Source organism: Dromiciops gliroides, chromosome 3 (genome assembly GCF_019393635.1).
Source record: "Dromiciops gliroides isolate mDroGli1 chromosome 3, mDroGli1.pri, whole genome shotgun sequence".
Classification (NCBI taxonomy): domain Eukaryota; kingdom Metazoa; phylum Chordata; class Mammalia; order Microbiotheria; family Microbiotheriidae; genus Dromiciops; species Dromiciops gliroides.
In genome coordinates, this window is record NC_057863.1 from 152574724 (window position 1) to 152646812 (window position 72089).

The window sequence follows — 72089 nt, forward strand, 5'->3', positions numbered from 1 at the left end:
TCTCTCTCTTTGGTTCGGGGCATCACATCGTCTTGGTGGCAGGACTTCACTTGGGCAGTTAGGAAGGCTAGGATTTCCATGCTATAAGGAATCTGTCCTCAATCTTTCTCTCTCTTTACTATCTTATATCTTTCAATAAACCCTTAAATGCCTAAGCTCTTGGTGAATTTATCAGTGATTTTATAGCCAGTTTCCTCCAAAACTGGGGAAACAGATTAGAACCCACACTTAGATTTTTTTTTTTTTTGCAGGGCAATGGGGGTTAAGTAACTTGCCCAGGGTCACACAGCTAGTAAGTGTCAAGTGTCTGAGGTAGGATTTGAACTCCGGTACTCCTGACTCCAGGGCCAGTACTTTATCCACTGCACTACCCAGCTGCCCCCCCCCCCCCGCCCCCACACCCCCCCCCACACACACTTAGATTTTTAAACAACTCACTCTTACAGCTCTCACCCTCAATATCCAGTCTATTGATTTCACCTGCAACATCTGGCCTCATGTCCCCTAACACTGCCTTCCCTCTAGTGGATGTTCTTATGCTGGTGGGCCTGCCTTCCTCAACTCTCCACCCATGCCAATCCATCCTCTATTCAGCCACCAAAGTGATTTTCCTAGAGCACAGGTCTAACTGTGTCATTCAGCTACTCAATAAACTCCAGTGCCTCCCTATCACGCCCAAGAGCAAATCCAAAATCTTCTGTTGGGCATTCTAAGTCCTTCATAATCTATTCCTCTCCTACTTTTCCAGGCTTACTACATCTTTCTCCCCACAATGTACTCTTCAATCCATTGACATTGGCCTCCTGTCTTTTCCACAAACAAGAAACTCCATCTCTCAGGTCCATGGCATTTTCTTTGGAATGCTCTCCTGCTTCAACTCCAACTACTGACTTTGATAGCCTCCTTTAAGTCCTAATTAAAACCTCTTCTTCAAGGAAGGCTTTCCTAAATCCTCTTAATTCTAGTGCCTTCCTTCTGTTAATTATTTCTTATTTATCTTGTATAGGGGGCAGCTAGATGGTGCAGTGGATAGAGCACTGGCCCTGGACTCAGGAGTACCTGAGTTCAAATCCGACCTCAGACACTTAACACTTACTAGCTGTGTGACCCTAGGCAAGTCACTTAACCCCAATTGCCTTACAAAAACAGACAAACAAACAAACAAATATCTTGTATATAACTTACTTTGTATAAATTTGATGACATATTGACTCCCTCCAATTAGATCATAAACTCCTTAAGGGCACGGACTGTCTTTTGCCTCTTTTTTGTATCACCAGACCTTCGTATATAGTGAATACTTTATAAATGTTTATTGATTGATTATTAATTGATTGACTTTTTATAATGAATCCTCTACCCCTAAGTCATGATGAACTTAAGGGCCTAGAAGAAGGGGAATGGATAAGTCAATACTTAAGTGAATCTGTGATCTTATGATCTCAAAGTGCTTGGCACTGTCAAACATTTCAAGCATCAAAAACTAATATAACTTTATCAGTGGAAATGACATAAAAGAAGTGATATGGGATGGAAATTTGGGGTCAAATTGATCGTGAGTTGTCCCAAAAGAATTACAAGACTCAGTTTCCCAAGTTTTATTGCAATACCGTGGGTGACCACAGGGAGAGAACCAGAATATTGGAAAGGTATCTCTCAAATAAGGAAAGGAAAGACAGTTATATTTATAGTATGAATAAATTGATTATCAGTTTCATTATAATAATCTCCACCTTGGGGAGGTACAGAGGAGGGCCTGTCCTTCTCATTATAATATTCTCCACCTTGGGGTGTTACAGGGGAGGGCTTATCCTAATTTGGAGTTCCTGGGGTCCTAAGCCAACCTCTAGGTGGGTACCTTTTTCAGTGGAGGTGTGTTGTGGGGGTTTACGTGGTAAGGTGAATTTAGGGACAAATTTGGCCTTTTCTACGCATGTCTCTTTCTGATTCCCATGGCTAGTTTCAAAATATAATCATTTTTCTTTAGAATTTCTATAGTCTTGTCAGGTCTCCACAACCTAGCTCCTTCTGTTCCCGTTATGGGTACTGATCACTGTGGGTACAATAACCTGGTAAGTTATCCATTAACTGGGGTCTGACTCCCTTTTAGAGCTAATATCTGAATTAGAGCTTGGGTCTTGGGTTTTTCTATTAACCCTTTTTTGCCTCCTACATCAGAAGAAACATTAACATCTGCCTTGTTGCTGAACCTTTCCATTTAATTTGTAGATGCAACTTTCTATATATGTTCTCTCCTTCAGAATATGAGCTCCTTGAGACCCGGGTATGCCTTATTTTTCTATGTAACTCCAGCACTTATCATAGTGCCTGGTGCATAGCAAGTTCATAATAAATGTTTTATTCATTTATTCATAATAAAAATCACAATAATGAGTAGTTAGCATTTAGATAGTGCCTTAATGTATTGGTAGATACTTCCTCATCGGGAGTTTCTATATCATTGAAATCACAGGTCTGATCTCCAAACCAAAATGTACTAGGCACATTGCTAGATGCTAGATATAGAAAAACAAAAATATATTAAAATGCTATTTAGGGGCAGCTAGATGGCGCAGTGGATAGAGCACCGGCCCTGGAGTCAGGAGTACCTGAGTTCAAATCTGGCCTCAGACACTTAATACTTAGTAGCTGTGTGACCCTGGGCAAGTCACTTAACCCCAATTGCCTCACTCAAAAAAACAAAACCAAAAAAAAAAATGCTATTTGAATTTAAGATAATATTTGAGAGAAAAGACTATATTTGGACTCTTCTCAGAGCCCTAAAGACAGAGTGAGTCTGGTTTCAGGGCCTATAGCTTTGTTGCCCAAACCTCCCAGTAGGGGGCTGTCCTGCACATGAGGCTCTAAGGAACCAAGGCTCCTGGGCCTTGGGCCTGAGCAGGGCCTGGAGCAGGGCCTAGGTTTTATAGGAGTCAGACTAGGCTGGGAGTTCACCTCGAGGCACCCAAGGTGATCCCCACGTGACCCTGATATTCAAACCCTGACTTAAGTTTTGTTTCTTGACAAGTTATGTATGGTTATGTGTGTTCACACAGCACTGTTCTAGTGAGGAATGGGAACATTCTTGCCCAGAATAAGGTTAAGGCCTAGTGCTGCAATCTGATTGGTCAACTGATATCACCTGATGGGTTCTTAAGCTGTTACTGTTATTCTGTATAAATAGCAACTGTAATAACTGAAATAACTGAAATATAAATATGGAGATAGTAAAATTCCTTAATGTGATTGACCTTTCAACAGTTGACCAGGAGATACAATGAGCTCAAAGGAAAGGCATTTTCTAGAATACCATAATAAAGAGATTTATAATAGAATACTTTCCTAAGTATTTCCCAAGTCAATTTGGAGAGTGATCAAGTATAGAGACTGAGTATAAGGACTTCCTATACCATGAACAAACATAGGACTACTTATATCTCTTGTACTTCAGCAGAGATGTCAAACACACGGTGGAAGTGTGGCCTGAATCAGTTTAAATCATAATTAGGTAATATTTAACAAAATAAATAAAAATACAGTAAAACATAGATAATGTTAACATGTGGTTTTCTAAGTCAAGATACTCCCCAAAGGAATCCTTATGTATAGGGATCATTATGGCCCCAGTTCTATTTGAGTTTATCACTACAGTTAAAATTTAACACTACAAAATACATATTAACTTTCTAAAATGTGAAAAAATGTCTTATTGGAATTAGAAGGACTAGTGACCCTTTTTCCAAAACAATGGTTGGGGAAAAGATTGGCTATGGCCTTCCTCACATGGTCCTTAAACAGTTGAACAGTTCAAGAGTTCCCCCATTGGAATCAGTCAGAGTAGATAGCCTGTGCCTATACCAAAGGAAATCGGCTGGGCTGGGGTTGGGAGGAGGAAGTGGAGAGGAGGAAGAAAGATAGGAGATGAGAGTTTCTTTTTTCCTCTTAGATCAGCTATGTTGTCTTGAAGTGAAACTGTACTAGAGCTCATGTGAATTACCACTAGTGTTTCTCATCACCCGTCAGTCAAAAGACACAAGTGGCTCAAAGAAATGACATTTACTAAGGTGGCATGATAAAAACTACAGCTATAAATCATTTTGCCCAGAAACACGGGGAGCATGATCCCATACATATTTACAGCATTCATGGGAAGAATATTCACAAACCTTAAGTACAGTGGGAATGAGTCACACAGGCAAAGAACAGATGTGGCTAAGGCAATTCACATATCCAGAACTACAGGACCTCAGAGTCCTCCCTCTTCTTTGGAATTCTCACAAAGCTTCTTCCAGGGTGCAATGCTTCTGTTGGCTTAGGTTGCTAAACTGAATTCATAGGGTCTTTTCCTCTCTGAAGCTTGCTTGGGAACCATAGCCAGTTCTCTTCTCTGCTGCCAGGGATTATACTCGAAGTAACTTCCTGGTTTGAGCCTTTCCACATCACTATCTACCTGAAGAATGTGTCTGTACTCCCTCAAGTGTGTCTCAAAGTCTTCTGAAATAATATTTCACCTGCTTGTTAGGGCTGTCTACTTTTGAGTGACTAGTTTTGCTTCTAGATACCATAGCTGATGAGAGGAGGAGGAAGAGGGGAAAAAAATCTTATGCTCTCCCCTCCCCCAAAGAGGTGAAGAGCTTGGTTCTTCCCCAACTTCTGGCTCTTTCCTCAACAAACTCCCAGACGCTCCAAATACTAGCTATCTCCAAGGCTTAGATATTTAAAGTCCCCCAAAGCACAGCCAATTTTCAGCCCAGTCTATCATATTGCCCATTCTGTCTCAGAGATAATTGTTCATACTTTGTAAAGGGATCACTCTTGGCCAGAAATTGTGAGGGTCTTTTCCTCCCAGACTGATTTTTTTTTTTTGACTAGGTAAAAGAGGCTGTTTTTTGCCTCATTTCTTTCCTAGCCTTAATCACTGAGTGGGTGTTGCCTCAGAAAAATTGAGAACTGGGAAAGGCCAAGGTCTCCTGCTGTTTCCAGGACCATTTCCAGTCCTCCTGATCTATGTCTTGTCACTGGACCCAGATGGCTCTGGAGGAGAGAGTAAGGCTGATGACTCTGCATGGTCCTGCCTCATTTAAATACAATTCACTTGCAAGTCATGACAGCACTTTCTTGATGTCATGGGTCCTCTTCTAGAGCAAAGGACAAACAACAACAACCTGCTAGGGGCAGCTCAGTATACTGGAAAGGGCAAGAGAGTTATCAGAGATTCAAATTTATAGTCCACCTCTGACATTCACCAGTTGTGAGACTGAATAAATTGCTTCATCTCTACAAAACTTGGTCTGCTCACTTGTAAAAGGAGACTACTAGTCATATTGACTTGACAAAGCTGTAGTGAGGATCAAATAAGTTAATGTACTGATAGCTCTTTGCAAACTAAAGCACTATCAATGAGGGATTCTTAACATTTTTTGTCATGCCCCCTAGGTGAAGCCTATGGACCCTTTCTCAGAATAATGTTTTAAATGCAGAACATGCAAAGGATTACAAAAGAAACAAAACAGTGTTAAAATAACAATTATCTAAATAGAGTTAACAACAGTTTAGAATCACCTGACTGAAAAAGTGCAGAAAGTTGTATACATGATAATGTCACGGGGAAATAGGTGGTGGGGGTCCTTAGGTATTCCTCTGTAAAGAATTACAACTCTTGCACACATTCCAGTTAGAATAAAATGGTCTTTTATTTGGGTGCTTTGCCTCAAGGGATGGACATGGCTTAGAAATATTCTCCTCTGAGAACAGAAAAAAGGCCAAAACTTTTATAGAGGATAGATGGGGTGACCACCTGACAATGGAAAGTTCCTTTTGGGGCTGGGGTGGGAAAAGCTTGAATGAGAGGTTGTGGTCCAGACTTCTGGAGTTATCTCTGTTCCCTGGGGCTTCCCCAGGTAGTAGTCACACCTAACTGACTTTCCTGCTATAGAATTTTATCTCAGGTGTGTCCATTCTGATATCTAGTTGGCCAGTTTAAACTTAAATAGACCCTTAATTCTTAGATATGTCCTAAACCCCATGTCAACAAGATGAGCCAAGCCTAGTGTGAAAATAAGCATATATGTAAATAAATACTTGTAATGATTCTAGGAGATGAGTACTATTACTATCTTGTTTTTATTCGTGAAAAAACCAAAACTGACAGGTTAAATGACTTGGCCAAATTCACACAGCTACTAAAAGATTTAAGCAGGATTTTAACTCAGGTCTTACTGATTGATAGTTCAATCCTCTATCTACTGCACCATTTACCTGCTTTATGTCAATATCAATAATTAATCAATAATAAATATAAATAGGGGCAGCTAGGTGGCACAGTGGATAGAGCACTGGTCCTGGATTCAGAAGGACCTGAGTTCAAATTTGGCCTCAGATACATGACACTTACTAGCTGTGTGACCCTGGGCAAGTCACTTAACCTTCATTGCCCTGCCAACATATATATATATATATATATATATAATACTTGTTGAAAGAATAATCTTTCTACCTTATCTCAGAAATTTTCAGGACAGAACCTTACTGTGCTGGGAAGGGGTACTTAACAGACTGGACTGTCCAGAAAAGGTTAATCTCATCGAAGTCTTTGCTTTTAAGGTTGTTCATTACAGTACTTTCCATGTATATATTTATTTGTATGTTGTCTCTCCCATTAGATTGTAAACTCCTTGAGGGCAAGCACTTTCTTTTGCTTCTCTGTCCACAGATCTTAGCTCAATGAAGGACAAAACAACAGCAAACCATGATCTCCAGCACTTAGCCCAGTGCCTGACACATTTTTGGTATTGTTCAGGACCCCATCTAGAATCTTCTTGTCAGTGATGTGCCATTTCCTCCTCCAGCTCATTTTACAGACGAGGAAACTTTAGTAAACAGAGTTAAGTGATTAGCCCAAGGTCACACAGCCAGTGTTTGAGGTCACATTTGAACTCACAAAGAAGAGCTTTTCTGAACTACATAGTCAGCGCTTAATAAAAGTTTACTGAACAGAGCAGCATCTCCCGGAGTTATAAAGCTTTCTGCATCTGGAAGAGACTTTTCACGCTCCCATTCCTTTCCCATCCTTCTTGCCCAGAGGCAACGTGAATGCTGGCTCAAGGCACTTTTTAAAAACTGTACAGAGTGCGTCAAAGTTTTCGCGCATGCTCAGTAGCTGGGAGGTGGGGGAGGGCGGGACAAATTTCTCCAGCCTGAAGTTCAGTCCTTCCAGTTTTCAGGAAAAAGGCGGGAACCAGCCAGCGGGGCACGGGAAGGAGGAGTGGCTAGGCGATGTATGTCCCGCCTACGTCGCGTCGTGATTGGCGAGCGCCCTCGCTCTGGGCAGAGGAATATGCGTCTCATTGGCTGTTCGGCGGAGCCGCGGTGTTAAGCCGGCATCTTGCCCCGCCCCTTCCCTCAGCTGTCTACGTGGGGGGACCCGAAGCAGTTTGGGGGTCCGGGGCGGAGTGCGGGGGCCCAGCGTGAGGCCCGGCGGGTGTCGGGAGGCTGGGATGCGGGGGCTTCGGCTGCTGCTGGCGATGGCTTTCAGCTGCTTGTGGCTGCCGAGCAGCCGGGGCAAGACCCTGAGGGGCAGCTTCAGCAGCGCCTCGGCCTGGGAGCTGCAGGGCCAGAGCATCAGCCACTTCCAGTTCCATGGTAGGTACCCGGCGCTGAGGAGGGGGCGCCGGGACCCCTCTCCCAGGCTTTCGCCCTGGGGCCCAAGCCACGTACGCATCCTAGGCCTCTGGGCCCACCGTGCTTCCCGCGTGAGTGACAGCCGGGGGGGGGGGGGAGGAAGGGTCGGAGCGGGTGGGTGGGGAAGGGGTTAATCGAGAAAGGACGAGGCTTCCCCCCGGCCCTCGAGGCCTGCTAGAGCCGGGGACGGTTCCCTCCGACGTCCTTCCCTAGTCGGTGCGTCCTTAGCTGTAGAGCTGGAAAGGGACTGAGATGTCCTGACAGCATTTTACATGTACGCAGACAGACCCAGAAAGATGTCATTCGTCCAGAGCCAAACAAATGGTGGGGAGCAGAGCCGAGAGTCCCGCCCGGGCCTCTGCCGCCGAATCCAGCGCTCTTTACGGCTGAATCCTATAAAAACACATTCATCTAACTCCTCCTCTTCATCTGTCGGGGTATCCCCCCACTCGCTACGTGGCTTTTACAAAGCGCATCGTTCGGGAAACGTTGATTTAAGCGCCTCCACGTGGTGCAGAGCATAAGAGTGTATTCAAGAGTTCAAATGGGACCTCAGACACGCTCTAGCTGTGTGACCCTGGGCAAGTCACCTAACCTCTGTCCATCATACTTAAATCTTTAGTTTCCCAGACACGTAACACAGTGCATTATATTTAATTTACTGCAGTTAATAAATATTTAAGTGGAACTGTGAACAAAAAGATTCCTAAGCAAAACCCTATAAGTGATAATAGAGATAGCCAGGTGGCTCAGCCTCAAAAACTTACAGGTTGTGTGACCTACACAAGTCACTTAACCCTTTTTGCCTCGGTTTACTCATTTGAAAAATGAGCTGGAGAAGGAAATATCAAACCACTCCTGTATCTTTGCTAAGAAAACCCCAAATGATGTTCCAAAGAGTGGGACATGACTGAACAACAAATAAGAGATAATAGAGAAAATGCTGACCAGGGAATCAGGATACCTGGAATGAAGTCCTGGTTCTGTTATTAACTTAGTTTATGATAATAAGCAAACCACTTTACTTCTCTTGGCCTCAGTTTCCTCATCAGTAAAACGAGGAGGTGGCTTTGATAAATTAGTTTGATATAGTGGAGAGAGCACCAGATTTGAAATCCCCCAAACAGGGTTTGAATCCTGTCTCTTCTACTTAATACTTCAAATAAATACCCTTTGGGGCCTCAATTTCCACAACTGTAAAAGGAAGGACTTTGTAGCTTTTTAAAGGTCCCCACTGAGCACTTAATCCTGTGATTGATGACTAAGATACCTTCTGTCAATTATTTTCAGTCATCATTCTATTTCTTCTAGAATCAAAACCACCCATGACCTGCAGGTCTTTATCCACATTCATTATTGATTATATGATTTATTCTGGATGACCTATATATCTTCTTACATTGACAGATACTATCTTAGAAGGACCAGGATTTATCAAAGTGGGGTGTGTTCCATAGTTAAGTAGTGGTTCTTGGGCCACATGATGGTACTGTGAATCATCAAAATGTGACCTTTCATTTTACAGAAAATAAAATGGACTTAGGGAGGTAAAATGACTTAACAGGAGTCACGTAACAAATTAATAAAAAGCTCAGACCACAACTCAGGTCTCCAGGTTTTCAGTCCAGTGTTATAAAGTACTACAAAGTATGCTGCTTTCTGCTATTTATATATAGGAAGGGTCTATTGGGAAGTTAAGGAAACACTGGCTAAATAAAGAGAGGGAAACTTTTATAGAAATCCATACAAATACAATTGTATAACAGTTTAACTTAATCAAATGCTACTTTTATCCAAGGAGAAGTTAAAATTCTAGAAAGGCAATCTTTATTTACATATATAACACATAGCTACAGTTTGTGCTTTGTTATACTGTATTTTATAAGAGAATTTCACATTTTCAATTTAATAATAAATTTACTTTAACTATACTTGAGAAATATTGTTTTTCAGTATAATATATCACTAAATTATATATTATATTTCTATAAATATTAAGATTATATATAAGATAACTATAATACGATTGCTAGAAAATGCAGCCCAGTATTACTAATTTAAAAATTTGATCCTAACTGCTCTGTGGGGGTTCCAGACTAAATAAAGCGTATAAAGAATTACTAAAATATTCCTATTGCTGATTATTAAATATCATATCACCTTTTATTGTATTTATGTACCTCTTACACCCAGGCAATGCTGAGACAATGTGATACAGTGGAAAGAACACTGAATTTGGATATGGAACTTTTTGGGGGGGGCACGGCAATGAGGATTAAGTGACTTGCCCAGGGTCACACAGCTAGTAAGTGTCAAGTGTCTGAGGCTGGATTTGAACTCAGGTCCTCCTGAATCCAGGACTGGTGCTTTATCCACTGGGCCATCTAGCTGCGCCCCCCCCCCAACTTCTTTTGAATGCTGGCTCTACTTTTTACTCCCTTTGTTACTTTGAACATTGAACTCTTACCCTTTCAGGTCCTCAGTTTCCTCATTTTACAAATGAGGAACTAGATGATCTTTAAGGTACCTTCCCTCTCTGACATGTTAGAATTTTTTCATCAAAAAGATGCAGGTCGGGGCAGCTAGGTGGCGCAGTGGATAGAGCACCAGCCCTGGAGCCAGGAGTACCTGAGTTCAAATCCGGCCTTAGACACTTAACACTTACTAGCTGTGTGACCCTGGGCAAGTCACTTAACCCCAATTGCCTCACTAAAAAAAAAAAAAAAGGATGTAGGTCATATAAGACCAGAAAAATGACTTCTATTGCTTTAATACTGCATCATGCTAACCTGATATTCAAAAGTCATATAAGAAATTACATGTATGATAAGCTCACATCTACTACATATATTTGAAGAACAAGTTATTCTGATTAAGGGGATATTTCTCTTACTGAGTTTTTATGAATGCTACTCACATGAGCAAATATCAGATAGCAACACCAAAACTGTATAGACACCTCATAATCTTACATTGCCTCACAAATTATTATATTATGGTAATTATGGAAGGTTTAGAAGATCTGGTTCAATATGTACTGGTGCCATGACTATATACAATATTGTAAAAATGTCTTTTTTGAAAAACCTCTGATTTCAACTTGGAGAAGAATGTATGTTGTAATGGAAAGAGCATGGGACTCAAAGCCAAAATACTTCGCTTTGAATTTGATTCTGCCATTGATTTGTCTTTGTAACCGTGGGCAGGTCTGAGCCTCAGTTTCCTTATCTGTAACATAGAGCTAATACTTACCCATTGTGAACATCAAATGAAATTCATGGATAGAATTTTTTAACCACAAAATGTTATGTAAATATGAATCCCTAACAGTCAGACATTTTATTTATAATTTATCTCTCATAAGTCAGTTGGAAAATGTGTCTTCCCCACTAAAAAATAAAGATTATTTCAGCTCTCTAAGTGTTTGGACTGATAGTCACTTTTTATATCAGGATTTTGAAACATTTTAAATGTGGATTTTTCAATTCTGGATTCTAAAAAACAGGAAATTAAAATTTGGAAGGAAACTTTTAGATTAGATCAGATTGCTAATCATCCAGTGTAAATCAATCAGTTTACAAACATTTATTAAACTCCTGTTACATGACAGGCACTGTACTAAGAGCAGGCCCAATAGACCTATAGATGACCTATAGATCATTTTGGGGAAAGACAGGTCAAATTATGTTAAAATAAATATAATAAATACATAATGCTTACAAATATAACAAAGAAGAAAAAGTCTCAAGCTTAGTAATGATCTTTTCAACAGAATTCCAGCCAAAAAACTAATAAAGACGTTCCCTTGAATTTCATACTAACTTGATTTATTGTGTCATGTACTCAAATATTTATTGGATTATCTACATATAGATAGTAAGACAGTACTAAATGTTATAAGAGATAAATTAGACATGTCCTTTTGGGCATATTTAGGCTAATGGAAGAAATAATATGAAATACAATAGATACACAAATAGAATACAAGATAGAATGTGAAAAATGAAACGTGAGGTACAAGTAAAGTCAAGTGAGATTGAGAGAAGATGAAGAGGTGTGTCATGATGTGATACAAGTAGAAGGAATGATAGATTTGTAGTCAAAGCATCTGAACTCAGTTCCCACGTCTACCACTCTTTCCATATGATCTTGGTCAAGTCATCATACTTTTTTGAGCCTTTTTTATAAAATAAGGGGGTTGGTCAAGATGATCTTGGAATTCCCCTCTAGCTTTACATTTATGAACCTCTCACTATTTCCAGCTAAGATGGCAATTGACTTGGAACTTTAGGTATCGTTAAGAAGTAGCTCAGAGGAACTCTGGGAGAAGGGCCTTCCAGGTGTAGGTCAGAGTGTGAGGTAAAGTCACAGTTCATGTCCTGGGAGAGGCTAGTCCAGTTTGGTTGTAACATAGGATATGTAAAGGGGAATAGTTGTAGATAAGGTTGGAAAACTAGTTTGGGGCTTTAAAAGATTTGGCCAGTTTTGACAAATAATTATTCCACTATCTCTTTCATGAGTTTATATGTGACTAAACTAGTTAATAACATTTTTTTTCATGCCAAGGTGACCATGCTCTTCTATGTGTCAGAATCAACAACATAGCAGCAGCTGTTGGAAAAGAAGCTAAACTTTACCTCTTTCAAGCACAGGAATGGCTAAGGCTGCAGGAAAGCACCCAAGAGGATTATAGCTGCACAGAAAAATTATCCAAAGCTCCTTTGACAAGTGAGTTTAACCCCTCTCCATACATATTTTCCTTAAAATAATGTTTCCACACCAATTGTTTGATAAAATATTATTTGCATTTTTATGTTTTGTTTTATCTTTGTGTTCTATAAATGAGAAGTTTATGGAAATACCATTATTTCCCATTTGATAGAATATAATTTTTTGAATATCCATATTTTTGGAAAAATTTTCCAAAACATAATTGAATGGAACTAGAATTGGCAAGCTATATACTGATTCAAGTTTTTTTTTTTACAAGTTTTGTAATTCCTACTAATGAAGATAGTAGTGAAAAACATGATTTTCATATTTGTTGATGAACTGTACTTCAAATCTCATTTTTGTAGATTCAGCAGACATGGTATTATATGTGTCTGTTTACATAAATGTATACATACATCTATGCATATATGGGTTTTGTTTGTTTGTTTGTTTGATTAGTTTTGTGGGGCAATGAGAATTAAGTGACTTGACCAGGGTTACACACCTAGTAAGTGTCAAGTGTCTGAGGCCAGATTTGAACTCAGGTCCTCCTGAATCCAGGGCTGGTGTTTTATCTACTGCATCCCCTTAGTTGCCCCCATATGCGTATGTGTTAAAAAGCAATCATCTTAAAAACTGCTATTGGATGAAAACAATTTAAGATCGAGAAGTGAAATCTAGAAGTAGAATCTATGAGATATTGACAAATTTAAGATTAAAATATTGAGGAAATCAATCATTATTGAATAAAAACAATTAGGAACGTTGAATAACAATGCTATAAAAATGAGTTTAGATCCATAAACTCAGATTTGTGATCTTGTTGATTGAGTATATGCTCCTGCAGTGGTGATCACAACCCAATTTTGTGCTCCCGTCGTCCATGTTATATCATAAATATACCACAGGAAGTACATATAGCATGCTGGGTGTTCCTTCAGATCATTTGACATGGTGTAGTATCAATGACTGAATGAATCCAAAAACAATTAAGTGCTCACTTTGTGCTAGATGTTGTGCTAAATACTGGGGATACATATATAAAAAGCAAGATAGTCTTTACCCTCAAGAAGCTCACATTCTAATAAGGAAAGACAATATATATTGGGTAGTGATTAACAAAAAGGAATATTTTGGTTGGGCAAGTAACAGTGATGATGAGTGGAGCCATAGGTTAAATGGTTGTCATATTCTTTCCAGAAATGCTAGTGCTTATTTGTTTAATGTTTCTACAACTAGAGTTGGAAAGGAGGTGAGGAGAATGATATGGAGTGTAAGGGTAGAAGTACAGGCATGGTATGAAGATGTTTAGAGAGCAATGTGGTGGGTTAGTGTCAGGCTTTGATATGGGGAACTCTCACCAATTAGGATCCTAGTGTAGGAACTGTAGTGTCAGGGTAGAGGTAGAGATTGGAGCCAGGAAGGATGATATGAAGATGTCCAAAGAGCTTCGTGGTAGACCTTGGTCTGGGAAACACTCATCAGTCAGGAGCACAGGGTCCCATAGGCTCTCCAACTGTTTATTCCTTTTTGTTTGTTCCTTGATTGGCTTACCTTTTTTTTTCAGTCCTACCTCTGTGATTAGATCATAGTTTTAGTACTAGAGGGAATCTTAGAGGCTATCTAATTTAATCTTCTTTTACAGATGAAGAAACTGAGTCCCAGAGAGATTAAGTGACTTGTTCAGGATCACAGAAGTAGTAATGGTGAAGGTGGTAGTTGAACTTGCGTCCTCTGATTCCCAATCCAGTGCTTTTTCTACTTCAGCATTTCACTTCTCCAGTAATTTTTTACACTGTTTCTGGCCTGTAGTTCATTATAGGTAATATGCCATAGCTTACTTATATCTGCCATGAGACTTCATCATTATCCTTTGGATGATCTAGAACTCTAAATCTTTGAAGAACATCAAATTCCATGATTCTTAGATACATAGAATCACTGGTAGAGCATTGGTATGAAAAAGATGGGTCTTTATTTCATGGAGAAGCATGAGCTCATTAAAGGTATTTCTCAAATCACCCAATGCAAACAGTCTGTTCTCTTGATATTCAGTTATGGACTTAGTTCATTGTCCATCTTTGGTGGTTGTTTAAGATAGGTGTACACTTGTACTAGTTATATGCTCTATAGATGACCATCCAACTGTATATCATAGTTTAGATAATAAGCATTCTTTGTGCACTTATTTGTTTTTTTTTCTGTGTGATTGTTTTAGCAGAACTATTTTAAATGTTCATGGATCTTATTTAGAAGGTTCTGCAGTTAAGCCTGTCCTATACATTCATGCCAGTATGTACCATGAAAATTTAAATACATTTCTAAAAAAGTGTATAAAACTAGAGTGATTTTAGTTGATTATAACACTATTGAGTGATAGAGCTAGAGAGAAACTTTAGAAATTTAGTCCGACTCTTACATTTTATAGATCAGAGAATTGTAGTACTTTGGAATTGGAGGTGACATTTTCTTGCTTAGGTTATTTCAACAAATTAATGGTTAAAGTTACTTTTCAATTATCCAGTGCTATTCCTCTTCACAAAAAAATGGCTGAGCAGTTTTTCTTTTAGGTTTTAAAAGGGTAAGCCCAATGCTAATAAGTTCTATTAATTAAATGTACTGAGAATAATTTATAGGTTCCTCTATAGGTAATCAAGATGGAAATCAACATTTATTGTGAGGTCATAAAATAATAATATGTAAATTTATATGTTAAAGTTACTTGTGATATTCCTATTCATAGCTTAATTACACATTTTAGCTTCCTTTTGTATAGTTCTTGTATTTGATAAATCATTTAAAGATGATTGTGTTGTCATTCCATGTAGTTTTAGTTAACACTATTCTTTTCCTTTTATAATTTGATTCAGCAATTAGCTGTAGTACACCAATCTCTGTAATTCAAATGTTGTTAATATTTGAGGTACTAATTATACTAGCATAGAATATGCATGCTGTGCTGTAGTCTTTTGTTTCAAAAACAATGACATACAGTTTTGTCAAGAGGCTTGTTTCTTGGGCTTGCTGGAAACAGCATTGTTCAAAGGTGGCAAGATAAAACAAAAGGCCAATATTACATTTATGGAAACCAAATTTGTTTACCTTTGATATATAAATCCACACACAAAAATCTGTAGTTTTAAAAATTGATTTTCAAAGTGTTGCTCAATATAATGGATAATTTATGTATATGTCTATCTAAGTGAAAAATGATAAAACAGCAAAACTTTAGTTGTTGATGGCCAAATGATATAATTAAAAATTAGTGTCTAAAAATAGGTTCTGAATCATTATTCATATTATATTAAAAATCTGATTAAAGGTCTTCTATTACTTAGAAGACAGACACTAAAGATGGCATCATGGTATAGTGGAAAGAACTCTGGATTTGAGGCCAGTAGTCCTGGATTCAAATCCCAATCCTGTTTCCTGTGTGACCTTAGGCAATTCACTTTAAAATTAATTCAGTACACATTTATTAAATGCTTTCTTTCCATGTGCATCACTCTACATTAAAGTCTTATTATGATGTCTATTTATGTCTTGAAGGTGACACTGTATTCTTGGGGATTAGGCCAGTACAGTACAAGTGCTGGAAGGTCTCACCAAGTGGGAAGGGTTTCAAGCAGTGGTTGGATGGTACTTCTGTGATTATCTGAGGGTGGGCTTGTTTAGAAGGACGTTATCATGAAGTTGCCTGCAGGGTGATGAATTTTTTTTGTGTGATAGTCCTTTTTAAGGACTACCAAATTATATGTGGGTTGTTTTTTACATCAGTGGAACCAGCAGCCTGGCCTACAGTAAGCACTTAATAAATGCTTATTGATTTTTTTTTAAATCATAGTTCATCGATGTCAGTTGTATATGCTTAACATAAGAACATATTTGTATTAAGTATTAGAGAGGCAGTACATTATAGTAGATGGAATGCCTCCCTTGGAGACAAGGAAACCTGGGTTCATTATCAACCTCAGATGAATACTGGGTTTCTGCAAGTTACTTAACCTCTCACTGAGACTATAAGTTTCAGAAAAGGTATAGACTAGCTCTGGCAGAGGGAGTCTTCTCTCACCACCATAGGTACAGACCAAAAAAAACCCCAAATCCAAATTAGATGTTAGCTTGGGATTGAAAGGTTTGTTGTTGTTGTTTTTAAAACATACAATCTTTGACCACAAGGGACTTATAGTCTACTTTTCCAATGTATATATATTTAGGAGGGGTGATAGGATACATATACAGATATGTATAACATAAGGGGTCATGCAATCTGGTCAAGGAGAGGAGAGATCCAGGCAAAGTGCTCTAGGAAAATTGGAGGAGAGAACACTTTTAGCTGGGAAGATCAGGAAAAGGTATGGAGAAACTTCTGTAGATGTAGATCTAAATTTTAGAGCAGGGGACTTCAGAGGATATCTGCTCCAACCCTTTCATTTTACAAAGGAAGAAACAAAGTAGCACTTTAGCTGAGCTGGGGAGGAAGAGAAATATTCCAGTAGGCTAAGATGTAGAGATAGTACTTTCCAGTTGTGGGGAGGAGGTAGGGCAATTTGGGTAAATTCTTAGAACTAAGAGATGATATGTCACATTTGAAAACAGTTATTGGTTCAATTTAGGTGAGATACAGGGTACATGAGGAGGGAATTGTGTGAGCCAAGATTGGAAAGATAAGTTGGAGCCAGATTGTTGAGGGCCTTGGATTCCCCAATCAGTAGTTTGTATTTTATCCTATGAAAGTAGTAAGTAACTAAAGATCTTTGAGGAGAGGTGTAACACTGACAGATTTAGGCATCAGGAAAATTCTTTGGCAGTTCTGTATAGGATGGATTGGAGAAGGGAAAGAGTTCATCTCTGTGGGCCTCAATTTCTTCATTTGTAAAATGCATGTGTTGGAGCAGATGGTCTTTACAATTCAGCTTTAAATTCTATGAATATTGGTTGCTGAAGTACCTCTGCATTTCTGTAGAAATCTCTTTGCAGCTAGGGAACCTATTTGGGTGATGTTAGCCATTTCTAGATGTTTGTAAAACCACTCTTTAGTACCTTGAATGAAAGTTCCCAATCTCTGCCTCAAACTGCTAATGTATAATTTATCTAACATTGCAGATGGCAAATTCTTAAAATTTGAATTTTTATCAAAAGTATTTTTCTTTGTTTAATCATTAAAATATTTTTGCCAAAAAGAGTAATTAAATTATTCATATCTTTTGACCCATCAATTCCCCCTACTGCATATATACCTTCAAGAAGGTCAAAGACAGAAAAAGTTCCAATATATACATACCATAATATTTATAGCTATACTTTTTATGGTAACACAAAATTGAAAACAAAATGGGTGTTCATCTACTGGGGAAAGGCTGAAAAAACTATGGTATGTGAATGTACAGGAATATTATTGTGAAATAAGAAATGCACATGAGGAATTCAGAGAAACACAAGACTTCTATGAACTGATACAGTGAAATAAACAGAACTAGAACAGTAAACACATTTATTGTAACCAAAGACCACTAAAAAGGAAATGAACTCTGAGTAAGTGAAAAGTCAGTGTTGGTCCTGGTGACTAAATAATGAACATACCTTTCTTCTCATGGATGAGACAGGACTGAAGAGGGCAGAATGTCATGTACCTTATCAGGGTTTTTCTTAACTTTTTTTTTTTTTTACATGGAAGAATTTAGTTAGAAGATGGGGAGAGATATGTCAAGATGGGACAATAATGTAAGAAAAAAGGCACCAATAAAAATTATTTTTACAAAAATAAATATTTTTTCCTAGGGTAAGTATAAAATTCTACTGAAGTACCGAAGAGAAGTTGATCGAGTACTACTTTGGTCCCAAATATTGATTGGGCCTCCTAGTGGATGAAGTCTTTCTGAAATCATTCTGCTTGTCATTTCTCATAGAACAATAATATTCCATTACAATCATATGTTATGGCTTGTTTAGCCATTCCCCAATTGATGAACACTCCTTGGATTTCCCATTCTTAGTCACCATAAAAGGAATTTCCATAAATATTTTTGTACAAATAGGTCTTTTTCTCTTTTTTGGGATATCTTTGGGATATAAACCAAGCAGTGGTATTGCTAGATCAAAGGGTATGCATAGTTCCAAATTGCTCTCCAAAATGATTGGATATGTTCACAACTCCACCAATAGTAGATTAGCATCCCAGTTTTCCACATCCCCTCCAATATCCAATATTTTCATTTTTTGGTTATATTTGCCAGTCTGATAGGTGCGAGGTGATACCTCTCTACCCTCTCTTCTTAGGATACCCCTTATATCTACCATTCCTGCGTATTCCCAGAGTGGAGATGGGCAATAGAAAATGTTGATAGGACTACATTTTAGAAAGAACATTGATAAGCTGATGAGTATCCACACAAGGCAATCAGGATGATGAAATCAGATGGCACTGACTTCATGACATATGAGGATTAGTTGAAGAAAGTGGGCATGTTTAACCGGGATAGGAGAAGACTTAGGGAATACATGGTAGTTGTGTCAAAGTATTTGGAGGATTATTATGTGGAAGAGGGGTTCAGTTTTTCTTGCTTGACTCCAAAGGGAAAAACTAAGAGCAGTGGATAGAAATTGCAAAGGTGTAAATTTAGGCTTGATATAAGGGAAAAATTATTAATAATTTGTGCTTTCTAAAAATGGAATGGATTCTCTGATAGAATTGTTATTCCTCACTGGAGATTTTTAAGCTTTTGGGTGTGATGTAAAAAGAACTCTTGTTAGGGATTGGGTTAGATTAATTAAATGGCCTCATTGCTCAACTCTGAGTTTCTGACTACAGAATGGTTCATTTCATAAAACAGTATACTTTGTCCATGTAATTTAGTACATTTTGGGGGGGCGGTATTAAAATTTTTATTTTACTTCACTTTTAATTTATGGAATAAAACAAGCATTTCCATAACATAGTATAGTGAAAAAAATGATTACAGATGAAACTGCAAATCTCTACAAATTTCTTCTATTCCTTTTAAATATATAATAAAATGATCATGTAAATTTCTTTTTCTTCTCACCCCCCCACCCTAGAGATGGCTACTATTAAACACAAATAGGTGTGTGTGTGTGCGCGCGTGCACAAGATTATTCTATACATTCTTCTATTTAGCAGTTCTTTATCTAGATGTAGATAGCATCTTTGTTCATATGTCCTTTATAATAAATTTGAGTATGTATAATAGTCAAATGTATAATAGTGCCTCCCTTATCTTCTCCCCCCACCTTCCTAAATCATAATCTATACACTCTTCTAAAAATCCCTCCCTTACTCTGTCCCCCAGTTTTTCACCTCTTTCCATGTTCAGAAGACTTCTACAGGGGGCAGCTAGGTGGCGTAGTGGATAAAGCACCAGCCTTGGATTCAGGAGTACCTGAGTTCAAATCCAACCTCAGACACTTACTAGCTGTGTGACCCTGGGCAAGTCACTTAACCCTCACTGCCCGCAAAAAAAAAAAAAAAAGACTCCTACAACTTTCTAGATGTATACATTGTTTTCTCTTCAACCAAGATGAGAGTAAGCTTCCAACATTACCAGCTCTCTACCTCCACCTGCTTCCTCTGATTTAGTTCTTCCTTTCATGCCCATTTTTATGAGATAATTGTTCCTTTTTACCTTTTCCTACCCAATTTTATTTTTTACAATCACCCCATTATACACAACTCATCCCCAGCCTTTCTTTCAAACTACCTTAGTAATGATGACGGTTTTAAGAATTCCGGTAACATTTTCATATATAATAAGTAAACAGTTTGACCTTAATAAGTGATTTATAATTAGTCTTTAATGTTTTCCTTATATTTCTTTTGGATTTTTTATATTGAGTTTTCCAGTTGAGTTCTGTTCTGGTTCCAAATAGTCTTTCAAATGTCCAAATTCTTTCAAATGTCAAAAAATGTCCATTTTTTTCCATTTAGGACTTACTTAACTTTGCATTTTTAATCTTAAGGGCTTCTTCATATCAAACAGGGCACCCCACAACACTTGTTCTGCTTTAGACTAAAGGGGTCAGAGGATTCAGCATAAATGTAAAATGTTGTTCATGTCAAATATTCCTTCCCTCTGAGATTGCTTCCAATATATACAGTATGTATGTGTGTATGTATAGTATATACATAATTGCTCGAATATTGCCCTCTTATTAGAATGTGAACTTCTTGAGGGGAGAGGATGTGCATCTTTTTATTCATAACTTAGCAAAGTGCATGGCACATAGTAAGTGTTTAATAAATGCTTGTTGACCTACTTACTGACTGTCTAGAGAATTGCTTAGAGGTATCATCTTTGGCATATTCCTTCTATCTATCCAGAAAAATTATATTATATATACTATTATATTATATATTATAATATATATTATATATGTGTGTGTGTATATATATATGTATATATATATATACACACATGCATACACACATATGAATTCCAAAAGAAGAAAACAGATCTTGCTTAAATTCACATTCCCTATCACAATACATGGGTAAAGGCAAACCAAAGAGAAGCTTATTTAGGATATCTGCAGTTATTCCTAATTCTTCGCAGTTATTTTATTTGATGAGACCCTGATAGTGGGAATCAGAGCTCTAACAAGCATATAAAAAACAAGCCCAAAGACATACAAGGAAAGTTGGGGACAGACAACAGACACTGTCTTGCTGAGGGCCTCAAAGGCTCTCCAAACCTTTTAAAGGGACACACACCTCTGAGAACAGACAAGACTGATAATTCAGAAAAATCTTCTCACAGCAGTTCACCAGAGGTGATTAAACAGGTTTTCTTTTACAGGATCTTGTTTCTAAAAATCCTGTTGAAACAAAACAAAACAGGATTCTCCTTAAGGAGTCTCTTGGATTTAGAATAGAACAGTTCAAGCTACACAGGCATGATCAGGAGGAATCCAATGCTTGAACAAGTGGTGTTTATGGATAGCAGTTTTCTCCAGCCCCCTAAGTAGATACTTAAACAGAATCTCTCTTACCTGAGATCTAATCTAAGAAAGGAAGTGGAGGAGGGAGCAGCCAGTGGCTTATTCTTAACTTTTCTGTGTTTAGGATCCCCAATCAAGGCACCAATCTATCAGTATAAAAACATATAACTTAAACAGTACGATTAAAACAACAGGTGAGAAGGAAATTTGTTTAGGGATTTGTGGGTACATGGAGGATTCCGCAAAAAAGTCCTCTTCCCCATAGCAGAAAGGAGATTTTTTTTAATGCCCTGGTAAAATAATGTTATTTTGAAAGCAGTCTGTAACTGTACTTAAAGTTAGTGAATGGGGGGAAATGACACACAAGTAATAGTTTGGTAATAATACCAAAAAAGTTGGATATCAATAATTCATCCATAAACTTGCTCTTTCATCAATAAAATTTTTATGAACATGAAATATATATATCGAGGATATCTTTGATGACAGTTTGAAAAGATACCAGGCAGGCTGTCAGGTCAAGTCAACAAGCATTTATGAAGTACCTACCATGTTGTAGGAATTGTATTAAACTCTGGGGATAAAAATAAAGGCAAAAACACTCTCCTTGCCCTTAAAGAGCACAATACAGGATAAATTGGGGATAATTTCAGAGGGGAGGCACTAGCTTTAAGGGGAACTGAGAATGGTTCCCTGCAGAAGGAAACCAGGGAAGACAGGAGATGGAGATAAGGAAGGAAATAATTCCAGGTACAGGGGATAGCTAGTGAGAATGCTTGGAGTCAGGAGATGGAGTGCTTTGTTCAAGAAATAACAAGGAGGCCGCTGTATCACTGGATCAAAGAGTAAGTGGAGGGGGCAAGGAGTAAGGTATAAGAAGACTGGAAAAGCAGGAAGGAGATAGGTTATGAAGGACTTTAAAAACAAAACAGGGGATTTTATAGTTTATCCTGAAGAAAGTAGGGAGTCACTGAAGCTTATTGAATGGGATGGGGTGGGTGATATTAGGAGATTTGTATTTTATATAAAGAAGATGAGTTTTGATTGCTGAGTAGAGGATGGACTAGGAAAAAAAGAGAGACCTGAGGCAAGTAGACAACCAGCAGACTATTGCAGTAGTCAAGGTATGAGGTAATGAGGGCCTCAATCAGGGTGATGACAGCATTAGGAGAAAAAGGAGTACATGTGATTAAATATTTTAAAGGTAGAAACTAGAGCATGTGTTAAAGATTGGATCTGGGAGGTGAGAGAAAGAGTCAAGGATAACACCTAGGTTGAAAATCTGTCTGACTTTCTACATCAGATCATATGGTCAGAGTTGCATAGTTGACTGAAAAGTGCAAACTATATAAAATTTCACTGAGTTTATTATTTGTTGATCATAGAGAATTGACTTGGTAAAGCAGAAATACGTACTGAAGATCTTACTCTGAGTTGTTCTGAAATATTGAGATTATATAAGTTTCCTTGGTAAATGCACTCACATAGAAAATTCTTTTTTTAATGATCCTCTGACTGTTATTCATCAAATGAAGCATGACATGTAGGGTCGCTGGAGATGTTTATCACTGCAACGGATAATTTTAGCATAGCATTCCACATGGAAGAGGGATTTGCTACACTTGCTGAGGTCCTACAAATGACACTATGCTGAATGAAACAAGTCCCATAATACTATAGAGCCTTCTTAATGAGATCTCTAACCACTCCAAAGAGTTTGACCCAGTCATTTATAACAGAAAAAATCAAATGGATGAAGAATAATATTGTCTAGACTATTATGCAATATTGAGTTAGGCCATCTGTAAGTACATATTGGAGAGATACTATAGATAGATGTTGGACTGGACCCAGAATTTAATAGGTAAGGAAAGTGGGCTGGATTGCATTTAGTAAAGTGTGTTGCAATTGTGGCTATCCTAAGCCATACCCTGAAACAATAAATAGAGATTGATATTCTCTCTAAGTAGATATTCTTAGAATAATTTAATTAATAAATTTGTCTTATTCAGAGTTGTCCCCCAAACACAGAATTTAAAATTTTTCTTCCATACTATGAAATGTTAAGAGCTGTAGTGGAAGCTGTCTTCAAGTTAGGTGGATCCTCCAAGAAGAATATATGGGAGGACCTGGTCAAGTCCACAGAGTAAGGAGGTAACAAGAACTTATTAAACATCTGCTAGAAGTTGTAGGTAGGCACTGGGAATACAAAGAGAAAACAAAACAGTCCCTGGAGAAGTATTCACATTGATGAGATTATAGATTATAAATGCAGATTACAGTGAAGAATTTCTATTTTATAGAATGATTATTTAAATCATAAAGAGTAACATATTTTCCTTATAAACACTTCTTATTTACCATCCCTAGCACATTTCTTTAATTTAATGACTACAGCATTCTAGTGTCTTAAATCTTTTGAATCCTTCCTGGATTCAAATTCCATAATAGAATGAATAGTTTGGTTGATAATTGCCTTAAAAAAAACCCCAATGATTGGAAAAGATGACTTCCAAGTGCTTTGTATTATTATAAACATGAGATAGAATTATATACATACACCCCCCCAAAGAATAGCCGTGGCTTGCAATATTGGCATTATACTTGACTGACCCCTTTTCCTCATCATACATATATAGTCAGTTGCCAAGTCTTGTCACTTTTATTTCTATGATATCTCTTACATCGGTTCCCTTCTCTCTACTCATAAAGCCACCACTCTCCACCCAACTGCTAACATGCTTTTCCTAAAATGCACATCTGCTCGTGTCAGTCCCCTATTCAATAAACCCATGTGATTCCCTGCTATCTCTCTAATCAAATGGAAGCTACTATTTAACTTTAGCTCTTTATACTCTGGCCCCAACTTACTTTTCCAACTTTATTTTATCTCTGTGCTCTTCAACCAGGATACTGGTTGTGTCCCATACCTGGAAGGCATTCCTATTTTAGCTCTACCTGCTTCAAAGCTCTGTTCACGTGCCACCTTCTAATGACTTTCTAGATTCCTCCATATGTCAGTGCCCTCTCTCTCCCCCAATTTGTTTGTTCATCCAGGTCTCATTAATTTAGCACATTGTTTGTTTCCAGCTTTTTTGCTATTATAGAACATCTATTTTTCATTTTCACTATACGATAGGCCTACATATTTTTCTTATTCTTAACTTTTCTGTGTTTAGGATCCCCAATCAAGGCACCAATCTATCAGTATAAAAACATATAACTTAAACAGTACAATTAAAACAACAGGTGAGAAGGAAATTTGTTTAGGGATTTGTGGGTACATAGAGGATTCCACAAAAAAGTATTTTTCTAGTGATACCTGTACTTGGTGATTTCTTTCACCCAATTTCCCACATGTAAATCATTATTGACAACATGATGTGATTGATTTATATCAATCTTTTGTCTTTCTAAGCCTTTTTTTTGGGATAACTGTAATTTTTATTCTGGAATTATATCACTCCATGATTTATAGCTCTGTCATCACTGGGAGAGCATTGACTTTAAAGAGCTGAGTTTTTGCAGCCACAACAGCTTATAATTATTGAAAGTTCCATAAAATTTCCCAAATATGATTCAGTTTTATCTCCTCCTCCTGAAAATTTCAGATTCAGCTCATTATTCATCAGCAATACCTATCCAATGTACCTATCTTGATAGTTATGTTTGTCACATCTTGGATAATTAAACTGTGTGGAGGATACCTTGCTTAAACCTTTAAATCTGCATTTTTCCCCTAATAAACTGAATGGGTTTTTTTTGAAGCCAAGAAACAGATTATAGTGAAATCTGATATTCTCTATATCTTTTAGCTATGTGACAACAAAAATATAATTTGTTATAGAAGATGTTTATAAAAGCTTGCCTGTTCAAGTTTCAAATTCTATCAAGGACACCCTTAATGTTTTTATAGACCATTCTCATAAAAATTAAAGAGATGAAAAAATAGGTACATAACTTATTAGTTGTTAATATGCTCTTAGTCACCTTTTTGAGCAGGTAAGAATAGTATCTGTAATCTTTTTTAGCCCTTAGAATCCTCCCCTTGGTAGTGATCTCAGTGTATAAAACTATGCTGCTTCCAGCATGCATATTTTCTAAAAGCATTTGGTTAGATGCAATCACTCATATTGTCTTCATCTTATTAAGTTTTTGTTTCTCACATATAGGGTAACGAGGTGACAGAAATAAAGTTCAAGTGTCATTGTTCCTTTTTTGCCTTACAAAAAGACTGGCAGATTTGTTCCATTTTATGTTTATCTACCTTTTGGTTTCATCTACTAGTGTTCTCAGGATAATTTAGCTTCACTGGATCTCATACCAAGCTCTCTGCTCATTCATTTTTTCCTAGATTGCTTTTTTGAGAAGCTTTACTTTTAATCAGCTATCATCTTTCTCCATAATTTTTTTTTTTTTTGGTGAGGCAATTGGGGTTAAGTGACTTGCCTAGGGTCACACAGCTAGTAATTGTTAAGTGTCTGAGACTAGATTTGAACTCAGGTCCTCCTGAATCCAGGGCCGGTGCTCTATTCACTGCATCACCTAGCTGCCCCCATAACATTTTTAATATAAGTTTTATTGATGACTTTTGTTTTTAAATCATAGTCACTTCTGGATCTATCAACCCTGTTCTTTCCCTCCTTTTCCCGTGATCACCTTTGTAACAAAGAAAACATGTAAAACAAAATCAGTCAACCTTTATAGCAGTTGAATATAACATTGTGCACCTGCAATTCCCTACTTCTCTCCTGAAAGGAAGGAGGTGTGTTCCTCATCTGTTTTTTAGGATCGATTAGTTATTACAATCACCCAGAGTTCAGCTTTATTTTAGTGTTATTTCATTAATAATATTGTGTGTTATTGTTCTCCTGGTTCTGGTCAGTTCACAATGTATTAGTTCATACAAGGTGTTCCATGCTTTTCTAAATTCATATTCATCATTTCTTATTACATAATAATATTCTACTGCTTTAAATATCCCATACTTTGTTGCATTCCCAAATTGATGGATATCACTTTGCTTCCATTTCTTTGCTACCACAAGAAGTAGTGGTGTGATTATTTCAATATAAATGGGCCCTTTTTTCTTGGTTTTGATTTGGGAATCTCTGGGTCAAAGTATATGAAGAGTTGGTGAATTTCTCAATTCCAAATTGATTTTGAAAATGGAAAGTTTTTTTTTCAGGAATTTCATGGATTAATTCGTAGTTTCACCAATAGTGTATTAGTATTTCTGCCTTTTCCTTAGCCCCTCAAACTTTGACTTTTTCCATCTTTGCCAATTTGTTGTTGCTAAAAGAGTAAAATGAAACTTAAGAGTTTTCATCTCTATTATTAGTCATTTTGGTTGTTCATAGTTTACAATTCTTTTGGAAACTTCATATCCTTGACCTATCTATTGGGGAATGCCTTGGTCTTATTTATGATAATTCTCCTTATGAGCACTTTTTTGTTTGTTTGTTTGTTTGTTTTTTAGTGAGGCAATTGGGGTTTAAGTGACTTGCTCAGGGTCACACTGGATTTGAACTCAGGTACTCCTGAATCCAGGGCTGGTGCTCTATCTACTGTGCCACCTAGCTGCCCCATGAGCACTTTTTCTTGGTTGGTTTTAGAATTCATCCTCTAGGCATTGTTTCCATTGTTCTCTATTTAAAATAAAAATTATATGGCCTTTTGTATCTTGGTCTTATGCATTTGAAACTTAATATGTTTGTGATGTTTTGTAAATAAGTTTATATCATAAACCAGTATTTCCCACATAGTCTATGAAATGGAATAAGACCATTAAAATAAACTGAGGGGACAGCTAGGTGGTAGAGTGGATAAAGTGGGTGCTTGGATTCAGGAGGATCTGAGTTCAAATTCTGCCTCAGATACTTGACACTTACTGGTTGTGTGACCTTGGGCAAGTCACTTAACCCTCATTGCCCTGCAAAAAAACCAAAAAACAAACAAACAAAAATTCGAGATGTTTAAAATTAATGGTGAGGAAGACATCCTATCCTGTCACTTTCAAAGTGCAAATATTGGGTTGGATATTGTAGAAAAGAAAGAAAACTTTAGAGCAGGAAAAGGAACTTTAGTGTATTGTCTGATCCCCTTGTTGAGATAAGTATACTTTGGGTGATGCTGGAGGGTGGAAGTCATGGAACACAACAGTTTTTCAAAACAATTAAAGTTGTGGATCATTCAAAGGACAGTGTGCAGCAGCATATTTCTCATAAAGAACTGTACAAGAGAAGCAGTGAAAATTACTGATGTCATCAGAGATACTTAGATGAGAACAAGAGGTAGGCTCTAGCTAAAAAAAGAGGTTGTGTGGCAAGAATAAGAGATAACATGCGCCACTGTTACACACACAATGAGATTTAGGGGAATTTCTCTAATACATTGGGGACTCCTGTAGAGGATTTATGAGAGGACATGAGCAAGAGTTGGACAGGATAAAAAGGTGTGGATGCACAGTTGGAGGGAAAACTTAGCTTGAGGAATTCCCAGAGCCACTGAAATAAAACTAGATCATGAAGGTGACTCATATTTTTCTTCTGCTTCAAATAATTTTTTTCAAAAGTAGTTTATCAAGAAAATTCATATATAAAAAGGTAATGAAAGGTAACAAATTCTCTAGTGACTATAAATTCCTAAGTTAAACTCTTTGTGGTATTACAATTTGCCTCTTTAGATAGTTTTCAAAAAAGTAATTTATCTCACTTGGAAACTTTTAGGTGTAATTTTAAATAGTTATTAAGTGAAGTTCCAGGGAAACTGTTCCTCATTGAAAACCATAGTTTTACAATACAGTTTTAAAGCATTCATCTAGAGTATGTATAATTGTGACATGTTTAATTTCTGACTGCTTTATTACCTACAGTAATTATATACAATAACCTTCCTACACTGCAGCAAGTATTTCCAGGGTAATGAGAACAAAACAAAAAAGGATTGTACAACCTCAAACAGGATGAAATCACTGTTTGAGAGTAGGACTGCATCATTTATTTATATTATCAAATAAATTTCAATTTAAAATCAAGTGCCATTTTCTTTCTTTCTCTTTCTCTTTAAAGTGACTCTGAATCATACTGAACACAACCTAACTGTGTCTCAGATTCCATATCCCCAAACATGGTATGTGTTTTATGTCGACAAGTTTACGTGCGATGATGACTTTGAAAATTCTGAATTAGAAGACATCTCATTTGAAATGATATTACTAAATCCAGATGCTGCGGGGAATCCATTGGATCATTTTAGTGCTGGGGAGTCTGGTAAGGATAATTTTCCTTTAAATTGTATTATTTAATATAGCCATATATAATTATATGTGTATATATTACATGTATGTATATATTATGCATATATACTCTATGTGTGTGTGTCTGTGTGTAGTGGGCAGGTAGGTGGTGCAGTGGATAAAGTGATGAGTCTGGAATCTGGCCTCAGACACTTAGTAGCTGTGTGACCCTGGGCAAGTCACTACTTCAGTTTCCTCATCTGTAAAATGAGTATAAGAAGGAAACGGTAAACTACTCCAGTATCTCTGCCAAGAAAATTTCAAATGGGATCACAGAGTCAGGTGTGACTGAAAAATGACTCAATAACAACTATAACTATATATATGTATATGTGCGTGTGCATATGTATGTATGTATGCATGCACATGTACATATATGTATATATAGAGAGAATCAGATTGAGGATTTGGGCAAGTCTAAAACTCATTATGTAGGAATAGAGACTGATCCAAACTCTATCCCTTGCCTTTTGCCTCATGCCAAATTTTAACTTTGAATTTTAACTTGTGCCGTTATACCATACTTGTGGTTGTGACTTAATCATACTGTACCACCTTCCTTGTACTACCTATACATCCTTGCCATACCAGCCCAGCCCAGTATCCTGACATGGCCTCTCTTGATCTGCCTCTGTGTGTGTGTGAACACCTTTTTATAAGTTTGGAAGTGAATATAATTAGAATCATTAACCCAATCTAAGGAAAAGGAAGTGTTACCAAAACTACCAGGTTTCTTTTTATAATACATTACCATCAAATGGTTCTTGAAAACTACTTTATTCGTTGACTGAAATATCTAACAAGTCTTATGCTATTTTTTTCTCCATAGTTTAAAATATGACAAGTTCCAAAATGTTTTAGGAAAACTTTGGTTTATAAGTTGAGCCCCTAGAAAAATTTTCCTCCTATGTGGCATCATGTATGAAATTTGAGTTTCCAGTGAATCACTTCCCATTAGTCCTTTACTTAGCTTATTTCCAAACTTCACTCTTAAATGAGGAAAATGGTTTCAACTGTGCCCCTTTCCAGAAGAGAGGTGACTTACCAGATATTTATCGAAGGTATTTTGAGTTGTAAAATTATGTTACAAATATTTGCAGTTAAGGCTAAATGTGATCATTATGTGTAATCAGATATAATTCTGTATACCCACCATGCTTGAGTTGGTCCTTTTTTTTGGGGGGGGTGGTAGACTCACTCTTTGCAATAGAAGAAAAAAATACAAGTGACTTATGTTTGAGACTGACAGTACTCTTCTGGTTATTAACACATTTATGAACAGAACAAAGTAAAATGCTTAAAAATTCAAAGTGCTATTGATTGAAAACATGCAAATCAAAACAATTCTGAGGTACTATCTCATATCTAGTAGATTGGCTAATAGGACAGAAAAGGAAAATGACAAATATTGGAGTGGATATGGGTAAAATGAGACACCAATGTACTGTTGGTGGAGTAGTAAACTGATTCAGTCATTCTGTAGGCATTTGGGGACTATGCCCAAAGGGTTATTAAACCATGCATGCCCTTTGCCCTAGCAATACCACTACTAGGTCTGTATCCAAAAAGCATTAAAAAACAAAAAAGAAAAGGACCTATATGTACAAAATATTTGTAGCAGTTCTTTTCTGGTGACAAAGAATTGGAAATTGAGGAGATGTCCATCAATTGGGACTGAACAAATTATAGTATTTGATTATGATGAAATACTATTGTTCTATAAGAAATGATGAGCAGGATGCTTTCAGAAAAACTTGGAAAGATTTACATGAGCTGATACAAAGTGAAATGTACTGTGTACAAAGTAATAGCAATATTGTGAGATTATCAGCTGTGAATGACAACTATTTTCAGCAATACAATGATCCAAGACAACTCTGAAGGATTTAGGATGAAAAGTGCTATCCATCCTCGGAGAAAGGACTGATAATGTCTGAATACAGATTGAAGCATATATTTTTTTCTTTATTTTTCTTGAGTTTTTTTTTGGTCTGTTTTCTTTCACAATACAACTAATATGGAAATGTTTTACATGACTACATGTGTATAACCTCTATTAATCTGCTTGTCTTCTCAATGAAGGGGGGAGGAAAGGGAAGAAGGGAGAGAAGTTGCAACTCAAAGTTTTAAAAATGAATGTTAAAAATTGTTTACATGTAAAAAAGAAAAAAGAAAATAATAAATTCAAAAAGAAAAAAGTCAAAGTGGTTCTTCAACAGTAGTTATGCTAAATATTTATATACCCAAATAGTATAGTTTATTTTGAAGAACAAGGAAGAGATTCACATGTTAACCAGGTGTGGTCGGATTGGACAAATTTTCATTGGTATGTGGTCCAGTTACTTCTTTAATACCTCCACCTTTTTGAGAATAAAGTATTGGTGTACAGTTCCATACCTGAGAAGAAAGCTAGTGTATATTCTCTCCCTTTTCCCTCATTACTTTTCCTTATCCTTACACCAGAATTTCAGTACATCACATGTGAAAGGTTACCATTCCCCTTCTCCCTACCAAGCTGTATAATTTCACAATTATCTTTCACCAAATTCATCTCAGTACTCTCATTTGCTTTCAGCAAAAGAGGAAAAATAACATTGACCAGTTAGGTGTACGAAAATTACGAAGAATTATGCTCAATTTGGTTTGTGTTCAGATTTATGTATTTCATAACACAGGTAACATTCACCATCCATTTCATGCTCCCTTTAATTTTCTTGGGGGCAGCTAGGTGGTACAGTGGATAAGGTACCAGCCCTGGATTCAGGAGGACATGAGTTCAAATCTGGCCTCGGACAAAAAAAAAGTATATTTTCTTTCTTTTGAGTTTACATGTTTTACTCTTCAGTGCCATCTTTTAAGATTAAACTTAGTTTTCAGAACATATTGTTTCCTTCTGATGAAGGGTAAGCAACTGAATAAAATTTACATTGGTGACTGAAAAGTAAGTGAAAATGTTTTTTCCCCCATTAGAACTGTATTTATGTAAAAGAACAGTGAATTCAAAACAAGGAGTACATTTTTTCCATAAAAATATTTTATTATTTTCCAGTTACATGTAGAGATAGTTTTCAACATTTTTTATAAGATTTCTAGTTTCAAATTTTCCCCATCCTTCTTCTCCCTCCCCCTCTCCAAGACAGCAAGTAATATGATACAGGTTATTTATCTACAATCACATTAAACATATTTCTGTATTAGTCATGCTGTGAAAGAAGAATCGGAGCAAAAAGGAAAAACCTCAAAAAAGAAAAACAACAACAAAAACAATATAGTATGGTTCAATCTACATCTAGATTCCACAGTTTTGTTTTGTTTTTTTCTGGATTTGGAGAGCATTTCCCATAATAAGTCTTTTTTATTACTGAGAAGAATCAAGTCTATCACACTTGATCAACACATAATGTTGTTGATACTGTGTACAGTGTTCTCCTGGTTCTGCTTATGTCACTCAGCATCAGTTCATGTAAGTCCTTCCAGATTTCTCTGAAATCCACCTGCACATCGTTTCTTACAGCACAATAGTATTCCATTGCATTCATATATTACAACTTGTTCAGCCATTCCCCAATTGATGGGCAACCCCTCAATTTCCAATTCCTTGCCACCACAAAAAGAGCAGCTATAAATATTTTTGTACATATGGGTACAAGGAGTATATTTTTAAACTATCTTGTAGGCAATCAAGGTAAGAATGATTTATGTAAACTTCAATGAAATTTCATTCTGTGGGCAAAATGCTACCCATGGCTGCACAAATGTCTTCAGTCCAATTCATTTTATGCATTGCTGTCTCAGTGAAATAATTTCCTCTGCTGATTATTATCTTAGGATCTGGAAGTGTCATTCATACTGAAGAATCCCAAAATATCTTTCTGGTTATATGAGTTTCATTTTCAAAAGTCCTTTCCTCCTATTACTTGGTAAATAGTGAAGGACTTTTTCTTTCACAGTAGAGTTGTAGACTTATGAAACTTGCCATTTTCTCCCTTATGGTAAGATTCTAAATAAAAGAAAGATGGTTTTAACTCACTAATACTGAAGGGTAAAAGGAAACCATATCAGCATGATATAGTGGGGTTGGCCTTGGGATCAGAAAAACCTAGGTTCAAGTCCAGCCTCCAAACACTGACTAGTTGTGTAATCTCAAGTTAGTCATTTAATGGCTCAGTAACAAAACTATGTTTGCTGATTTGTACCTTTTATATGAAATCTTTCTTAGCTCTCATCCTCCAAGTGCTTTCTCTCTTGAACAGGAAAAAAAATATACATATTTATCTTGAATTTATTTTGTGTGTGTGTGTGTGTAGTATCCGCATACATACATACATATATAGTTATATATACACAAAAATATACATGTTGTAGATAGATAAATAAAACATTAATTTAGTGCTTACTATATGCCAGTCACTGAACTCAACATTTAGGATATAAATATAAACAAGCCAGACAGTTTCTGCCCTCCAAGAGCTGACATTCTGATGTGGGAAGACAACACATAAAGGAAAGGTGGCTTGTGTAGTGGGTGACACACATGGTCACCACAGATAAAGGGCACCGAAAAGGAGTGGGGAAGGGAGATGGAGGAACTACATATGTGGTAGCATGGGAAGCTTGATTTGGAGCTAAGTGGCAGAGAAATGAGAAGTAGAGGGAAATTCCACACTGTTAGTTCCCTCATACAGATAAAATCATAGGCCAGAGAATGAAAGCAAAAACTTAATAAGCATAAAATAGCATAATTTAAATAGAACTGATTGATTTCAGTTATGGTACCCATGTTTTCTGCATTTGCTATAGTGAAATGGGCAGCATTCCTAGTCCCCATCTAGTTTCCTTATGAGAAATAACACTGATCAGATGGCGACTCTACCTCTTTCAGACATGTATACACTATATCAGTATTGATAAACTCCTCTAGGTAATAGGAGAGAAAATGTATGCTCCCACCTGTAGTTTCCTTATTTGTTCCTTTAAATCTAAATATAGTGATGTAGTATAGCTTAATGTTTAGATTATGAGTCTTGGAGTCAGGAAGAACTGGTTTAAGTCCTTCCACTGACACATACTGATTGACTTTGTGACTGTGGACAAATCACTTAATATTTCAGTGCTGCAAACAGCTCTTTAAGACTAGAAGTTATAGATGAGTTGCTGAAGTACATTGATGGTGGGGTCTCCATACCAAGAGCTCCCTGTACTGATGAATTCACAAGTTTAAACATAGCTTTTCACCTGGATGTTCAAATCATCCTTCATTAAAGTCTTCATCAGGGTTCACAAGTGATCCTGAGACAGTGTAAATTGTTATAGGTTCTGCAAAGCCTTTGAGCTTGGGATCAATGATGATCTGTGTGTCAGTGGTACAACCATTACTGGAATGCTTCCCAAGAGATGAATTTCTTTAGTCACAGGAATTCACAAATGTTGGCTCAGGCAGAATGGATGCTATATCTATGGAGGTTGTCACCACGTTGATAAAATCAGATCCTTAAAGTTTTGTAACATTGGTGCCAGAATGGACTATAGCCTAGAATTCAGTTTATGTGGAGCAAGTGGGACACCCAGTGGCTAAACTATTTATTGGCTTTTCCTTTTTTCTATTTTCATACTATTCCTTGCTTTCATCAAACACTCATGATTGAACAATTTCTTGAATATATCCCATCCTGGTTATCCCTGTAGATATTTTTATTTATCTTTCAATAACCGTTTCCTCCCGCATTTTCTTTAATAAGAGTGTTTATGGTAGAAGTGTTGATCTCTGTTCTATCTCCAAAAAAATGTTGAACTTTTGATTTGGTCACAAAATCTTCAATCTTAAATTTCAACCTTTTCAATTAAAAGTATTTTTCTGCTATCGTGAAATAAAGATAGAGATTTAAATTGAACATACCATTTATTTAATTTAAAATGAAACTTGCTATAACAGTAACCATTCATCATTTATTATTCTGTATTTCTTTTTTTTAAATTCATAAACAGATATCTGATTGCATAACCAAAAACTAAGGTCTTTTAATGAAAATTGCTTAATCCTTGCTATTTCTTATCTTGAAACAATGAAAGGTGGGCCACTGAGAGTTTGTATATTTGAAAGGATTATCCTCCTTACTCTCCCCTTATAATCCTGTTCTTTTTTTGGCTACTAACCTAGTCTCAGGGAAGTCTAGGAGTATAATAGAAGCAAGAGTTGACTGGAACCATTCCTACCACATGTTCATTCAGATATTAACCAGAAACTTGAGTTATGGAATTGGCTCCATGGATGTAAGATATAGTTAGCCAGACTTACCACCAAAACTATCATTTAAAAATTTCCATAACAAACATATTTCTTCATTAATTAACTGAGACAATTAGTTGTTGGGCCATCTTAAAGTGTACCAAACCACTGCCGACTATATACCAAGGTATGTATCTAACAAAAACAAATTCGTAGCTTTCACTTTAATATAAAAAAAAGCATTTTCGGAGAAAGACAAATCTATATATTGTATAAATTCATGCCAAATTAAAAGCATTTTTTGAACAAAATCAAAATACAGATTCTGTTGGTGAAACTATTAGAACCAGTACATTCACCTCAGTTCTTTGTAGCTTAATTGTAACCAAGGGAGGATGTTTATACTGTTTAAAATAAGGGACAAAATATTATAGCATGACTTGCTTTTTTATGGTTGAAATTTTGTTCTAAAATTAGAGAACTAGGTTTTTAAAAATAACATTTTCAATTCATCATCAAAAGCAAATAGTTATATGTGAGTCCAATTGACTTTGAAAAACCAAGTGTGATTCAGATTTAAATTTTTTTCTAGAAAATTTTTGTCAGAGGGATTTTGTAGACTTAGAAATATACCCTTAAGTTTTCAATTGATGCAAACCATATTTTTTTTCTCTTTCAGGGTTACATGAATTCTTTTTCCTCCTAGTCCTCATATACTTTGTGGCTGCCTGCATTTATGCTCAATCGCTGTGGCAAGCTATTAAGAAAGGAGGGCCCATGCACATGGTTTTAAAGGTCTTAACAACTGCATTGCTCTTGCAAGCTGGTTCAGCTTTAGCTAATTACCTGCATTTCTCCAGGTACCTTGCTACCATTGAGACTCACTCATTAAAGTTAATTAATTCTAATGAATCTTTCCAAATTATGGTTATTTTGATTATAAATTTTGTTTTAGAACTCTCTGGTTTACACTAACTCTACTCCTTTCCATTTCTTAGTTACTCCAAAGATGGAATAGGGGTCCCTTTTATGGGAAGTTTGGCAGAATGTAAGTATCTTTTTAAAATACATATATTTTCAACAGCCATTAGATTTTGTAATTATTTTTGGTTGTGTTTATGTTTTCTCTAAGGTCAGTAAGTTCAGTTGATTAAATTTTAGCACTAATTCAGCCAAAGCTGCAGATTCAGTCTCTATATGTACCACTTGGCTGTTTTTTTCAATAACCAATGCCTGTACCTATAATTCAATAAATCATTCTTCTAAGATAAAAACCAGTTCCTTTAGGTGATCACTTGAATTTTTTCCAAGTCTGGACCAATGGAAAAATTTCAGAGGGTAATCAATCATTCTACGTGACAATGATTGACATAGGTGCAATAATTGTCATGGTACAGGTCTGTATTTAATATTACTTGTCCTGCATTTTTATTTCTGGAGCACAGAATTAAATTGTAAAAATACAGCTAGGCTTGAGTATATACCGTTTCAAAATTGAGAATAAAAAAAATATGAGGACATACCTTGTAGAGCCTACCTTAAAATTCAGGTTCTAAGTATGAATATATCCTTCAGGGGTAGCATTCCTTATATTTCTGTTTCCCTCACATTTTACTGTCAAATGGGTTGTCATCTATCTGGATAGTTACTCACACTGGTCTAGGAATCCACTCTGCTTATCCTCTAGTCTGAGATTTTTTAAAATAGTAAGCCCGAATGTTACTTGTATTCACAAGCAAGACATGAATGCACTCTTGCAGTCCATATGCATTAACTTTGATTTATAAACAGGCTTATCCATTTTGTGGAGTGTTCAGGTCCCTTGTTTCTCTGCCTCTTTCAGGTTATTGACTTTTGTCTTTTACAGAATCATAAAATTCTCAGTTAGAGATCATCTAGTTCAAGCCAGCCATTATGTAGGTGAGGAAATTTACACATAGAGAGTTTAAGTAATTTGCCCAAAGTTGATCAGCTGGCTAATAAGAAATATGGGATTTGAACTAGTCTCCTATCAGTAGGACAAGTGTCCATTCCATTATACCATGTAGCTGCCAAACACTTCATTTGTACTTCTCTCAAGGGTTGATCAAGAAAAGTAAGAAAAACTTAAATAACAACCAAATAATGATATAGTAACAAAATAGCTATCTGTGCCATGTTTACCAAAAGTTAGGTTTTGTTTGTTTGGTTTTTTTAGTGAGGCAGTTGGGGTTAAGTGACTTGCCCAGGGTCACACAGCTAGTAAGTGTTAAGTGTCTGAGGCCGGATTTGAACTCAGGTACTCCTGACTCCAGGGCTGGTGCTCTATCTACTGTGCCACCTAGCTGCCCCCAAAAGTTAGGTTTTAATTTTTGTGATTAACAGATCCTGTATAAATATTGTATCAAAATCTATATTTTTATATCATTTGAAAATATCAGTCACTTAACAAAAGTGAATTTGGCATATCCTATCCTAAAATGAAAATATAAGGATATCTCAAAATCCAGAAGAAAAAAAAAAGAACTATGGAATCTAGATGCATATTGAACTATACTATCTCTATTTTTTTCTTTTTTGAGGTTTTTCCTTTTTGCTCTGATTCTTCTTGCACAGCATGACTAATGCAGAAATATGTTTAATGTGATTGTACATATATAACCTATATCGGATTGCTTGCTGTCTTGTGGAGGGGGAAGGAGGGGAGGGAGGGAGAAAAATTGAAACTAGAAATCTTAGGAAAACAAATGTTACAAACTATCTCTACATGTAACTGGAAAATAATAAAATACTTTTATGAGGAAAAAAAGAAAATACAAGCATAAGGGTAAAATAACCCATTACAAATATGACTATCTGGGGCAGCTAGGTGGCGCAGTAGATAGAGCACTGGCCCTGGAGTCAGGAGTACCTGGGTTCAAATCCAGCCTCAGACACTTAACACTTACTAGCTGTGTGACCCTGGGCAAGTCACTTAACCCCAATTGCCGCACTAAAAAAACAAACAAACAAACAAACAAAAAAACCAAATATGACTATCTGGTTTGACAGCAAACTATCAATTGATCCAATAAACTATATCATTATTAGTTATATTTGGCTTATGCTCTTTAAATTTTATTATGCAGTTAGCCTTATATCACTTTAAAAAATAGCTTCAGGTGAGAGGAGTGACTGTCCTAGGTAGCTTTCCAAAATGTAGAGAAAATTATAAAGAAATATATAGTTTGTTAAATTGTGATAAATTTTACCATGGACCAAATAAAAATTCATTAGTATGTAAAAGTGGTTCTGTATTTTTTGGCCTGCAGAAAAATAGTTTGTTAAACAGAAACCACATAAACCTAAAATGTTTTAAGTCTTTTTTGTTTACCTGATTTTATTGCTATTTTGTTACATCATTCATTAATGCCTTATCTGCATTAATATTCCTTTCATTGATGTCGACTTGCAATTTTAAATGATGGCCACCTGATGGCGCATCACACTAGTGTAATGGGCCTTGCTTCAGAACTTGAAACTGTGACTCTATACTGTTAATCCCTAGAGAACAAATCATGTAATAGTGATATGTCTATTACTATATTATTTCATATTAATGCTTTGTGTTAGAAAAGATTTACTCCAAACACTGTAGTTAGGTTAAAGAAACATAACATATTGTGTCCTACTCTGATTAAAAATCATAATGTTGCAGCACTTTCAGTGAAATAAATAACAAAGTATATGTTAAGAGAACTAAATTAAGGAATAAATATTAAAAACTCACTAATAATTGTAGCTTACATTTGTGTAAGATATTTTATAGTTTACAAAGTGTTTTCACAACAGTCTATGAAATAAATATGAAAGTATTTTTACCCCCATTTTACAGATGAGGAAATATTTTCAGAGAAAGGAAGTCAGATAGCTGATAAGCTGCAGAGCTAGGACTAGAGCCCAAATCTTTAGCTCCTCAGTCCAGTGTTCTTTCTGCTATATTGCATAGCTATCCAAAATTAGATTTAAGGTCTGTTTTTTCTAGAGGTATAATGTAGATACTTCTTTTAAGCAATACAGTAGCAATGCTGTGTTTATTCAAAAAATAAGGATAAAGACCTAAATGATCTTATAGATTTATTAAAAGTATTACTTGTGTAGTGATTAAATATCTGATTGAATAGATTCATTTTTTTTGTTTGTTTAAAAATTATACTACAAATACTTGGATTTAAAACGAATTTGATACTGACTTGGAATGCTCTAGGAAAGTGTACTAATGGGAAATTAAAAGTCATGATCTACCATTGATAAATTGTGTGACCTTTATCAAATCTAGACTTTAGTTTCCATATTGATAAAGTACAGGGTTTTACTTGATGATGTCTAACACCCTTTCCAACTTAGCTGAATTAAGTTTAGCAACCATTAACTTAATGCCTACCACATGTAAGGTGTTGTACTAGGAAAATTAGTTCTTGGGCTCTGAGATTTTTCTGGGTTGAGACGTATCTTAAAAATAAGGTAAAAATAAGCTATTTAGTGGTGATAGTTGTTGTTGTGGTGACTGATGAAGAACTGCCTAATAATAGTTAATTAAGTTAGTGGGCTAAATAAATAAACAACACTGGCTTCATTTTCATATTTATCTAAACTACCTACATATTGTATTGGGTACTAAATGAAATGTTTCATTGTAGAGTGTCATTTTAACTTACAGACTGGTTTGCTATTCATTGATCTCTTTTGTTTGTTGGTCCCTTAGAAGGAAGGAATACTTGATATGAAAATGAATGGCTGTCAATTTTTGTTTTTATCTTTTCCCAGTTTGTGACATAGCCTCCCAGATCCAGATGCTGTACTTATTACTGAGTTTGTGCATGGGTTGGACAATAGGCAGAATGAAGAAGTATCAAAGCAGACCTCTCCAGTGGGATTCTACTCCAGCATCTACTGGCATAGCTGTAGTCATTGTCATAATACAGGTCTGTGCTGTTTGGTCTGCTCTGCCTGCTTTATTTTGTTTAGAAGGTAGAATTACATTGGAGAAGTCTCAGGTTTGAATGTATTTGCATTTTAAAATTACAAATAGATAGTCACAAGGACTTTTTGTTACATTTTAAAGAATTGAGAGCTAGTGCCTAATACAGAAATTGTTCTCTCTTAATACTTTTCTCAACTTGAGTCTAACACTACTCACATTATTTAACTCCATGCCATTTTTAATTAATACCACTTAACTGTAACTTAGCTGAATCAAAATCTCTTATGGGGGAATTTGTGCTATTACAGAAAAACCCAATGTTAAGAATGATTATTTATAAAGTCAACAGGTCCAGTTTTGTTACTAAGTACATCAGAATTAAAAAAACTAACTGAAAAATAGAGTTTGAATTTAACTGGAAATGAAAACCTAGAATGGGGAAGAAACAGGATTTACGTGAACTAGAGATAATTTTGTCTTCAAGAAAATCTTTTCACTGATTTCTCTCAACCTCTTTTTAAAAACTAAATGTAGTATGATGGTATCCATTTTGTTTCAAGATACCAAGTTCTAGGGATAAGATATGTCTATAAAAATCAGAGTAAAGAAAGGAAATTTACTGATGTAAATGATTTTATGATTGATTAATGGTCAGTATTATTTCCAAGTAAACATTATTGTTATATCATAATTCTATAAGTAACAGTTTAGAATTAAAAACTAATTATCTGGGGAAGAGAAATCCCAAGGCTTATCACAGGTAAATATATACACTCACTACTTAGGAAACAATTCTATTATGTCAGAAAATAAATATTAATGGGAATAAATAAACAAAAATAATTGCAAAAGGACAAAATTTTAATGTTTTGATTCTGGAAAATAATTAGTATACAAGATAGATTTACTTGTATGTCAAGCTTTCAATTCTCTTTTTATGTCCTTTCCTTCATGGAATTTCTATTACCTTTTAAAGAGAAGAAAAGATAGAATGTAAAGGAATTTGATCTCAAACTCTCTGATCTATTTAATTTTAACACATCACCATAGACAAATTATATATTGAGTATTCACAGGGTATGTGTCACTGTACTAGATTCTATGAGAGCTTGTAGAGTATAGATTGCTTGTCATAGAACCCCAGTTTAATAAGGTGTTTAGATACCATCAACATAAATATATACATTGATTATATATCAATTTATGTTTATAAAGTGAGTGAACTGGAATGGGTAAAAGTGATGTGAAGAGTATTAAAGAATAGTTTTCTGTTAAATGAGAAGGATTTTCTTAGAAGAATATTTTGAATCACAGCTTACAAAATGAGAAGGGTTCAATTGTGGTTGGGCCAAGAGGAATTAGGGGTGGGGCAGGCTATTTTAATAGTGGAAAATGACCTACACAGAAGCTTTAACCTGAGAAGGAAGTCTCCTACATGGGGAATGGCAAGGGAGTTTAGCTGACCAAAACAGTAATGTGTACAGATTTATGCCTTTGTGAAAGCCAAAATAGCATTGGGGACATTAAACACTCTAAGATGGTGGATTACATTCTCAAGTCTGTGTGTTTGGTAGGTCATAAAAGTGGATCTTATGATTGACTGAAGGAGAGGCTAGTCACTGGGGTTTCTGTAAAATTTGTTACAGAAGTTCAGGTGCATGGTAGTTAGCATTTGATGAAGAGGTTTGGCATTGAAAGGAATGATGGACTGGTTGTAGAAATTAATGATTCTGATAGCAAACATAGGTAAAAGTTAAGAATTCCCCAAAGTACTGAAGATGCAGAGGGTACATAGGCATAGTTTACTATTATTCTAACATTATAGATACAAATATGCACCCAAAAGTACAACCTGTAATAAACAACATATTTCCAGATCATGAAAGAATAGTGGGGTATTGAAGATTGTCCCAGCCTGATGCTACTAAGGAAGATTGAGGCAGTGAAGGAGCTTTAGAGGAAAGATGAAGATCTCTTTCTTTTCATGTTGCATTTGATACTTTAAATTTGGAAAAACTGTCTTTTTTATTGTTATGTTCAAAGAATGGCAATGTATCATTGAATAAAGGATTACGCCTATACTTTATCAAGTGACAACCTTTGTGGTTTGATTGCCTATATAACATCTTCAGTAGTTTTTAGAGAAGCCTTTGGGGGGAAATTCTTTAAATTGATATAATATTTTCTAAAATCTAACATTGCTATTTTTTTTACAGAGTATTTTGTTGCTTTGGGAACAGTTTGAAGATACCAACCACCACAGCTACCATTCACAGCATAATTTAGCAGGGATACTTCTAATTATTTTAAGAGTTTGCCTAGCATTGTCTATAGGCTGTGGTCTCTTCCAGATCATCACAGTGGAAAGAAGTACACTTAAAAGGGAGTTCTACATCACATTTGCCAAAGTAAGTGTTCTGCGTGGGAAAGTTTCTTCATTTGTGAAATGCAGAAGCCACATGAAATTACTTTTAAGGGCTTTAATTGTAAATCCCATGATTCTGTGTCTGACAGGGGTCTTTTTTGCATTGTTGTTCAAAGACAAAGAAGAGAAGAGTAAGAATTATAATTCCATTTCTCTTTTGCCTTTCTACTTGTGTTCCTAGCAAAGGGTACAGGTGATGGGGTAGAGAGTATGCAGCCCAACAATTCAGCCTTACCCCAGGTCATGTCTTCCTTCTAGACTGTACCAGGAGTCATACCTGATGTTAATTATATCAGTCCAATCCCCTTCAGATCTATATATAATGATATCATGGAAGAATATGCCAATATCATATGTTATCATTATTTATTTCATCCTGAAAATCCTTTAGAGATTAAAGAATGTTTTGTTCTTGTTTTGGGGACTTTTAGGAATCCTTTTTGGGGGATTTTATTTATTAAAATTCAGGCTTTTTCTTTCACTACGTTCAAATTAAAAATGTAACAAACTTGGATTTAGTGGTTCTAACTTTTAAAACCTGTCATTTATTAATCTGTTTTTGAATTTCAGAAAAAAAGGTAATTTAATATATATGATAAATACAGTACAAGCCTATACTTGTATATATATATATATAGATATATAAAAGTTCATTATTGGTGCATCAGGATAAGAACTCATGTATACATGGCATGAGTTTCCAAATGCTGTAAAAAAAAATGATAATCAACCTGGTGAGATAAAAAGCTTATTAATATGACAGTAACAAAATCAGTACTTCCAGGTCCTAGTCATACAGTTCCATTTTGAAGACAAAAGGCTGATTTTAATCAGCCTTGTACTATGGTACTATAGTGTTTGTGTAGTTTCATTTCAGAGTATGAGCACAACCTTACTCATCTAACATTTTATCCTTCTGTTTTAGGGCTGTATCTTATGGTTCTTATGCCATCCAGGTCTGGCAACTATTTCTGTTATTTTTAGTGACTACCAAAGAGAGAAGGTGGGTAGTGTAAAAGATTAAGACTATTACTTATACACACACATACATACATATATACATGTCTATGTATGTATATGTTTTGTTAAGTAATTATGTATATGTTTGGTTAAGTAATTATGAGAAGGCCAAAATTGTTTCTATTCAGAAGTTGAATCTATGTGGAAACGAAGGCCCTTGTAAAACACAACTTGCACTGAAGCAATGGGTCTTTTTGCTTAAAACCTATGTGCAAATTAAAGCTTTAGAGTAAAATTCTCTAGAAGCAAAGTACTTTTTTTTCTTTTTCTTTATCACAAAACCAAAAGTTAGGCAAAAAGCAGCTTTTAAGGAGACTACCCTAGATAAGAAGTAGGGCCAGTGTTTGTAGCTTAACACCAAATCTTAGCCTTATTAGAAGTTTTTCTTTAAATTTGACTTGGGAGAAAATGTAGTCATTGCTTCACATTGCTTTTGTTAGGATTTTTTTTTTAAACTGATTAGCCGTTTCCAAAATAATGTTTTACAAAATCAGATTAATTAGAAAAACCATAAGCACAGTGTTGTATTTGACCGGAGATTAGTTTTTTAAAATTCATGATATGCTTTATTCATTTGGTAAACAACAGCAGAAATCAAGGTGGATTTACAGGAATCTGTCTTGTTGCTTTAACATGCTGGGAACTGGAGTGAGGAGGCTGCCACGCTCAAGTATGCCATATTTTGATTTGTGTCGATACCTACCTTCTTAGGTGAATAATTCCATCATTCCAAAGTGGAGTGCTGCCAGCAGCTCTTTACAAGCAATGCAGTGTGTGCTTGAATGCACAAATGTTTTCTGAGCCTGAGGTACTTTACAAAGAGTAAAATAGGTAGAAAGGTAGTCTACAAAAATAGAGAAGTGACTTGAAGATTTGAAAGGGCTTTTAGAGCCCTTTCAAGGTTGGGGGGGAGGGGATTTTTTATTCCTATTGCTGTATTAGCCTGGAACCCAATTTTTCTCATTACTTGTAGAAACTTCTTCCCTCTGTACAACTTGACTCCCTTGGGAGGGAAGTTGGTCTAGAAAATTATTCTTTTGTGTCTCACTTTGCCATCTACAAACTCACTGCTGGAGGATTTTTACATGCGGACAATTACAATTCTGAACATTTAATGGTATTTTCCTTTTATATTTTTCTATAGTAAAATAATCTGCTGAAGTTCAGGAAAGAAGTAATATTTTAAAATAATAAATATGTAGGCCTATAATAAATTGAATATAATCTCTGTGTTTCTTCCTGTAGAATGATGACTTTTACATATTAAAAGCATTCACTTTCTCTCTTTTAGGCTATTACAATAGGTGTTATCATCTGCCAATCTGTTTCCATGGTTATCCTCTACAGACTTTTTCTGTCTCATAGTCTATACTGGGAAGTTTCTTCACTTTCTTCAGTAACACTACCATTGACAATATCATCTGGACACAAAAGTCGACCTCATTTTTGATACTTGGTTAAAGGGAGACTACATTCATTTAACAAAGTGCAATAAGGATCCGAATACAGTGATGTTTCATATTTTTGTTCATACGTTCTGTGGGAAAAATCGAACAGAAAAAGCGGAGCATGTTATAATCCTGGCATCTGAACAGTACCAAAACTGAAGAAAGCCAATAAAAGAAATGTTATGAAATATACATATATATGTATGTATCTATATACATATGTATATGTATCTATATAAAGTATGAACTTTTAAAGAAAGGTTATTCTTCTGTGGTGAGCAGTTTTTTTTTCCCCCACATGGAAATAAAGGAGAAAAGGAACTGTAATATTTTGGTTAGATATTTTCAATGCATATACTTCCTCCTCTTGTATCAATATAGCTGACTCAGGTTTGACAGCCTTATAAAAAGTAATCAGTTAAAGGATTACCTGCTCAAACATGTCTCAAATAGCCCAGTTATGAAATCAGTGTAATACACTGACTAAGATTGCTTCTCTTTTTAAACTTTAAGGAAAATGCAGTTCATGTTTAAGTATAATGGGCTGGAAAAATGAAATCACTTCAGGAAATGAATGTAAAGTGTTCACATCTGAATTTAGTAAGCTTTTGTTTATTTGTGGATGGGGGGAAACCTTTATTTTTCTACCACTATTGATTCTGGTTCAGGTTTCAACTTGAGTAGCAAGGGGCTTTTGATAAACTGTTATGTGAAAAATGAAACTTAAAAACATTATATGGATGGTATGGACAGAAAGCCCAAAAGAAAGCTTTTAAAGGTCACAGTATTATGATAGAAAAAAATAGGAGGCTTGCATGTTTGAAAAGAAGAAATGAAAAATAGAATGTGTGATATGGTACTAAAATTTTAATCCTGATATAATTCATTTCTCTTATATTGAATCCTCAATCATAATTAAGCCATATACACAGATTAAATTAACAGAAGCATTTCACATAAATGTTGGTTTCAGTCATCAACTACCCATGAATTCCTGCCCAAGGATACTTAATCAGGATTAAATTTTCTATGAATAATTGAAAAACAAAATACTCACTGGATTTGTTATAATCCTGGTTGGCACTGGGTTCTAAGTAGTTGCCATCTTGAATCCATTGTAATAAAGCCATACTTTGTGATGCCCCTATATTAAGAATGCCAGCTGAAAAAAATATATACTTTAGTGCCTGTTTATTGAAATAGTGATTAAAAGGTTGACAATCTCTTCTGTATGAAATTACCATTACCATTAATTTAAGTCATTGATAGGAAATTTTTCTTTTCCCATTCATCAGATTATTCAAAACTTTCATTTTCACCACTTATGCCAATGTGAATGAAAATTTTATTTGTTACTAAAGGTAGCATTTTCAGAGAAGAAATGAAACCTTGATTTGGTGATCTTTTTTAAAAATTAAAAGTTACTAATGGAACTTAATTTTAAAATGTCCGTGGCTTTGTATTTTTTGGTGTTTTCCCTCAGTTCAAGACTTGTTTCATGTAAGGGCTGAGTATATTTGATTATGACTAAGGCAAAATGGCACCATGACAAAGTGCAATATGCTCATTAAATCATCTCTTGAGGAGTTCTTAGTAAATTGTTTTATAAATGAGAACTGCAGGTTGAGGCTGGAAAATCTGAGATATATTCTAGTTTCACATGTACAAATTGGTCACAGAGTTTTTCTTTTGCTCCCATGTTACTAATGATAGTCAAGTTCTGTTGTATTCAACTGGAATATGATTAATCAGTTTTAAAAAGTGAAACTCTTTTCTTGAAGATGTAAAACAATACTAATTGTCAATTTGGAGTTTCTCTTGTCCAGGGAAAAAACTTAATAAATCCTTAGTTGTCCGTCCTGAACTATATGAGTCTGTAATGTACATGGCACTTAGCTTTTAAGAGGAAAGGAATGTTTTTTCTATTCTCTCATTTATATTCATTGTATTATTTGTTGTAGGCTTGGGTGTTTGTTCTGTTGTTGTTGTTGTTGTTGTTAATTTATTATAGTCATTTCAGGAATCATTGTTTACATGAAGGAAAACTTTTTTTTCACTATGAAATTGATATGCTTTTACTCTAGGTTTACCCAAACTCAGAATTAATAGGCTCTGAACTAGAATAAATTATTCCATCTTTTTACTTCCCTAATACCTAGCAATCTCATTATCTCAGTTCACAGCAATCCCAGGGTTGGTGTATGTTGTGGAAGCCCTTAGCGAGGGGATCAAAAACTGACAAATAAAATGGTTTTTTTAGATTCTGTTACTGGTATTTGCTCACCTGATTGCCTGTTTGTTTTTGGGGGCATTTGAGTTTTATTCATTGAGACAATGGATAGTCACTATCTGGGGAAATACTTCTTGTACTCATATTTCTTAATAAAGTACAATGTGACAAAAGTGTTCTTTTTATTACTAAGTGTATGTTTGGTGGGAATGAATGGTTACCCCTCGTTTGTTTGTATTTCTTTTCTTTTGTAATGGTCGAAATTAGAATTGTGGTGAAATCATAAGTGGAGTTGAGCACGTGCAGGGCTTCACAACAAGTCAAGCCTTGAACTGTGACTTTTGGACAGTGAGTATTGCAGGCATTACTCCCACAGTACCGTAGTAGGACTTCCTTTGGGGAATGTTTCCCATGAACTCTGAAATGAAGCCTCATATGAAAGAAACAGAGGCTAGGCAAGTGGAGGTGGAACTTTAAGATAATGAGATTCAATTAAAAAAAAAACACACAGCGGGATTTCTACATCCTGACGAATATTGTTCTCTTTAAAGTCATCTACTTGAAGCATTAGCTGTTTAGTTCGATGACGCTGCTCATTTTTACAGCTCCATTTAGAATTGTCTTCAAAGCCAGTGGCACATTCTTTTGCATGTCTTCAGCATAGTGAATCTTCATTCTTGTGAGAAAAGAGTTGATTTTTGAAAGTAGCCAGAAGTCATTCAGAGCCAAGTTTGTGTAATTAAATAATAGCTAATGCTATTCTTGGTTTGAAGAACAAAATGAGTTGTGACCAAAGTAATGAGAATAGTTTCTTTTTGAGGTTTGTAAGAGGAATTCCAAAAGAGGAATTTCAGAAATATATCTTTGAACAATGAACATTGAACAATGACAATATCATAGCATCACAAGAAGCAGCTCATTTATATGGAACTCAGTTACCCTGAGCAAAGCTTAAGACCAGGAACTTAGTAAAACAAAAGTCCTATGAACAGCCAAAATAGATGTTACAAAATCCATGCAATAAATTCTATGAACTTTATTCAAAGAAGAGTCCCTTGGGCCCTCACTCAGCTTACTTCTAATATGTAAATTTGAACAAATTTGGTTTTCCATGTTTCCAGTTCCACAGTGGATCAAATGAAGGTCCATTGACAGGATCGAGAAGTGATAACTGACAATGTGGCAGCAAGGCTCAAATCCGAAAAACAATTCAAAGTGGACATAAGAACTAAGAAATAACCAAAGTTTGAGGCCATTGGGAGTGGGAAACAACAATCCTACAATGTTTCCTGCCCCCTTAGGGAGTCACTATTTCAGCCCAGTGTAATGGTGGGTGTTCATGGTAAAGATGGGTGGTGAGTTGTCAAGAAAACATTACATTGTATTCTATAGAGTCAGCATATGCTCTTTAGGAGTCCATGTATAATACAACTTTAAAATATTGCCACCTAAAATGGTAAAAGTAAACATTTGGTGCTGCTTGGCAGGGGCTGCAGAAGGGGTGGTAGAGCAGAGTTGGAGTGGGGAAATTGTTCAGGGTAATTCACTTAGGATTCCCAGTAACTGAGGCTTTCTTGTACTTTTAAGGACAGTACTCATTTGGATACATATTGCTGACATGTTAATTAAATCTCATTGTATTACAGTTGCCTTGTACGACATTGATACTAAATACTTCAAGTTCTCTGCCATTAGATGTATCAGATTATGTAAATATAGGAAGGGTCGAAGATTCTCACATAGACTCAGAAAAAACCTTTGCAAAGTAATTTGTGGACCCAAAGATCTTTAACCGTTTTGTGATTATTTACGGACAGATGTGTTCTATTAAAACACAAAGGAGGTGAAAATGTTTGTATTTAAAACATAACTTACATATGTGATTAGAAAACAAAGTAGGTGTGTTTGGAAGGTGTTCAAAAGTCTAATTCACATATTACTACATTCCAGCTTACTCCCACACAAAATAAACATTTAGAGCTACTGTTAATGAATCTGCCTAGTTTCTATCTCATACAAACCTTTAAGAATATCAACTTTTTAAAAGAGAATTCTTCCTGGAAGGTAGAATATTCATAAAAATTGAATTTTAGTGTTTTTTAATTAACCTAAAGTTAATTAAATTTGATTCATTAATTGGTATAAGTTCTTCACTTAGTAGTATTCAATGTACTTTGTTCACTTTTTACATACATGTTGCATGAACACGCTAGACTTAATGCGTTTCCCTTAAAAACTGTCCATTAAAAGTCTATTAAATTCTATCTTTGGCCTTCCCTCAAAATGCATACCTTCAAGGCTAACATAAGTGATTTAAGAATGGAAGCATTACTCATACAAGAAAGTTGGGTTTTTAAAATACTAGCAAAAGTTGAGCAGCCTAACAACTGGATTTGTTCTTCAGAATCATGTTCTCTCAATTTACAAGGAACTGTTATACCTTCTCTGAACCTGGATCGCCTTACAGACAGCCAACTTTGATTACCTAGCCATTTCCATTTCCAGCAGCTCATTTCAGATCTCAGCCCTTTAATTTTCATCATCATTCTTTTCAGCAAGTCCCTTCTTAGAATCTCAAATCATCTTTTCCAGATCAGATGGGCTTCCTTAGTCATTCACCCATGTACTAAGACTTTTCCCACCCTTTGTTTTCTCATTCTCCTTAATTTCAATCGTGTCCCAATGTTTGTTTTGTGTACATAGTTCTTGATGCTACAGCAAGATTATTTTTTGTCATGCTCAAGCTCCTGCCATGAGTTTGAGCAGCTACAACATGTCTAAACTACATTATCTTAAAAGCATTGGCACTAATGAAAAATGAAAGGAGCCAAAGTCATAAAACCAAACAAATCAAAAGCTTCCTGAGGATATATTGTCAAACCAGGAAGTGAACTTTGGGTTGAGTTTTACTTACAGAGAGTCTCTTCTTTACCTGCTGCATCATCTGTACACACATTGAATGAATGTAATGCATGCTTAGCACTGAAGCATCTGATTATTGGAACTGTCACATAATGGGTGACTCTTGCCTATAAAACACATTCTTAATTAGGTTATTTTGTTTTTGAAGTGATTTATGACCATTTATTTTATTAGAAACAAAATCTGTATTGTACAGTGGATGTGGAAGTTCAGATACAATAGTATGTTTTATGGAGGATAATCAGAAATTAATAAGCATTTATTCTAATGATGGTAAAACCTCAATAGCAGATGAGAAAGAGACATTTATTTAAAGCTGTGCGTAGTTAAGCCAGAAGAGTAATAGAGGAAAATGGTTTGTCTTTCAGATTTTATGAGTTCCTTTATGTGTCAGAGTGACTTTCTCTTTATGTATAACCATGTTTTAAAGTTCTGATATAGGGGCAGCTAGGTGGCGCAGTGGATAGAGCACCGGCCCTGGAGTCAGGAGTTTAAATCTGGCCTCAGACACTTAACACTTACTAGCTGTGTGACCTTGGGCAAGTCACTTAACCCCAATTGCCTCACTAAAAAAACAAAAACAAAAAACAAATAAAGTTCTGATATTTTTGTTTTGAGTTTGATCTTTTTAAACAAAATAAAGCTTCAAGTCCTAGGTATAAACATTGCTTAACAGCTTCCTGAATTTTTGAAGGAGGAGGGAAGAAGGGTAGAAAGAGGGTATCTTTTTTCTAATAAAGATGAAATTATTTTTCAATTAAAAAAGAATAAAAATCCTTTCTGAATTTTTTTGCTTAGAATTTAAGGATATTGCCTTAGGAGTTTTAAGGAAAACACAGCTTTTACTTGGTGCCTTGACCTTGTCAAATACCCAAATGCTATGTTCTAGATCTATTTTAGATATTATTGGAGATTTTTTTTTAAATCTTTTTATCCAACATAATACAAAAACAATTTAAAATATTTTCTACAAGCCAAGTATTTTTATGTTAATTTAGACTTCTGTAATGCCTTTCATTCAAGAATTTCCAAGGGGTTCATAAATGTATTTGGTTTCTAAGTTGCCTATCAATAATATGCAGTGTTATACATTGAACAATAGTCTGAATGATCAAAATTGTGGTTGAACTAGAGGCAATAATTGGTGTAAATAGTTTGGTTGTAGCATGTTGTTAACCATTTGTATGCAAGAAACAGCATATCCTCTAGGAAATACACAATTAGGATAGGAAGAGAACAGTCATGAAATGAGAGCTTAATATAACAAATGGATGGCTCAAGTGTTGTACTGTAAAGTCAAAAGACTGAGAGGAAGATCCCTAGTGTGTTAGATTAATGATAATGATTATAGCTAGCATTTACATAGTCTTTTTTTTCTTTTTTCTTTTTTTTTTTTGCGGGGCAATGGGAGTTAAGTGACTTGCCCAGGGTCACACAGCTAGTAAGTGTCAAGTGTCTGAGGCCGGATTTGAACTCAGGTACTCCTGAATCCAGGGCCGGTGCTTTATCCACTGCACCACCTAGCCGCCCCCTTACATAGTCTTTTAAGGTTTGCAAAGTGTTTTACAAGTATCTCCTTTGATCCTCATTTGATTGTCAACAAACTCTACAAGTAAGAAAACTGAGAGGTTAAGTGATTTGCCCATGGCCAGCTAGTGAGGCAGCATTTGAAGTCCGGTTTCCTAACTCCAGGTACAGCACTATCCACTATGCCACCTAAGTGCCTAACCTCTAAACATTTAGGGCAGAGATTTTAACCTGGGGTCTATGGATCCTGTGACTATGGAGAGACTTTAGGAGATATGTGAACTTGGAGAGGAAAAAAGTTACAGCTTTATTTTCACTAATTCTTCAGTGAAACTTAGCATTTCCTTCAATTTTGTATTTTTAAATTTTTATTTTTTTTGCAGGGCAATGAAGGTTAAATGACTTGCCCAGGGTCACACAGCTAGTAATTGTCAAGTGTCTGAGGCTGGATTTGAACTCAGGTCCTCCCAAGGCTGGTGCTTTATCCACTGTGCCACCTAGCTACCCCTCAATTTTATTTTTAAAAAAATTATTCTGAGATCCAGAAGATTAATCAGATTGCAAAGGGGTTCATGACAAAAAAGGTGAAGCCATGAACCAGAGTCCTATGGGATGAGAAAATATCATTGTATTGCTATTTGTACCATTGAAGGGGATATCCATATCAATGAGATCATGAATTCACTGAATATTGAATACAGCTGTCTCTTTTAGGATTATGATATTCATTCAATTAATTAAACAAAAAATAAGCACCTACTATATGCAGAACACTGTTAGGTAGGTGGTGGTGGCTGCAAAAATTTAGCTAAGATGTAGTTCCTATCTACATGGAATTTATAGTCTAGCAAAGGAATATGACATAAATATGTATTTACTATGGGTCAAACTGAGTACCAGAACACTAGCCAATAGATCCTATAATATATTGTTGTGGTCAATGAATATATGACATTATATGCCAATGGTATATGAGTTTTGAATATGAGACAGATTGATTTCTTGATAAGAGTTCCAGACTTAATACAGCCAAAATGAGTACCAACCTTCAAAATCACCTTAGAAGTTTACTCAGGCTCTTAAAAATTGTTTAATTACATGTAAAAGCCATTTTAACATTTGTTTTTTTCTTAATCTTAGGTTCCAGATTCTCTTCCTCCCGATCCCTTCATTGAGAAAGCAAGCAATTTGATATGTTATACATGTACAGTCATGTAAAACATATTTCCATATTAGTCATGTTGTGAAAGAAAACAGATGAAAACAAACAAAAAAAAAAGAGGGTAAAAAAAGAAAGTATGCTTTGATCTGCATTCAGACTCCTTCAGTTCTATATCAGGAGATGGATAGCATTTTTCATCATAAGTCCTTTAGAATTGTCTTGGATCATTGTATTTCTGAAAAGAGCTAAGTCATTCACAGTTGATCATCATATAGTATGGCTCTTACTGTGTATACTGTTCTGGTTCTGCTAACTTCACTTTGCATCAGTTCATGTAAACCTTTCCAGGTTTTTTTGAAAGCATCCTGCTCATCATTTCTTATAGCACAATAGAATTTCAATTTCTAATTCTTTGCAACCACAAAAAAACTGCTATAAATATTTTTGTATAAGTAGGTTCTTTTCCTTTTTTGGTGCAGTGTGTGTGTGTGTATGTGTGTGTGTGTGTGTGTGTGTGTGTGTGTGTGTGTGTGTGTAAGACAACTGGGGTTAAGTGACTTGCCCAGGGTCACACAACTAGTAAGTGTTAAGTGTCTGAGGCTGGATTTGAACTCAGGTTCTCCTGAATCCAGGGCTGGTGCTCTATCCACTGCACCACTTAGCTGCCTCCCCCACCCTTTTCCTTTTTTAAAAAATCTTTTTGGGTTACAGACCTAGTAGTGGTTTTGCTGGGTCAAGTGGTATTCATGGCCTTTTGTGCATAGTTCCAAATTGCTCTTCAGAATGGTTGGATCAATGTATAACTCCACCAATAGTGCTTTGGTGTCCCAATTTTTCCACATCCCCTCCGACATTTATCATTTCCCTTTTCTATCATATTAGCCAATCTGATAGGTATGTGGTGGTACCTCAGAGTAGTTTTAATTTGCATTTCTCTTATCAATAGTGATTTAGAGCTTTTTTCATGTGATCATAGATAGCTTTAATTCCCGAAAACTGACCATTTATCAATTGGGGAATTACTTGTATTCTTATAAATTTGACTCCTCTATATATTTGAGAAATGAGGCCTTTATCAGAGAAACTTTCTGTAAATTTTTTTTCACAGATTTCTGTATAATTACCTCTATTGTATTTTCCTCTCTCTCTCTCTCTCTCTCTCTCTCTCTCTCTCTCTCTCTCTCTCTCTCTCTCTCTCTCTCTCTCTCTCCCCTGTTCCTCCTTAAAAGTGTTTTACTTCTGACTATCATCTCTCCCAATTTTCCCTCCTTTATATAACCCCCACCCCCACTCCTTCTCTGATTCCTTTTCCTTCCTACTTCCCTGTAGGGTTACATAGATTTCTATATTCCACTGAGTGTATATGTTGTTCCCACTTTGAGCCAATTGAGAGTAAGTTTCAAGTGTTATCTACTACCACCACCACCACCACCGCCGCCGCTGTCGCTGCCATCTTCCCCTCCATTATCAAAGCTCTTTTGTGACTTTTTTATGTGAGATAATTTACCCCATTCTGCATCTCCCTTCCCCTTCTCCCAGTGCTTCCCTGTTTTTAACCCTTTAACTTAATTTTTTTGGATATCATCCCATCACAGTCAACTCACATGCATGCCCTCTGTATATATATATATATATATATATATATATATATATATATTCCTTCTAATTGCCCTAATAGTGATAAAGTTCTTGGGAGTTATAAGTATCATCTTCCCATGTAAGAATGTAAACAGTTTAACCTTACTGAATCCTTTATGGTTTCTCTTTCCTGTTTACCTTTTTATGCTTCTCTTGAGTTTTGTATTTGAAAGTCAAATTTTCTATTCAGCTCTGGTCTTTTCATCACAAATCTTTGAAAGTACTCTATTTCATTAAATATCCATTTTTTTCCACCTGAAAGAGTATACTTAGTTTTGCTGGGTAGGTGATTCTTGATTGTAATCCTAGTTCCTTTGCTTTCTGGTATATCATATTTCAAGCCCTCCAGTCCTTTAATGTAGAAGATACTAAGTCTCATGCTATCCTATGTCTTCACAATATTTGAATTGCTTCTTCTTGGTTATTTGCAATATTTTGTCCTTGACCTGGGAGCTCTGGAATTCGGCTATAATATTCCTGGGAGTTTTCATTTTGGTATTTCTTTCAGGAGTTTATTGGTGGATTTTTTTTCCAATTTCTATTTTGCCCTCTGGTTCTAAGCTATCAGGATAATTTTCCTTGATAATTTCTTGACATATGATGTCTAGGCTCTTTTTAAAAAAATCATGGCTTTCAGGTAGTTTAATAATTCTTAGATTAACTCCTCTCAATCTATTTTGCATGTCAGTTTTTCCAATGAGATATTTCACATTTCTATTTTTTCATTCTTTTGATGTTATTTCTTTCTTGATGTCTCATGGGATCATTAGCTTCCACTTGCCCAATTTTAATTCTTAAGGAATTATTTTCTTTGGTGAGCTTTTGTACCTCCTTTTCCATTTGTCCAATTCTACTTTTTAAGGAGTTATTTTAGTCAGTGAATTTTTGTATGTCTTTTGCCATTTGGCTAATTCTGTATTTTAAGGCATTCTTCTCTTCAGTGAGTTTTTGTACATTTTTTTCCCATTTGGACTACTCTGGTTTTTAAGGTGTTATTTTCTTCAATATTTTTGTGCCTCCTTACAAACTATTGACTCTTTTTTCCCCATGATTTTCTTCTATCACTCTCATTTATTTTCCCATTTTTTCCTGTATCTCTTTTATCTGAATTTTAAAACCCTTTTGATTTCTTCCAGGAATTCTTTTTTGGGCCTGAGACCAATTCACATTTTTCTTTAAGGCTTTGGATATAATTGTTTTGACTATGTCTTCTTTTGATTTTGTGTTTTAATCTTCCCTGCTACCATAGTAAGTTTCTATGGTTAGGTTCTTTTTGTTTGTTCATTTGTTTTTTGCTCATTTCCCCAGCCTATTTCTTGACTTTTAACTTGATGTTAAAATTGGGCTCTACTGCCAGGGTGGAGGGGCATTGTTCCAAGCTTCAGGTTTTTCATGCTGCTATTTTCAGGGCTAGTTCTGGGGGTCTGTAAGCTTTCATTTCTTCCAAGGAAATATGATCTCATAAGAAGTGTGGTCACTACTCTCATAGCCTGTACTCTGATCTGTGAGTGACCACAAGTACTCTTTTCTACCCTGTAACTGTGACCAGGGTCCCACTCCCCTGCATGTATGCTAGTGCTCTTCCTTGGCCTGGGACTGTGACCCAAAACTGTGTATGGGCAATTCAATACTTAGTGCCAGCAAAGAGATTCCTGTAATCTCCTTTCAACCAGTTGCCTGACCCCCTTACTGTCTGTGGGCTGAGAGTTCCAAAAGCCACAGTTGCTGATTCAGTTGTCCTCAAGCTACAGTTGCTGATTTATTTATCCTCCAGGCCTACTGCTGGCTTGCGGGGATGCAGCCTGCCCTGGACTGTGCTTCACTTTCACCCTGTTAAGGGACCTTTTATGCCAACTTTCTAAGTTGTCTTGGGCTGGAAAATTGTTTTGCCCCATCCTTTTGTTGGTTCTATACTCCAGAATTCATTTTAAAGACATTATTTTAAAGTTATTAGGAGTGGAATGTGGAAGAGCTCAGGAGAGGCCCTGCCTTTATTCTGCCATCTTGGTTCCACCCCTCAAATGCTTTTTTGATGCTCATCTTTTGGATTTGCCCTCGGAGTCAACCAATAAGCCACATTATTCCAAGTAAATCTAATTACTTTAAAGTCACACTTTATTTTGGGGGATGAAAACTAGTATCCAGAGAGATTGTCCCTGACTTGTCTCAGAATTACTTATGATGGTTTCCAAAAGTGAAATCCCACCTTCAAAAGATAAACATTTTCCATCATTTGAGTATAGAATGCACTGTAGTATCTAAAAGCAATTCCAAAAGAGTTTTAAGATGTTTTGTGCTGTGGTGGTATGATTGGAATTTGTGTATAGCCTCTCAAGGGAACAACTTTGAAGTATACAGTATACCATAAGCTCTTGTATATTTGATACTTTCACTGTTATATTGGCCTATATTTTACATATACATATAGGAGATAAGACTATAAAATAATGTAAATTATGTTTTAGCAGTCAATAAATATTAGGGGCAGGTAGGTAGCACAGTGGATATAGTGTCAGCCTTGGAGTCAGGAAGACCTGAGTTCAAATCCAGTCTCAGACAGTTGCTGTGCAACCCTGGGGAAATCATTTAACCCTGTTTGCCTGTTTTTTCACCTGTAAAATGAGCTTGAGAAGGAAATGGCAAACCACTCCGTTGTCCTTGCCAAGAACCCCCCAAAAGGGGTCATAAAGAGTTGGACACAACCGAAAAACAACTAAACAACAGCAAATATTAATCAAATGTCCTTTCTAATCAAGTTTAATCAATTCATCAAACATGTAGTTCCTCTTTATTCAGAAGACAAGTCACTAAAGATTTTTTGGAAAAAGTGACATGACTAGGAGGCAGCTACGTGGTACAGTGGATAAAGCACCAGCCCTGGATTCAGGAGAACCTGAGTTCAAATCTAGCCTCAGCCACTTGACACTTACTAGCTGTGTGACCTTGGGCAAGTCACTTAATCCTCGTTGCTGCCACCCGCCCCCCCCCCAAAGTAACATGACCAGATAAGGAAGATAATTTTGTTATGGAGACTGGATTGGAGTAGATGGGAAATAGTGATGAAAGGCTTATTAGGAAGGTGCTGCAATTATCTAGGTGACAGGTGACCTGTACCATGGTAACAACAGAAGACAGATATGAAAGCATGAAGGTATCAGCAGTATTTAGTAACTAACTGGCTATGAACGATACAGGAAGAGTGAAGAGGGAAAGGTACTCATAATGCATAGGCCTATCTTTCTAAATATAAAAGATTGCTAAATTCTAAATATAAAAATATAAAAGATTGCTTTAAAATCAATGAACAAACATTTATTAAACACTCCCTATGTGCCAGGCACATCCCTACTCATAAGGAGCTTGTATTATTTTGGGGGTAATAATAAGTATACATATAAGAATATAAAGAATACATATAAAGAAAACAAATAAAGGGTAGTAAGGGAAAAGGAAGGAGGGAGAACAATAGCAGTTGGGGGAAATCAAGGAAAGTCTCCTTATAGAAGGTAGTTTATAAACCGCCTCCTTGCTCTGAGGCTAGGTCCCTAGCCTGATGACACAGTTGGACTTGAAGTTAGAAAGAACCGAGGTTGAATGCTATCTTGCACACTACCTATGTGACCCTGGGCAAGTCCCGTAAGCTGTTAGCCTGCTTTACCATCTGCAAAATGCAGGTAATAATAGTACCTATCACTTGATAGTATTGCTGTGAGGACTAAATAAGATAACATTTGCAACATAAACTTTGCAAACCTTCAAGTGCTACATAATTACTATCTGTTTTTATCGTACTGCGTCTCAAGTTGCTTTGGAATAACAACCTGGGATTCTTATTAAATTCCTCAGCTTGTTTTTACATTTTAAAAAAGGTAGTTATACCAAACATTCAGTAGTGTTTTGAGATATAATTATTAGCTAATTAAAATTAAATGTAGAAAGAGCTATTGATGTACCCTTTTCTTTGACATTCAATTCACTTTGTAATTGTGTAGTTCATTTGCCTTTGTGAAATCTTGAAGGAAAGTGGTGTAGCTTTGGAGGAAGATGTGCCTTGGGCCTCCTGTATGATATAATATGTATTCTTTAAGGATGATCATTTGAGCCATTATAGAGCTAATTCAGGGGGCTCTAAAATGTCCCAGGGCATGATATAATCAGCACTATGTCATCCACAGACAGGATCATCTGAAGGATCTCAATGTTCACAAGGACCCCCTTTTTCCATTTAACGCTCCACTGGGGATCCTCTACAACAATGGAAAACACCTTTGGCAAGCATGTGTCTCATTACTCTATGCCTTGTTCCAGGGCTGCTGAATGAATTTGTTTCTGTTACTGCATCTTTCAGGGGATCTTATGATTTGATCGTATACTTGGCAAACACCCTTATTGCAAAAGTACCTTTAAAAGAGTGCAATAAACAATGAATCTGTGATCTCATCAATATGAGTCTTGCTTCCAAGGATGCAGATCATAATCCATCTTGCATGACTGACTGGTCCCCATCACAGAATTATAGGAGTGTAGATTTACAGCTGGAAGGGACCTCAGAGACCATCTAGTCCAACCCATTTTAGAGATGAGGAACTGAGGCCCAGGGAGATTAAATGATTCGCCAGAAGGCTCATAGGCTTCCCTCAGTCTTGCTGCATGACTGACCCATCTTTTTCATTCATAGTTTCTTTGATAACATCCTTTACGCTTCTTTTCCTTTATAATTCCTTATTTGCAATGTGTTACAGCCCCCTCACACCCACTATTCAACTCTCCATTGCCCTTTGGGTGAACCTTGACTTCAATTCTTCAAAGGCTATATAATATTCTTTGGCTTGGCAGCCATACCATTTCACTGGAAGAATTTTGGTATTCAAAAGATGGGCCTTTGTTTAAGGGAGGAGTTTGGAGTCATTCAAAGACTTGTGCTATTTCACAAAAGCAGTCTAGCCTGTTTTTCTCCTGTTCAACTGATAATCCATTTTCGTTATCTGTCATGAACATACATTTGTGAATATATACACACATACATGTGTATATACACACATACATATGTATATACCTATACATACTATACACACACATATGTTTCCTTTAAGGGATCTTATGATTTTAAGATATCCATGGTAAATACTTTATTGCAGAAAAGCTTTTAAGATATCAGTTTGCTCTACCAAATCAATACCACAAAGGATCTGTAATCTTATCAATATGAGTATATTCTCTAATGGAGGACATCTGTGCGTGCACGCGCGCGCACACACACACACACACACACACACACACACAAATGAACTTTTCAAGTTACCAACCTAACTACATATCATAATCTGAACAATAAGCATTCTTCATTCATCTGGTTTCTCTTGGCATACATGGTTAGGCCAAAATCTTTTGATTAATTATGGATCATCTTATATAGAAAGTTCTACAGAGTTCTAGGGATTGATGTCATTAGCACAATGCCATCTACAAATGGGACAGCTAGGTGGCACAGTGGATAGAGTGCCAGGTCTGAAGTCAAGAAATTTCATCTTCCTGAGTTCAAATCTGGCCTTAGACACTTACTAGCTGTCTGACCCTGGGCAAATCATTTAACCCTGTTTGCCTTAGTTTCCTCATCTATAAAATGAGTTGAAGAAGGAAATGACAAACCACTCCATTATCTTTGCCAAGAAAGCCGCAAAAGGGGTCCCAAAGAGTTGGACACATCTGAAAATTACTGAACAGCAAATACCATCTACAAATAAGAGCATCTGGAAGACATAACTATCTATGGGGATTCCATCTTCAACTTGTATCTGTGAGCCTTGAAGGTAACACTTTGTTCCTTGAAACAAAGGCTTTTATATAGTCAATAAATAAGAAGCACTGCAGGCTCACGGTTTCTCTTTATCTTTCAGGCAATGATATGATAGCAAAGATATGAATCTGCTGTGGTATATTACTTTTATTTTATTTTTTTCTTCTTTCTTTCTTTCTTTTTTTTGGTGGGGAAATGAGGGTTAAGTGACTTGCCCAGGGTCACACAGCTAGTAAGTGTCAAGTGTCTGAGGCTGGATTTGAACTCAGATCCCCCTGAATCCAGGGCCAGTGCTTTATCCACTGTACCGCCTAGCTGCCCCCAGTATATTACTTTTAGAAGCCTTCCTATTCCTTTCTAATATTCTCATCCAATATGCCTTTTATACCTATGTCTATTATTCTCATAAAAATCATATATAGATTGGAAAGTAGGCATTTAAATTAGTAATTGTTTACTTTCTTACCATTACCTTTGGGGGGGGCAATAATAAATTCCAATCCCCACCCTCATGCTTTTGGTATTTTTACTTTCTACAAACAGCTTGGGATTAATGCCCTTCAAATTCTGTCACCTCCAACATGGATGTCCTCTGTGTAAACGTCTAATGTAGTTGCTTTTCTCATTTTGACATGTCTAGAACCTTAACGTTAGGATCCAAATGTGATGGCTCTGCTCTCCTTGATGATGAAAAGTTTGCTATGAAAATCTTTTAAAATGTTTTCTATCTTTAATGTTTGTTGTCCTTCCAGTTTTATCCTTAAATATTCTCAGAATTATTTTTCCTAATTCATTTTCCCACCAAACTTTCTTTAAATTGTTGGTTTCTCTTCACAAATTCTTGCTGTTTTTGAGGTGATATAGCTCATAGTATTTTTCTATCCTCCTCCTCTGGATTTTACAAATGAATTTTTATTTTAAACCAGGGTTGTCCTTAGATTGTATATTTCCCTGGGTGACAAGAAGAATGTATTTGCTGACTAAAGTGGTTTCTAGGCTCTCTACATATCAATAGATGACTGGGTTACCCACCCAATTAAATCATAGTGTGGTCAATTGGCATTCCTCATTCAATTTTATTTTCCTGGCTGAATCAGGTTAAATTCTCCCCTTTGTGGCAATGAATTTACACCAGTTAAACTTCCTTGGGAAATTATAAGTCAATGTCAATATCTATTCTTTTATCCATTTTGTATTTAATGCTCTTTAGCATCAACAACTTGATTGAATATATTGGATTTAAATTTCCTCTATTGAGTGCCATATCTTATTTGTCTCTAATTATTTGTCTTATAATTTGGCATAGACTTAAATATTTGCTCTGACAAGTTGCTGACAAGTCAGCTGAGTCTGTACAAAGCTTATTGAAAAGTCACTCCTTCACAATTACCACTCATTTCCTGGCTCTTATGGTTAAATCAATTTTATTTTTTGTGATGTTATTTGGTTCGGTGTCCAGCACCACCCAACTCTCTTCTTGAAGAAACTATTCATGATATAAAAGGTATGAGGCTTCTTTATATCCTCTTAAATATAATATTAAACATATTTTCTTTGAAGTAAGCTGAAAAGATTAAGAATTTTATCATGTGTTTTATTTTTTATTTCTAATTTTTTGGAGGGTGGAGCAATGAGGGTTAAATGACTTGCCCAAGGTCACATAGCTATTAAGTGTTAAATGTCTGAGGCCAAATTTGAAATTAGGTCGTCCTGAATCTAGGGCTGGTGCTTTATCCACTGTGCCACCTAGCTGCCCCTATCATGTCTTTTAAATAGGCAACTTAATAAAACCATTTTTAATTAAAGTTTTGAGTTACAAAGTCTATCCCTCCTTCCCTTACTCCCTCTCCTCCCCCTCCCTCAGGCTACTTAGTAAGCAATCAGATATAGGCTATACATATGTAATTATGTAAAAACATTTGAATATTAGTAATTTTGTATAAGAACACTAAAAAAGAAAGAAAGAGAAAAATAGCATGCTTCAGTCTGTATTAAATCATTATCTGTTCTTTCTCTGGAGATGGATAATATACTTCATAAATGGGCCTTTGGGATTGTATTGCTGAGAATAGCTAAGTCATTCATAGTTCTTTGTCAAACAATATGCTGTTTTTGTGTACAACATTCTCCTGGTTCTGTTCACTTCACTATACATCAGTTCATGTAAAACTTTCCAAGTTTTTTTGATGTCATCCTGCTTGTCATTTCTTATACCAAAATACTATTCTATTACAATCATATATCACACCTTGTTCAGCCATTTCCCAATTGATGGGCATTCCTTTGATTTCCAATTCTTAACCTACACAAAAAGAGCTGCTATAAATATTTGTATACAAATAGGTCCTTTCCCTTTCCCCACCCCCCCATGTCTTTGGGACAGAAACCAAGCAGTGACACTGTTGGATCAAAGAGTATGCACAGTTTTGTAGCCCTTTGGGCATAGTTCCAAATTGCTCTCTAGAATGGTTGGATCAATTCACAATTCCACCAACCATGCATTAGTGTCCTACTTTTCTCAAAACCCCTCCAAAGTCTAACATTTTCCTTTTTTGTCATATTAGCCACTCTGATAGGTGTGGGGTAGTACCTCAGAGTTGTTTTAATGTGCTTAAATAGGCAACTTAAAAAAAAAAGTGAGCTCCCTTTTTCTCATACTTAGCTACTTTTCCCTTTGCAAATGCTCTCAAAAACTTATCTTTGCTGTCCATTCCATAAAAGGGAATTGTCTGGGAGCCTGAAAAATAGGTGTGGCATTACTATGAACTGAAAGTATTTTGGCCTCCAGGATTGTTATGTTGAATTAGAATTTAACTACTCCTTTTTTTTTCACTTATTAAAATTTTTCTATAAAATTCAAATATTTGAGTCCAGGATTTATTCTATTCAACCACATCCTAGAATTCTTTTGCCTGCAAATGTCAACATAGTACACAAGAACATAATTACTTTGTAAAGACTTGGCAGTGCACCTGCCCTTGGGGTAAGGCGAGGTTGGGTTGGTTGTCTTGTTTCTGGTTTTATTAACCAAAAGGAATTGCCTTGAAATTGTTACTTGCTTAATAGAATGTGAATTCTTATCAAATATAGCATTAAATAACATGTAAAAGATACCATTATAGTCAATGACCATCCAAGTAAAAATAACTATATTAGCCACAAAATATAAAAAAGTACTTTTATTAACATCATTCTCTTCCTTTATTCTAAACCTGTTCCTCTTGTTAACTTGCCTGTTTCTGCTAATGGCACTACCATTCAGGCATAAAACCTCATAATCAACTTTGACTCCTTTCTCTCCCTCCCACATTTGCCAAGTTACAATATCATCTCCATTCTATTTTCCTTATCTCCTCCTTATTCCCTACTCTTACTCCCTTTGTCTCTTCCCTTATTACCCAAGGCTTTTACAATTGAAATAACTGTCAAACTGCTTTTTCTGTCTCCAATTTCTCCCCTCTCTGATTCATCCTTCACTTTGCTGTCAGAATCTCCAATGGAATGATGCAGGCAAAATTTTACTAAAATTATGGAGATTCTGAATGGAATGAGTGACTAGACAAAAAGACCAGTTATTAATGGTTCAGTGTCAACTTAGAAGAAAGTCTCTATTAGAGGGCCCCAGAGCCCCTTGTTCTATGCTGTTTAACATATTTATCAGTGACTTTGATGCAGGCATATGTATTATCCTTATCAAATTTGCAGTTAATGAAAAGGTCAAAGGAATAGCTAATACTTTGGATGACAGAATCAAGATCCAAAAAGATTCTGACAGGTTAAAACATTGAGCCAACTTTTTTTTTTCAATTATTTCTTTCTTCTTCACAGGGGCAGGAAGTCACCCCAACTCTTGTGACAAGTCAAGCAAAACAAATTTCCACATGTATCAAAAATGTGTATCTCATTACACAGCTAGGTGGCGCAGTGGATAAAGCACTGGCCCTGAATTCAGGACTCCCTGAGTTCAAATTCGGCCTCAGACACTTGAAACTTAACTAGCTGTGTGACCCTGGGCAAGTCACTTAACCCTCATTGCCCTGCAAAAAAAAAATGTGTATCTCGATCTGTATATTTAATTCATCACCTGTCATCAAAAGGTAGTATTCATCATTGATCCTCTGGGATCAAGATTGGTTATTGCATTGATCAAAGTTCTTAAGTCTTTCAAAGTTATTTGCTGGAGCAGCTAGGTGGTGCAGTGGATAGAGCACTGGCCCTGGAGTCAGGAGTACTTGAGTTCAAATCCGACCTCAGACATTTAACACTTACTAGCTGTGTGACCCCGGGCAAGTCACTTAACCCCAATTGCCTCACTTAAAAAAAAAAAAAGGAAACAAAGTTATTTGCTTTTAAAGTCTTTTTTTAATAGTATAAATTGATCTCTTTTTCTGTTCACTTAACTGTCTGTAGTCAGTTCATACAAGTCTTTCCATGTTTCTTTAAATCTGTTCTCTCTATTGACTCTTATAGCACAATAATATTCCATTACATGCACATATCCCATCAGTTATTTCCCAGTGGAAGGGAACACTATTTAGTTTCCTATTCTTTGCCACCACGCAAAGAACTGCTACAGATATTTTTTATATATTGATTAGCCAACATAAAGTCCAATTGAAGAAGAAATAAAATGCCCTTTATTCAGGTTTAAAAATTCAGGCTTAAAAGCTTCCTAAGTATATGATGAGAGAAAAGTGACTAGAATTCTGAAAAAGTATTGGGGATTTTAGTGGGACAAGTTTAATATGAATCAATATTGCTAAACAGTTGTAAAAAAAAAAGCCAGTGTGATCTTATGGTGTTTAATTCTGGACACTACATTTTAAGAAAGACATTGCTAAACTAAAGAGTGTTTAGAGGAAGAGGAAACATTACTAGTTAAGTTGAATGGGGATATTCAGGATGAATAAGACTTTCTAATTAAATTATTATATAGTATTAAATTACACTATTCAAGATAGAATGGACTTGGGAGATAGTGGATTTCCCCTTGAAATCTTAAAATGGAAGTCAGTTGACCACTTCTCAGGGATATTATAGAGGGGAATACATGGCTTCTGATGTCCCTTCCAACACTCAGATTCTGTTGCTCTAATTCTATAATCATATCACTTTTTGCCTAAGAGACCATTCGTGGCTCCCCATAGTTCACAGAACAATGTACAAATTTCTTACTTTGATTTTGAAGGACCTCCCCAAGATCTTGCTCCAATCTTACTTCCCCTCCTTATTTCATTATTTTTACTCTCTCTCTCTTCCTACCCTCTTCTATTTGTGTGTTTTCATATACTCTCCCCCCCCCCCCATTTCTGGAATAGAATTCCCTACAAATCACTACCTGTTGAAATCCTCCCCTTCAGGGTATATCTGAGGTGCTAATTCCTCTTTATAACCTTCTCTCATGTCCCATGTAGAAGTGATTTCTTGCTCTCCAAATATCTTGTGCTTTTCTATTTAAATTCTCTTATGTAATTAGCTCTTTTAAATTTGTATTATAGCAATATTTGTTTTATACAATTTATTAGATTGCAATCTCCTTGAGGGCAGGGATGGTGTTGTTTTTCATTTCTGTAACCCCTACATCTAGTCACTATGTTTTACACTTAATAAATAATTACTAAGTTGAGCTACTATATCAGTAGGAATGATGGGCCTAGCCCACATTAGTAAGGGAAAAGGGATTGTATTTTTGCTTTTTTGAACATGAATATATCTGCACTGCTATTATTTTTATATAAAGCTAACTGTGGGAGATATTAAGTAGGAATATTATTAAGTGCTAAAAATTAATACGTTTTGTCAGCCATACTTAAGTCTTTTTTTTTTTTGGTGGGTTAATGAGGGTTAAGTGACTTGCCCAGGGTCACAAAGCTAGTAAGTGTCAAGTATATTGAGGTCAGATTTGAACTCAGGTTCTCCCGAATCCAGAACAAGTGGTTTATCCACTGCGCCACCTAGCTGCCCCCTTACTTAAGTCTTGCTTGGAATATATAATGTATAATGCTTAGGTGCATGCCTAGCCCACTTAAGATGGTGTTGCTCATGGAGCGGAGGCTAAGGGACTGATTTTAGGAAACTAGAAGACCAGAGGATATGTGGATATTCAGCCTTTTTTTTTTTTTTTTTTTTTACCATGTGGTGGGAGCAGCCTCTTTCCATTGACTTTGTAGCCAGAACTTTCAGCATCTTTATAACCTGCCTGATTCAGCAATTAAGGGTACTTTTTCTGTTGTTTGATTCTGAGGGTGAAGGAGTGCCTCACTCACATCATGTGATAAGGGGGGTGGTTTTAGGGCCCTTCCCTTCTTCCCCCTCCCACCTTATAATGTGAGGCCCCAATAAATGGGCCTGAATCTGTCCTTTTTGTCTATTCTTTTCTTTTCTAGGTACAGGAAGCAGAATTTTTGATCTACTTCAGGGACGGAGAGGAACACAGGCTAGATATTGCATCTAGCTCAGCAATAATGCCCTGTGGAATATGGTGCCAAGAACTCTAGCCTAATTCCCCTCCCCTTCTTTCCCTAGAGAATAAGGTGATATAGGATGGGATTATGCCCCCAAGGTGATGGGTGGAAAATATTTGTATGTTTGTCCTTGACATGTCTTTAAAGTAAATATCCTTTTGTAAAAAAGCTGACCTTGGAGGCAGCTAGGTTGAGCAGTGGATAAAGCACCGGCCCTGGATTCAGGAGTACCTGAGTTAAAATCCAGCCTCAGACACCTGACACTTACTAGCTGTGTGACACTGGGCAAGTCACTTAACCCTCATTGCCTCGCAACAACAACAACAACAACAACAACAAAAAGATGACCTGATGTTAGGGGGTTAAATGGAATTAGGGTGCTAACCACTGGTCCCCTTAAATTGGGGGAAGATTCCAAGTAGGGCAGAGAAATGAGACTGTCCAACTCCCTTAAAGTGCCAAAGAACTCTTGGGAGTAAGGGTGGTAAACTGTGAGTCCTAGTCCTCAGATAGCGGGGCCAGAATCAATCATATTACATCATGTTCAAGTTGTATTTTGATATTTTAAGAGAAAAAATGGATCTATAGCCAGAAAAATAAACAAGAAATACAAAGTAAGACCTATGAGGAAAGAGAAAGAATTTTTGTTTTGAAATTTAAAGAGAAGTTTAGGGGACATTTTTAATATTGTTATATTTTGTTGAACTGGAATAGCATAATAAGGTAAGGGATGTATCTGTCTCTAAAGATAGCAGAACTCTAGGAAATTAGTTTGAATCTCAGCAAAAAGTTAAATAGTAATATAGTAAAGCTGACAAAAGAGGTCAGGAGATCTTTTAAAATAATGTCTTTGTTTTTACTGGCAGCAGGAGACTGGATGAAATAATCTCTTGTGATCCTTCTGCATTCCATGATACTGATCCTGCAATTGTTGGACTTGACATAATCTCTACTCTTCCACTTAATGCTAATATGATCTTGGACAAATCATTTAATGATTCTGGGTCTATTTTCTCATTTGCAAATGAGAATACTTAGCTCTGTATCTTATGATTTTAAATCTTATAAGTTTCCTGAGTTAGAAAATGCCCAATTCAGGAGATATCTCTTTTACTGTGTTCTTATCACACTATTGGCTTTTAAAAATCACGAGACACTTATCTTACTTTCTGTTTGTCTTCAAGAATAACCTTTTCTCTCCTACCAGTCACAGGAAAACTATGGACAAGATGTTTTGTAGCCTACATCCTTTTTTTTTTAGTGAGGCAATTGGGGTTAAGTGACTTGCCCAGGGTCACACAGCTAGTGAGTGTTAAGTGTCTGAGGCCGGATTTGAACTCAGGTACTCCTGACTCCAGAGCTAGTGCTCTATCCACTGTGCTGCCCCTACATCCATTTTTTAAATGATTTCCAGTTCAGCCCTTCATCACTTTTTACTAGGACTATTGCAATAATTTTCAAATAGGTTTCCTTATCTCAAATCTCACTTTTCTCTGGAGTCTTTACACAGATGCCAAAATTATTTTCTAATGCAAATGTTTCACCTTGTCACTCCCCTGCTAAACAATCTCCAATGGTTCCCTATTGTTTACAATGGTTCTTGGGTCATCTTCATGTCTTACCCATAGAAGTCTCAAACTCAGATTCCCCCTCTGCCTCAGCTAACCCTCCACTTTTCTAGACTTCTTCTATTGAAGAGCACCATCATACTTCCAGTCACCCAGGCTCCTAACCTTGGTATAATCTTTAACTCCTCACTCAGATTCACCCAACACATCTAGTCTGTTGCCAAGTCTTGTCTTTTCTACCTTCATAGTGTCTCTCATTTACCTCCAAGTTCTCTCAATCCACATGACTGCTGCCCTAGTGTGCGCCTGCATCAATTTATATATAGATTATGCCAGCAGTCTTCAGGTTGGTCTCCCTGACACAAGTCTCTCCTTACTCCAGTCCATCCTTAATTCAGCTGCCAAAGTAATCTTCCTAAAGTGCAAGTTTAACCATGTCACACCCTATTCAATCAATTCCAATGGCTCTTTATTACCTCTGGGATAAATTATGAAATCCTCTGTTTAGCTTTTAGAGCTCTCTACAACCTAGTCTCATTTGAGTCTTCTTACATTTTACCCTCCTCCAGTAACAATAGCCTTCTTACTATTCCTGCCATATTACCTTTGATTTTTTGACTCCATATCTTTTCACTGCTTATGTCCTATTCTTGGAATGGTATTGACACTCACCTCTACCTCCTGGCTTCCTTGACTTTCTCCAAGACTCAGTTCAAATCCCATATTCTGCCTAAGGCCTTTCCTAGTTTCCCCCATTGCTAATGGAAATGCCTCTGAGATTACCTCCTATTCGCACATCTATATCTATACTTATATCTATATCTAATCTGTCTTATATGTATACTTTTTTGTATGATGTCTCCCCTAATAGAATTTATGATCCTTGAGGTTAGGGACTTTGGTTTTGCCTTTCTTTGTATCCTTAGTGCTTAGCACACACAAAATATAAGTAGTTTAAAAATGTTTTTAAATGTTTAACCCACATTGACTTGGGTTCAAGTTTACTTCTGACACATACAGACCATGTGACCCTGGGAAAGTCCCTTAATCTCTCAGTTCTTTAGGCAACTTTCTAAGAAAATAAATTGCTGAGAAGGTGTTGACTGGCATTGGTAGAGGGAATTTCTTTACCAAAGTTTCTTATATACGTGTTGTCCCTGGTACCTATTCCACTGATTGACCTCTCTATTTTTTATTCATTACCAAGTAGGTTTTTTTTCTTACTGCATTATAGTATAGTTTGAGATCTAGTACAGTCCCCTTTCTTCCTACTTTTCACCATTATTTCCCTTGTGATTCTTGACCTTTTGTTCTTCCAGATGAACTTTGTTGTTATTTTTTTCCTAGTTCTGTAAGTCAGTCTTTGGTAGTTTGATTGGTATGATGCTAAATAAGTAAATTAGTTAGTTTAGCCATTTTAACTATATTCATATGTCCCAACCATAAACAATTAAAATCTTTCAAATTATTTAACTCTTTTTATTCATATAAAGTGTTTTGTAATTGTGTTTATATAGTTCCTATGTGTATGTTGGTAGGTAAACTCCTAAATATTTTATGTATTCTACAGTTATTTTGAATGGAATGTCTTTTTCTAACTCTTTTGCTTCATTTTGATTGTAATATATATAGAAAAGAGTCCATTCAACAGTCTTGCTTTAGACTATCTTTATAGGGTTTCTTCATAAAATAACAGTTGACAGTTCTCACAAGAAAGGAGTTTCTTCTCATCTTCTTTTTCTTTATCTTCTCCATAGTTTAACTTATATATCCTGATAAGTCAAAGATTAAAAACACATACTCTCCCTGACCCTATAGGGAAAAGCTCTTTCTATGATGACAGTTACACATGTAATTCCTGCCTTCTGCATTCTTAAAGGGTCAGTAAAAGTTTCTATAACCTTTATGTAGGAAAGGTTTTTGAAATGGGTATTACAATTACAATCTGAATTTGATTGGAACCAATGCCTATTAGGCATTATGGATCTTAGAATCCTAGAGTCTTAGAATTGGAAGGGATCCCAGAGGTTATTCTAGTCCAATCTCTACCTGAAGCATAAATCTCCACAAAATCCCTTACAAACGATTGTCAGCCTCTGCTTGAAGACTTCCAGTAATAGGAAAAATCACAATTTCCTAAGCATATTGCATATTGGGACAGCTTTTGTTAGGTTATTTTTATTTACATTGAACACCCATTATTAGACCTTGTACTTCAGATGTGTCCTGATCCACACAGAGTACAACGTGGCCACTTGTCCATCCAAAATGTGTTTTATTTATTCATCCTGCATTTTTTGGCTGCCATATTACACTCTTAACTCAGGTTGAGTTTGCCCTTTGCTAAACCCTGCAAATCTTTTTAATTAGAATTGCTATCTAGCAACTTGCGTGGTTGACTTAAAAAAACCCAACAACCCATAAGTCAAGGGTAGGATTTCCATGTTTATCCTCACTGAATCTCTTCTTGTTAAATTTGCCCCCAAATTCCAACCTATTGAGATCATTGTTCCATTCCTAAGTCCTGACCTGCATATCTCTATGAAACTTGAAAAGCCCTCATTATTATTCTACAAGTTTCCCATAATCTTCAGATGATTTTTTAGCCTCATTGATGCTATTTTTTTATAGATGGAGAAATTCTTCCCTAAAACCTTGGAATCTTTTCTTCAAGAAAGATCCTTTTGGCAATATTTCTCTTAAAGTCCTTTCTTGATCACAGTGGATAGCACATTGGACCTTGCTTCAATCGGCAAAACTTTAATTCAAATCCAGTTGTGGAGTCTTATTAGTTGTATGAGCCTGGAGTAGTCACTTAACCTGTCTTTGCCTCACTTTCCTCATCTGCAAAAAGAGAAGGGAATGGACATTTATATAGTACCTACCATATTCTAAGTACCTTTTACAAATATGATTTCATTTGATCCTCAAAGCAACACTGAAAGGTAGATGCTATTATTATTACTCCCATTTTACCATTGAGGAAATTAAAGTAAACAGAGGTTAAGTGACTTTCCAAGGGGCATACCGCTAAGTGTCTGAATCTGGATTTGAACTCAGGTCTTCTTGACTTCAAGCCCAGTGCTCTATCTATTATACTACCAGCTGCCTCCTGTAAAATAGTGTTAATAATAGCACCTACCTTCCAGGTATTTGATAAATTCAGAATAGGGGTGTGATGGTAAATGTTGTGAGGATAGAATGAAATACTATTTATAAAATACTTTGCAAACCTTAAAATACTATACTAGTTGTTGTTATTATTATTATTATTAATTATTATTATTTCCTAGACCCACCCTGGATCACTCTCGTGTACATACTGAATAAAAATGGGCTGGATATTTTCCCTCCTTCCCTAATCCCTTAGCCTTGCACTTTGCATAAAACTCTAACCTTGTATATAAACATGTCTCCCTTCTCATGGCTTAGGTCCTATATTACATTATCTTCATTTGTTGAAGTCCCATACACTTTTGCATGCTTTTAGATGCTAGCTTTTGTCTACACTATCTATTGTGATCAGAAGTTCTTTGCATCTTGTATATCTTTGCTTAGGACAAACACCCTACTACACTCCTGTGAAAGTTCAATAAATGAGTAGGGGTGTGATGGTAAACATTTAGCAATCAATTCTGCAAAAACACAGGACACACTTTTGAGTTTAATTATTATTATTAATATTTTCTCCCACTATTGGTGGTATTGTGAATTGATCCAACCATACTAGAGAACAGTTTGGAACTATGCCCAAAGGGTTATAAAATTTTATATACCTAGTGACCCATCAAAACCACTACAAGATCTGTATTCCAAAGAGATCAAAGAAAAACAGAAAAGGAACTATATATACAAAAATTTTCATAACAGCTTTTTTGTGGTGGCAAAGAATCAGAAATCAAGGTGATACTCATCAATTGTGGGATGGTTGAACAAGTTGTGGTATATAATTGTGATGGAATGCTATTGTGCTATAAGAAATGACAAACAAGATGGTTTCAGAAAAACCTGGAAAGACTTATATGAACTAATTCAAAATGAAGTGAGCAGAACAGGAGAACATGGTACACAGTAA

At 36.0% G+C, this 72089-nt stretch overlaps 1 protein-coding gene across 2 annotated transcripts; it reads left to right on the forward strand.

The window, feature by feature from the left end:
* The first annotated feature begins 7227 nt into the window (after window positions 1–7227).
* Window positions 7228–46970, forward strand: GPR180 (G protein-coupled receptor 180). 2 transcript variants are annotated; one of them, XM_043998956.1, is made up of 9 exons: window positions 7229–7641; window positions 12247–12408; window positions 28419–28619; window positions 35551–35731; window positions 35870–35919; window positions 39657–39814; window positions 42030–42221; window positions 43164–43241; window positions 44550–46970. In XM_043998956.1, exons 1-9 carry the CDS (start codon window positions 7497–7499, stop codon window positions 44706–44708), a joined length of 1326 nt encoding a protein of 441 aa, XP_043854891.1. In that variant the 5' UTR covers window positions 7229–7496; the 3' UTR covers window positions 44709–46970. The 2 variants fall into 2 exon arrangements, with proteins under 2 accessions (XP_043854892.1, XP_043854891.1); XM_043998957.1 differs by lacking the exon at window positions 43164–43241 and having other exon boundaries at window positions 7228–7641.
* The last annotated feature ends 25119 nt before the right edge of the window (window positions 46971–72089 follow it).

What these genes read in the sequence shown, in the direction of transcription:
- GPR180 (XM_043998956.1), top strand. Translation starts at nt 7,497, where the DNA reads ATGCGGGGGCTTCGGCTGCTGCTGGCGATGGCTTTCAGCTGCTTGTGG. An exon ending in ATCCAAAGCTCCTTTGACAA is followed by an intron (nt 12,409 to 28,418) that starts GTGAGTTTAACC and finishes TTCTCTTTAAAG; the next exon opens with TGACTCTGAATCATACTGAA. An exon ending in GTGACTACCAAAGAGAGAAG is followed by an intron (nt 43,242 to 44,549) that starts GTGGGTAGTGTA and finishes TCTCTCTTTTAG; the next exon opens with GCTATTACAATAGGTGTTAT.